The sequence below is a fragment of the Zingiber officinale genome, chromosome 11B (genome assembly GCF_018446385.1).
Source record: "Zingiber officinale cultivar Zhangliang chromosome 11B, Zo_v1.1, whole genome shotgun sequence".
Classification (NCBI taxonomy): domain Eukaryota; kingdom Viridiplantae; phylum Streptophyta; class Magnoliopsida; order Zingiberales; family Zingiberaceae; genus Zingiber; species Zingiber officinale.
The window spans coordinates 63,465,232-63,537,320 of record NC_056007.1 but is presented as its reverse complement, the minus strand read 5'-3'; the positions used below and the strand labels follow the sequence as shown (position 1 = coordinate 63,537,320).

Below are 72,089 nucleotides of genomic sequence, written 5' to 3'. Positions count from 1 at the left end.
TTTGAATTTATTAGGAAACCAGGAGAAATTTGGTGCTACGTGGTCAAAAATGTGTCCGGACAGCTCTCTACCCTGACTATAGCACTGATGTTGTTCGACAATATATTGGGGAAGCAAACCCGTGACCTAAGCATCCAAAGGATCAAGCAAGAAGTCTTAGAGGGAAAGAAGGATGGATTCCGTATCGCTGACTGTGGAATATTATACCTCAAGGATCGCTTATGTATTCCCGACGACCCAGAGTTGCGAAAGAAGATACTGGAAGAAGCCCATGAAACACCCTATGCGATGCATCCTGGATCCACCAAGATGTACCAAGACCTGAAAAAGAAATTCTGGTGGTTCGGTATGAAAAGAGACGTGGCTCAGTATGTCAGTACATGCCTGACCTGCCAGAGGGTTAAAGCAGAACACCAGAGACCTGGAGGAGTACTGCAGCCAATCCAAATTCCGGAATGGAAATGGGAAGATATCTCTATGGACTTTATTTCAGGATTACCCAAAATGACAAACGGCTACGATGCTATATGGGTAATCGTGGACAGATTAACAAAATCTGCCCACTTCCTAGCAATCAAAATAACCTATTTGATTTAGCAACAGGCTCAATTATATGTCAAGGAAATTATTAGATTACATGGGATTCCTAAGACCATTATTTCTGACAAAGATGGTCACTTTATTTCACATTTTTGGGAATGTGTTCAGAAGGCTCTTGACACAAAGCTTTTGTTCAGTACTGCCTTCCACCCTCAAACCGACGGACGAACAGAAAGGGTGAACCAAGTACTAGAAGATATGTTACGAGCTTGCGCCTTAGACTTCAAGGGGAGCTGGTGCCGATATCTATGCTTTGCAGAATTCGCCTACAACAATAGTTACCAAGCTACTATTAGAATGGCGCCTTACGAGGCTTTGTACGAGAGGAAATGTAGATCCCCTATATGTTGGTACGAAGGCGGTGAAAAGAAGGAGATGGGGTTCCAAACAGATTTCATTGACAACACCACCCGTGCTATACAGAACATCCGCCAAAGAATAGAAACTGCTCAGAGTCGACAGAAGAATTATGCAGATAAGCGATGAAGGCCGTTGGAATTTAGTGTCGTGGATTCGGCATTTCTCAAGGTAGCTCCCATGAAAGGAGTGATGAGGTTCGGAAAGAAGGGAAAGCTGAGTCTGCGCTACGTGGGACCATATCAGATTCAGAAAAGGGTTGGCAAGGTTGCTTATGAGATAGAGCTGCCTCAAGATCATGTCAGCTATCCACAACGTGTTCCACGTTTCGATGCTAAAGAAATGTATTCTGAGCATGGACCAAGTGATCGAGCCACAGATAGTACAAGTTCAAGAGGACCTAAGTTATGAAAGCCGATTGGTTCAGATATTAGAACGAGATGTCAAAAGACTAAGGAACAAAGAGGTACCCTTAGTAAAGGTCCTGTGGCAAAATCAACGGTTCGAAGAAGCCACTTGGGAACGCAAGACGATATGAAACGAAAGTACCCAGAGCTATTTTAAGTTCGAGGACAAACTTTTATGAGGTATGGGGGACTGTAACACCCATAGGATCCCTAGAAATTTTACATGAATTTATGCATGGTTAAATAGGTTTCATGTGGAGTTTTCTTAAAAAAAAAAAAGAGAACCAAAAAGAGGCATGACCAAGGATTAAACCTTGGACCTCTTAGTAAATGGTTCCATGTTATAACCAGTAGCCCCAGCAGGGGTGTGCTGTTATGAAAAGAGGGAAATTATGGTTAAAGGTAAGGAAAGTGAAGGCTCTCTTCACTAAGAAAGAGAAGTCCAAGTTTCCTTCTTCTTCTTACAATGAAAAGAGAGTTTTGCTTTCTCCCTTCATTTAGGATGAGTAAAAGAAAAGGGAAGGAAAAGTTCATTTTTCCTTCTTCCTTTCATTTGGAATAAAAGGAGAAAAGGAAAGAGAAATTTTCATTTTCTTCTCTCTTCCTCCTCCCTCCTCCTCTCCACCGAAACCAAGCTCCCTCTTCTCACCATTGCCGAGACCAAGCTAAAAGAATTCTTCTCTAGGAAAGCTTCACAAGCAAGGTTACTTCTCTTAGAGAATTAAGCGAGAGGAAGTAAGTATCCCCCCTCACCTGCAGTACAAGTAGCCTCCTACGTTTTCTATGCTTAAAATGTTTTGAAAAGAAACTTAGGGTTCGACCATGATAAGTTTTGAAATGAAAATATGCTTGTTTATGCTCCTTCATGATACATGATCTCTTATATGTTGTTAGTTAAGAGTTTTATGCTTCATGTGGTATTAAAAGTTTAGAAACCCAACCTTAAAGTTTCGGCCAAGTTCAGATACAAGGTCTAGGGCAAAGTTTTGAAATGAAAACATGCTTGTTTATGCTCCTTCATGATACATGATCTCTTATATGTTGTTAGTTAAGAGTTTTATGCTTCATGTGGTATTAAAAGTTTAGAAACCCTACCTTGAAGTTTCGGCCAAGTTAAGATACAAGGTCTAGGGCAAAGTTTTGAAATGAAAACATGCTTATTTATGCTCCTTCATGATACATGATCTCTTATATGTTGTTAGTTAAGAGTTTTATGCTTCATGTGGTATTAAAAGTTTAGAAACTCTACCTTGAAGTTTCGGCCAAGTTGAGATACAAGGTCTAGGGCAAGGTTTTGAATCTAATCATGCTTGTATATGCTTCCTTTTGATGTATGATCTTTAATATATGGTTGGTTTAAGTTTCATGCTTCATGTTGTATTTAAAAGTTTAAAACCTTACCTTTAGGTTTCGACCAAGAATGGATGAAAGGCTTAGGGAAAAATTTTGTAACCTAACTATGCTTGTATATGCTTCCTTATGATGTATGATCTTTAATATATGGTTGGTTTAAGTTTCATGCTTCATGTTGTATTTAAAAGTTTAAAACCTTACCTTTAGGTTTCGGCCAAGAATGGATGAAAGGCTTAAGGAAAAATTTTGTAACCTAACTATGCTTGTATATGCTTCCTCATGATGTATGATCTCTAATATATGGTTGGTTTAAGTTTCATGCTTCATGTTGTATTTAAAAGTTTAAAACCTCACCTTTAGGTTTCGGCCAAGGTTGAATTTGAGACTTAGAGCAAAGTTTTGAAATCTAATTATGCTTGTATATGCTTCCTTATGATGTATGATCTTTAATATATGGTTGGTTTAAGTTCCATGCTTCATGTTGTATTTAAAACCTCACCTTTAGGTTTCGGCCAAGGTTGAATTTGAGACTTAGAGAGAAGTTTTAAAATCTAACCATGCTTGTTTATGCTTCTTCATGATGTATGATCTCTTACATGTTGTTAGTTTAAGTTTCCATGCTACATGTTGTATTGAAAAATTGGAACCTCACCTTTAGGTTTCGGCCAAGAATGAGTTAGGGTTTGTAGGAAGATCAAAACTCCAACCATGCATGATAATGACTCATTATGATGTGTTATGGGCTTTAGGTCACCATGTTGTTGTTGGTTGCTACTCGGTAAACCTAATGGTTCCATTGTACAAAAATTTTGTACAAAGGTCTGAACCTTTACCTAGCTACCATGTGTTCTTTTAAATTAAATTTGGATCGTCTGCGGAACTTAACACGTTTGATTCAAAGTTTAATCTATTTCTTCTTTTAGGTTTAGACTCGGATCTCCTGCGGAACTTAACACGTTCGATCCAAATCACCTAGGTTATTAATTTTATTAAATATTAGTTTCCAAAATTGGCTCCCAGTACTGACGTGGCGAGGCACATGGCCTTCTTGGATATGGGAACAACCACCAACGACTAGACAAAGCCTTTTAAGGAAAGTTAATATTTAATTTCCTTAAATAACTTTAGGTCAATCGAAAAGAACAATCAAATCATAAGGAAAAGAAAAGAACAAAAGAACACAACATCGAAAATAAATTCGAAATACTAGAATCGTATGCCTCTTGTATTTGGTATTATTTCCAAAAATAACTAGTATGATGCGGAAAGGAAAAATACTAGTTATACCTTTTAGAAAGACCTCTTGATCTTCTACCGTATTCCTCTTCTAACCTCGGACGTTGTGTGGGCAACGATCTTCCGAGATGAGAAACCACCAATACACCTTCTTCTCCTCCTTGCAAGGTTCGGCCAAGTCAATAGCTCCTCCAAGGATGAAGAGAAAACACCACCAAAGCTCCAAGGGATAAAGCTTTCTCTCCTTCTTCTCCAAGCTTGAATCCAGCCACCACTTGATCTCATAGAGGAAGAGAAGGTTCGGCCACAACAAGGAGAAGAGAGAACTTGAAGGGGCCGGCCACACCAAGGAAGAAGAGAGGGAGAAGAATAATAAAAGTTGTGTGTCATGAAGGCACCTCAACCCCCTCTTTTATATTCCTTAGCTTTGGCAAATAAGGAAATTTAATTACAATAAAATTTCCTTAACTTTCTTTGATAACAATTAATTAAGAAAAATTAAACAAAATTTCCTAATCAATTGTATATGGCCGGCCACCTCATGGAGAGCAAACAAGACAATTTTTAATCAACAATTAAAAATTCCTTATTTGTCTTCGGAAATTTTAAAAAATAAAATTTCCCTTTAAAATCCCTTCATGGTTGATAAAAAGAAATTTCTATAATTTTAATTTTTCAACATGTGAATAATTTACAAAGAGAAAAAATAAAATATCTTTCCAATCTACAAATAAGGAAAGAGATCTAATCTCTTTCTTTAATCTTTTGTAGATCCTTTTAAAAAGAGATATTTTAATTTTTAATCTCTCCAATTAAATTATATTTTTCACATAAGAAAATTTTAAAATTAAAATTCTTTTAAATTTAATGGGGGTCGGCCACCTAAGATTGGGTTCAAGCTAGGGTCGGCCACCCATGAACCAAGGCTTGGCCGGCCCTAGCTTGAACCACAAGCTAGCTTGGCCGGCCCCTATATCATGGGTACGAAGGTGGGTATAGGTGGGTATAGTACTCTATAAATAAGAGGCTACGATAGGGACCGAGAGGAGGAATTGGTTTTGGTCTCCCGATAAAATTAAGCATCCCGTGTTCGCCCCGAACACACAACTTAATTTTATCAATAATAATTCATTCCACTAGAGAACTATTATTGAACTACCGCACCAATCCCAAATTACATTTTTGGGCTCCTTCTTATTATGAGTGTGTTAGTCTCCCTGTGTTTAAGATGTCGAATGTCCACTAATTAAGTGAGTTACTGACAACTCATTTAATTAATATCTTAATCCAAGAATAGTACCACTCAACCTTATCGTCATGTCGGACTAAGTCCACTTGCAGGGTTTAACATGACAATCTTTATGAGCTCATCTTGGGGACATTATCAACCTAGATTACTAGGACACAGTTTCCTTCTATAATCAACAACACACACTATAAGTGATATCATTTCCCAACTTATCGAGCTTATTGATTCATCGAACTAAATCTCACCCATTGATAAATTAAAGAAATAAATATCAAATATATGTGCTTGTTATTATATTAGGATTAAGAACACACACTTCCATAATAACTGAGGTCTTTGTTCCTTTATAAAGTCAGTATAAAAGAAACGACCTCAAATGATCTTACTCAATATACTCTAAGTGTACTAGTGTAATTATATAGTTAAGATAAACTAATTCCTAATTACACTACGACCTTCCAATGGTTTGTTCCTTTCCATTTTGGTCGTGAGCTGCTGTTTATAATTTATAAGGTACTGATAACATCATCTTCTGTATGTGACACCACATACTATGTTATCTACAATATAAATTAATTGAACAACTACAAACAAATGTAGATAATTTGACCAAATGTGATTCTTTATTCAAAATAAATGTTTACAAAAGCTTAGGCTTTCAGTATACACTCTAACAGTTGTATGTTATATGCTAAATGTTGTGTGCACTTATGCCATCATGTTATGATTCCTTATGATATGCTTATGTTATGTGCACTTATGCCATCATGTTATGATTCCTTATGATATGCTTATTGTTATGTGCACTTATGCCATCATGTTATGATTCCTTATGATATGCTTATTGTTATGTGCACTTATGCCATCATGTTATGATTCCTTATGATATGCTTATATGATATGCTTATGTTATGTACACTCATGCCATCATGTTATGATTCCTTATGTTATGTGCACCTCATGCTATCATGATATGTTTATGAAAGACTTATGTAAGATGAAAAGCCTAAGAGATGCTTCCCTTAAGTTGGGATCAAGAGCACTCTTCATGATATGACAAAGAGATGCTTCCCTTAAGTTGGGATCAAGAGCTCTCTTCATGATATGACAAAAATATGATACGCTATGATTTGATAAGAAACATGATATGCTATTTTACTTTTGTATGACTTGTACCAAGGGTGGGCTCCATAAGCACCCCTAGGTCGATGGTCTATGAAATGAGCCTAGTAAAAGGTATGTGCTCCTAAGTTGCCCCTAGGTCGATGGTCTATGAAACGGGCCTAGTTCCTAGTAGGTTCAAGATTTGCTACCTTGGATCTATTTAGAATGCGCGTATTTATGTATGTATGTGGTACAAGCCGGGCCCTCATGTTGAGATTATGTTGAAGTATGTATATGATATATGTTTTCAAAAGGACATCTTGCATATACTCATTTCATGATACATGTTTTCAAAAGAATATCTTGCAGCTACAAGTTCATGTTATATGGTTTCCTTTATGCTTATTTAAGATGCTCTTGAAAATATGTCTATGATGCTTATAAGATCATGTTACTACTTTAAGTTTATGCTCTCACATGCTATGATATGATCTTATACTCTCACATGATATGATATGACTTTATGCTTATGCTCTCACATGTTATGTTATGATTTACCAAATGAACATGTTACTACTTTATGTTCATGCATGATTCATGGTTTTTGTGAGTAGAAAAGGGACTTACTAAGCCTATGGGCTTATAGTTTTTATGTTTCCTTGTACTGCAGAAAAAGGAAAGGAATGGCTAAACTAAGAGGAGCAGCAGGAAGGGCAAGAGTGTGTATGGCAGTGGCACGGTGGAAGAAAACTGCTTTTATGTTCTAAGTTTGCATATGAACCATGTGTTGTCTTTATACTTTGATAGTACTTGAACTAGTATGGATAGTTATGCACTTATGTTCTCCATGTTTCATGCTAATATGCTTATGATATCATGAATCATGTTTCAAATAGTTGATATTAATTAAGTTGTATGCATGAATACTAGTATGTCTACATGTTCAATATGATAAGCATGATGATTAGTGTAGAAAAATAAATAAATAAATAACTGTTTCCGCTGCCATGATTTTATATGTATGCATGCACGTATGACTGTAAGTAACCCCGCCCCTCCTAAGCATTGGGAGGGCGGGCGTTACAGTTTGACACCTAAAGCAGGTTTGCTTTTCCACTACACACACATCAAGCCTATATCCTGCCGCTCCAAGTAAGAATTTCTATGCTCACTCTATTTTATTTTTTTTATGTATGATAAAGAATGCTTTAATTTAAGTATGCATATCTACTCCATTTTTAATTATGATAAGTTACAGTTTTAGTTTAAGTATGCATGATGGTAGATTATGAATAATAATAACTTATGCTATCCTTATTGTCATTCATGAAGATAAGCATGGCTAGAAGACGCAATACTAGAGTCGATGAGATAGTACCTCCAGCTGATCTAATGCATGTAGTCACTGAACTTCAGCGTCAGGTCACAGAACAGCAGCAAATAATAAATACTCTGATGAATCAGCAAGGGAACCCTGCTACCCCACCAGGGAATCAGAATGCGATGCCAGTCATACCTGCGGCTGCACCAGTGCCACCGGCACCTGTACCACCGGTAGGCCCAGTCCCAGTGGTTCGCCACGAGGCGTATCTGATTTAGTGGCAGAGGCTGAAGCTGGAAGCTTTCTCCGGTAACTGTGAACCATGGGACGCCCAAGCCTGGTTCAAGACTGTGGAGAGCATAGTGGAGCTATTACACTGGCCTGAACACGAGAAAGTCAAGTGTGCATCGTTTTGCCTTACGGGCGATGCCAGAATGTGGTGGGACCGAGTTAAAACAAAGAGACAAGTAAACCAAATGAGATGGACGGACTTCGAGACTGAATTCTTCGAGGAATTCTTCCACATGCGTGTGACAAACAAGCACTACGACGAGTTCACCGAGTTCCGACAAGGTGACCTCTCAGTTAATGAAGCTGTGAAGAGATTCAACCGTCTAGCGCGCCTATGCCCAGAGTTGGTCAGCACAGAAAGAGAAAGGGTCAGACTTATGCTGAAGATGCTCAGACCCGAGATAGCTCTGAATGTGGCCGGAGGAGTTAATAGACCGCAGACTGCCGAAGAGCTAATCAGCAGTGCCCTGATCACCGAACACTACTTGAAGGCGCTGAACAAGGGCAAAAGTCAAGCCCAGCCGGGAGGACAGAAATCTCAAAACACCAAAGCCAACTGGAAAGGAAACCACAGTGGCAAGAGAAAGCAATGGAACGACTCTAAGGGTGGTCCAGCAAGCAAGCAACCTACGTTCCCTCAGTGTACCACATGTGGGAAGAAGCATCCGGGAAAATGTCGTATGGGCACAAATAAGTGCTACAACTGTGGATTGGAAGGACATATGGCGAATGCTTCTACCGTTGTCATAGGTCAGATATTTATTTTCAGTCAGCATGCTACTGTATTATTTGATACTGGGGCAACGCACTCGTTCGTCTCTACCCTGTTCACAAGAAATTAAAGATAGACATGCCACCCCAAGCCTTAGATTGCAAGTTCTTAACGACCCTACCGTCGGGAGAAGTAATTCCATCTACTCATATGTTGTGAGCCGCGCCCATCAGAATCGCAGACAGAGAACTCTACTATGATCTGATAGTGCTTTACATGCAGGATTATGATAGTATATTGGGCATGGATTTCCTGAGCAAGTACGGTGCTTCGATAGAGTGCCGTAAGAGAAAAGTGATTTTCCGGCCTGAAGCAGAACCGATGTTTGAATTTATTAGGAAACCAAGAGAAATTTGGTGCTACGAGGTCGAAAATGTGTCCGGACAGCTCTCTACCCTGACTATAGCACCGACGTTGTTCGACGATATATTGGGGAAGCAAACCCGTGACCCAAGCATCCAAAGGATCAAGCAAGAAGTCTTAGAGGGAAAGAAGGATGGATTTCGTATCGCTGACAGTGGAATATTATACCTCAAGGATCGCTTATGTATTCCCGACGACCCAGAGTTGCGAAAGAAGATACTGGAAGAAGCCCATGAAACACCCTATGCAATGCATCCTGGATCCACCAAGATATACCAAGACCTGAAAAAGAAATTCTGGTGGTTCTGTATGAAAAGAGACGTGGCTTAGTATGTCAGTACCTGTCTGACCTGCCAGAGGGTTAAAGCATAACACCAGAGACCTGGAGGAGTACTGCAGCCAATCCAAATTCCGGAATGGAAATGGGAAGATATCTCTATGGACTTTATTTCAGGATTACCCAAAACGACAAACGGTTACGACGCTATATGGGTAATCGTGGACAGATTAACAAAATCCGCCCACTTCCTAGCAATCAAGATGACCTATTTGATTGAGCAACTGGCTCAATTATATGTCAAGGAAATTATTAGATTACATAGGATTCCTAAGACCATTATTTCTGACAGAGATGGTCGCTTTATTTCACATTTTTGGGAATGTCTTCATAAGGCTCTTGGCTCAAAGCTATTGTTCAGTACTACCTTCCACCCTCAAACCAAGTACTAGAAGATATGTTACGAGCTTGCACCTTTGACTTCAAGGGGAGCTGGTGCCGATATCTATGCTTAGCGGAATTCGCCTACAACAATAGTTACCAAGCTACTATTGGAATGACGCCTTACGAGGCTTTGTACGGGAGGAAATGTAGATCCCCTATATGTTGGTACGAAGGCGGTGAAAAGAAGGAGATGGGGTTCCGAACAGATTTCATTGACAATACCAACCCTGCTATACAAAACATCCGCCAAAGAATAGAAACTGCTCAGTGCCGACAGAAGAATTATGCAGATAAGCGACGAAGGTCGTTGGAATTTAGTGTCGGGGATTCAGTATTTCTCAAGGTAGCTCCCATGAAAGGAGTGATGAGGTTCGGAAAGAAGGGAAAGCTGAGTCCGCGCTACGTGGGACCATATCAGATTCAGAAAAGGGTCGGCAAGGTAGCTTATGAGATAGAGCTTCCTCAAGATCATGTCAGCTATCCACAACGTGTTCCACGTTTCGATGCTAAAGAAATGTATTCCGAGCATGGACCAAGTGATCGAGCCACAGATAGTACAAGTTCAAGAGGACCTAAGTTATAAAAGTCGACCGATTCAGATATTAGACCGAGATGTCAAAAGACTAAGGAACAAAGAGGTACCCTTAGTAAAGGTCCTGTGGCAAAATCAACGGTTCGAAGAAGCCACTTGGGAACGTGAAGACGATATGAAACGAAAGTACCCAGTGCTATTTTAAGTTCGAGGACGAACTTTTATGAGGTATGAGGGACTGTAACACCCATAGGATCCCTAGAAATTTTACATGAATTTATGCATGGTTAAATAGGTTTCATGTGGACTCTTCTTTAAAAAAAAAGAACCAAAAAAAGGCATGACCAAGGATTGAACCTTGGACCTCTTAGTAAGTGGTTCCATGTTATAACCAGTAGCCCCAGTAGGGGTGTGCTGTTATGAAAAGAGGAAAATTATGGTTAAAGGTAAGGAAAGTGAAGGCTCTCTTCACTAAGAAGGAGAAGTCCAAGTTTCCTTCTTCTTCTTACAATGAAAAGAGAGTTTTGCTTTCTCCCTTCATTTAGGATGAGTAAAAGAAAAGGGAAGGAAAAGTTCATTTTTCCTTCTTCCTTTCATTTGGAATAAAAAGAGAAAAGGAAAGAGAAAATTTCATTTTCTTCTCTCTTCCTCCTCCCTCCTCCTCTCCACCGAAACCAAGCTCCCTCTTCTCACCATTGCCGAGACCAAGCTAAAAGAATTCTTCTCTAGGAAAGCTTCACAAGCAAGGTTACTTCTCTTAGAGAATTAAGCGAGAGGAAGTAAGTATCCCCCCTCACCTGCAGTACAAGTAGCCTCCTACGTTTTCTATGCTTAAAATGTTTTAAAAAGAAACTTAGGGTTCGGCCATGATAAGTTTTGAAATGAAAATATACTTGTTTATGCTCCTTCATGATACATGATCTCTTATATGTTGTTAGTTAAGAGTTTTATGCTTCATGTGGTATTAAAAGTTTAGAAACCCTACCTTGAAGTTTCGGCCAAGTTGAGATACAAGGTCTAGGGCAAAGTTTTGAAATGAAAACATGCTTGTTTATGCTCCTTCATGATACATGATCTCTTATATGTTGTTAGTTAAGAGTTTTATGCTTCATGTGGTACTAAAAGTTTAGAAACCCTACCTTGAAGTTTCGGCCAAGTTGAGATACAAGGTCTAGGGCAAGGTTTTGAATCTAATCATGCTTGTATATGCTTCATTATGATGTATGATCTTTAATATATGGTTGGTTTAAGTTTCATGCTTCATGTGGTATTTAAAAGTTTAAAACCTTACCTTTAGGTTTCGGCCAAGAATGGATGAAAGGCTTAGGGAAATATTTTGTAACCTAACTATGCTTGTATATGCTTCCTTATGATGTATGATCTTTAATATATGGTTGGTTTAAGTTTCATGCTTCATGTTGTATTTAAAAGTTTAAAACCTTACCTTTAGGTTTCGGCCAAGAATGGATGAAAGGCTTAGGGAAAAATTTTGTAACCTAACTATGCTTGTATATGCTTCCTCATGATGTATGATCTCTAATATATGGTTAGTTTAAGTTTCATGCTTCATGTTGTATTTAAAAGTTTAAAACCTCACCTTTAGGTTTCGACCAAGGTTGAATTTGAGACTTAGAGCAAAGTTTTGAAGTCTAACTATGCTTGTATGTGCTTCCTTATGATGTATGATCTTTAATATATGGTTGGTTTAAGTTCCATGCTTCATGTTGTATTTAAAACCTCACCTTTAGGTTTCGGCCAAGGTTGAATTTGAGACTTAGAGCAAAGTTTTGAAATCTAACCATGCTTGTTTATGCTTCTTCATGATGTATGATATCTTACGTGTTGTTAGTTTAAGTTTCCATGCTACAAGTTGTATTGAAAAGTTGGAACCTCACCTTTAGGTTTTGGCCAAGAATGAGTTAGGGTTTGTAGGAAGATCAAAACTCCAACCATGCATAATAATGACTCCTTATGATGTGCTATGGGCTTTAGGTCACCATGTTGTATGTTATATGCTAAATGTTATGTGCACTTATGCCATCATGTTATGATTCCTTATGATATGCTTATGTTATGTGCACTTATGCCATCATGTTATGATTCCTTATGATATGCTTATGTTATGTGCACCTCATGCTATCATGATATGTTTATGAAAGGCTTATGTAAGATGAAAAGCCTAAGAGATGCTTCCCTTAAGTTGAGATCAAGAGCACTCTTCATGATATGACAAAGAGAAGCTTCCCTTAAGTTGGGATTAAGAGCTCTCTTTATGATATGACAAAAATATGATACGCTATGATATGATAAGAAACATGATATGATATTTTACTTTTGTATGGCTTGTACCAAGGGTGGGTTCCATAAGTGCCCCTAGGTCGATGGTCTATGAAACAGGCCTAGTAAAAGGGATGGGCTCCTAAGTTGCCCCTAGGTCGATGGTCTATGAAACAGGTCTAGTTCCTAGTAGGTTCAAGATTTGCTACCTTAGATCTATTTAGGATGCGCGCATTTATGTATGTATGTGGTACAAGCCGGGCCCTCATGTTGAGATTATGTTTAAGTACGTATATGATATATGTTTTCAAAAGGACATCTTGCATATACTCATTTCATGATACATGTTTTCAAAAGAAACATCTTGCATCTACAAGTTCATGTTATATGGTTTCCTTTATGCTTACTTAAGATGCTCTTGAAAATATGTCTATGATGCTTATATGATCATGTTACTACTTTAAGTTTATGCTCTCACATGCTATGATATAATCTTATTCTCTCACATGATATGATATGACTTTATGTTTATGCTCTCACATGATATGATATGACTTTATGCTTATGCTCTCACATGTTATGTTATGATTTACCAAATGAACATGTTACTACTTTATGTTCATGCATGATTCATGGTTTTTGTAAGTAGGAAAGAGACTTACTAAGCCTATGGGCTTATAGTTTTTATGTTTCCTTGTACTGCAGAAAAAGAAAAGGAATAGCTAAACTAAGAGGAGCAGCAGGAAGGGCAAGAGTGTGTGTGGCAGTGGCACGGTGGAAGAAAACTGTTTTATGCTTTTATGTTCTAAGTTTGCATATGAACCATGTGTTGTCTTTATGCTTTGATAGTACTTGAACTAGTATGGATAGTTATGCACTTATGTTCTCCATGTTTCATGCTAGTATGCTTATGATATCATGAATCATGTTTCAAGTAATTGATATTAATTAAGTTGTATGCATGAATACTAGTATGTCTACATGTTCAATATGATAAGTATGATGATTAGTGTATAAAAAAAACAAATAAATAACTGTATCCGCTGCCATGATTTTATATGTATGCATGCACGTATGAATGTAAGTAACCCCGCCCCTCCTAAGCAGTGGGAGGGCGGGCGTTACACAAAAAGACGCTAAGCTGCGCTCATTGAGAGCCGAACTTGTACAAGGAGGAGCTCAGTTAATTAGAAACCTATCAGGTGGAGTATCTTTGCTCGAAAGATTTCAACCAGATGCTGACCGATGGACTCTCTGGTTGTTTGGCTATGGAATACATGGGACCCTTCAACAGCTAAAGGAGGGCGGCTTTCTTGCAACAGAGGTCCCGGCGGTGTTCATCAAGAGGGAGAAGATTATGAAAAAACTCCCAGGATGTAGTTGTCGATCTGGTATACCTTTCTTTCAAGTTTGTTAACCTTTTCTTGTAACAACTAAGTACTTTCTGTGAAAATTTTCTAAGTTTGGTTCAATGCGCGCCAGTCCCGTGCTTTAAAGTTCTCGCTTTGTAGATGTGTTAACGTATAACTTACTTTAAATATTTGAGACTTAGCTCTTTTGGTTTACTCGAGCAATATAGAGTGTGAGGGCTAAGCTTGCTCAAAACTCGATCAAACGACATGAAGGTCTGGAAGCGTGAGAGCTCAACTCACTTATAACTCAGCCAAATAGCACGAGAGTCTGGCAACATGAGAGCTCAGCTCACTTATAACTCGATCGAACGACATGAGAGTCTGGGACACTTAGCGCGAGAGCTTTACTCACTTATAACTTGGCTGAACAGCATGAGAGTCTAGAAGTGTGAAAGCATGCTTACTTATAACTTGGTTGATCAACACTAGAGCTTGGGACACTTAGCGCGAGGGCTTTGCTCACTTAAAACTCGGTCGAATAGCGCGAGAGTCCGGAGGCATGAGAGCTCGGCTCACTTATAACTCGGTCGAATGACACAAGAGTCTGGGGCACTTAGTGCGAGACTTTGCTCACTTATAAGTCGGTCGAATGACGCGAGACTCTGGAGGCGTGAGAGCTCAGCTCACTTATAACTCGGTCGAACAACGCGAGAGTCTAGAGGCGTGAGAGCTCAACTCACTTATAACTATGCCAAATGGCATGAGAGTCTGGGACACTTAGCGTGAGGGCTTTGCTCGCTTATAACTAGGCCAAACAACACAAGAGTCTGGAGGCGTGAGAGCTCAGCTTACTTATAACTCGACCAGACGACACAAGAGTCTGGGATACTTAGCACGAGGACTTTGCTCACTTATAACTTGGTCGAACAACGTGAGAGTTTGGAGGCATGAGAGGTCAACTCATTTATAAATTGGTTAAATGGCACGAGAGTCTGGGATATTTAGCACGAGGGCTTTGCTCACTTATAACTCAGTCAAATGATGCAAGAGTCTGGAGGTGTGAGAGCTCAACTCACTTATAACTCGCCTGGACAACATGAGAGTCTAGAACAGTTAGCGTGAGGGCTTTCCTCGCTTATAACTCGATCGAACTGTGCGAGAGTCTGGAGGCACGAGAGCTCAGCTCACTTATAACTTGACTGAATAGCACGAGAGTCTGGGACACTTAGTGTGAGGGCTTTGCTCTTTTATAACTTGACCAAACGACGTGAGAGTATGGAGGTTTGAGAGCTTAGGTCACTTATAACTCGGTTGAATAGCTCAAGAGTTTGGGACACTTAGCACTAGGGTTTTTCTCACTTATGACTTGGCTAAATGGAGTGAGAGTCTAGAGGTATGAGAACATGCTCACTTATAATTTGGTCGAACGATACGAGAGTCTGAGACACTTTGGCGTGAGAGCTTTGCTCGCTTATAACTCAGTCGAACGACGCGAGAGTCTGGAATACTTAGCAATTTTTCATTTAAATCTTTCTATATTCATAGGACAAATATTTTTTACAATTTACATAAATTTAATTACAAACTTACTACCCTGCTCGATAGGGCTGTAGATGGTTTATGCTCTAAGGTCGGTCCAGATCCCTCCTATTCTCATCTTGCAGATAATAAGTCTCGAACTGAGCTTCTATATTACTTTGTATGGTCCACCCTATGGGGTCTCTAGCTTTCTGACATCGTCGACTGGCTTGACTCTTTTCTATACCAGATCGTCAACCTAGAAAGATCTTAGAATTGTTGGTTTCTACTCGAAATATCGTACCGGTTCCCCTGTACAAAAATTTTGTACAAGTCCTGAACCTTTCCTAACAACCTATTGTGTTCTTTAGAAATTAAATTTGGAATCTCAAACAGAACTTAACATTATTGATTCCAAATTCAACTTATCTATTCTTAGAGGTTTAGACTTGGATCACAAACGATGCTTAATATTATTAATCCAAATCCACCCATGTTACAAATTCGATTAAATATTTATTTCAGAGATCGGCTTCCAGGTTAAACATGGCGAGACACTAGGCCTTCTTGGGTATGAGATCATCCATCACTTCCTAGACAAAACCTTTCAACGAAATTCAATATTTAATCTCGTTATAGTAACCCTAGGTTTAACCATTAAGAACAATCGAATCACAAGATCGAAAAAAATAAAAGAAACACAAACTAGAATCATAAATTCGAAACCTAGAATCGTTAGCCTCTTGTGTTTGGTATTTCAAAATCCATACAAAGAAAACTAGTATGATGCGGAATAAAACTACTAGTTATTGTTGGATCGTGAAGTTTCGATAGAGGGGGGGTGAATATCGATTAAAGAATTCGTTCGAAAAGAGTTATGCACAGCGGAAATAGAAAAATAATGCTAACACAAACCAGTTTTACTTGGTTCGGAGCCTGTGTCGACTCCTACTCCAAAGCCCACACACAAGGGTGCTTTCGGTGGGCAATCACTAGCAATTCGAAAAATTATTACAAACTAAGTGCTGAAATGCTAATGAAAATTAAGCGATACCGACAAGAAAATTAACCAAAGAAGAAAGAGTGCGTTGTCGGAGCTTTGTTAGCGTCGCAGGAGCGCAGAGCAGCAGAGTAAGCAGTAGAAGATCTCTCTTTTTCAGTTGTGTTTGAAGCTCCCCCTTGACCCTCCTTTTATATGAGGCTCGGGGCGCCCCAGATCCCTTCCGGGCGCCCTGGTGAGACGTGGCAGGTCCAACCAACGAGCTCCACGTGGCGACGCGCGATCTGGATAAAAATTGCCTCCCGGGCGCCTGGACCTCCGGGCGCCCAGACCACCTTTCTCCAGAAACCAGCTTTCCTGTAAGACAAGATTAGTCCGAGGCAAATAAATAATGTATATCCTGCAAAACAGAGTGTTAGCACAGTTTATAAGTTTAACATAAAAAAGTATGACTTAGATTCCGTCTTTTCGAGACCGGAATCTAGTCACGATCTCGACTTAGAGATCCGAAATGGATCTAAGCCGGATCGACGCCTAATGTTCCCTTCCCGGGAATGCGTTCTCACAGTCACTCCCTTCCAGTGACTTACCTCTACTTACCTGCCAGACGTCCGGTCAGCCCTTCGACCCGTTTGGACTTCTTGCCAGCTATCCGGTCAGCCCGTCGACCTAGCTGGACTTCTTGCCAAGCGTCCGGTCAGCCCGTCGACTTGCTTGGACTTCTCGCCAGCTATCCGATCAGCCCGTCGACCTAGCTGGACTTCTCGCCAAGCGTCCAGCTAGAACCTTAATGCCCAAGCATAAGTTAAATGTATTGTAAATTAGTTAATTTAGTAAGGTATCAGAGCCCTAATGTCCAAGCATGAGTTGAGTTAGATTGATTGTTAATTAGTTAATTTCGCTTTAAGTAAGGTATCAAAGCTTAATGTTCATAAAAAAAAATAATTTAACAATCAAGCACTTGGGTTTGCGATCACATGTCTAACCAGTTAGCTACTAGCTGATTACCTAGAGGGCAATAGCTTTCACTTGGTTAGTCAAGTTAAGTCAGTAGATCCAGTTAGATTTGACTAGTGCTGGAAGACTTGACTTGATTACTGTTGACTATGTGTTTAACGCCCAAACTCATATTGATGCATAGATATAAGCATTCTTGAGTCCAGGCTGTACCCTATACATCTCACGCCGTTCTATGTTTTTCAAACACAAGAAAGGTAAGCCTAGGTGTTTGTGAGATGCTCTGGCTGAATTCTAGGGGAGCAAGATTTCTAGGGTAGAGCCTAAGTTAATTCCATATTTTTGAAAATTTGGGCTATGAAAATGTCATTTTTTAAGGTTTTTACGAAGAGGGTTGGATCTATTTAACCTTGGTTAAAGCCCTTGGATATTAGGTAATTAGATAATCGTTCATACCATGCCCTAGGGGCTTATTTTAGTCCATATAAGGCCTTTTTCAGTTTAAATACATGGTTTGGATGATCTAAGACTTCAAATCCTGGGGGTTGACCTACATAGACCTCTTCCTTAATAAACCCATTAAGGAATGCAGATTTTACATCCATTTGATATAATTTAAACCCTTTATGTATTGCATAGGCTAACAACATTCTAATGGATTCGAGTCTAGCTACTGGTGTGTAGGTTTCGTCATAGTCTAAGCCCTCAACTTGATTGTACCCTTTGGCTACTAGTCTAGCCTTATTTCTTATTATCTCACCCTGATTATTCAACTTGTTTCTAAATACCCATTTAGTGTCTATTACTGATTTATCTATGGGTTTAGGTATAAGTTCCCAGACTTGGTTTCTATCAAATTGAGCTAACTCTTCTTGCATAGCAATGATCCAGTCTGGGTCAAGTAGGGCTTCTTCTATGGCTTTGGGTTCGATTTTTGAAATCAGGGCTATCTAGCTTTGGTTTCTATAAGATGACCTAGTTCTGACTCCTAAAGTTGGGTCACCCAAAATTTGGTCAGATGGGTGATTTGTGCTTGTTCTTGTTGGTTGTATACCATTTAAGTTAGTGATTTGTTCTTCAGATTCGATAGGTTCAGGTTCAATTTCGTCATCTTCTCTGTTTCTTGGGTTAATGTCAACATTTTGATCTATATTTGATAGATTATTTTCTTCATCAAATATTACATTAGTTGTTTCTTCAACTTTTAGGGTATTTTGATTATAGACTCTATAGGCCCTACTAGTTATAGAGTACCCTAAAAAGATTCCTTGGTTTGATTTGGGTGTAAACTTTCCTAAGTAGTCTTTAGTGTTAAAATGTGAACTTTACATCCAAATACTTTTAAATAGTTTAAGTTGGGAATTTTATTATAATATATTTCATAAGGGGTTTTATTATGAAGTTTGTTAATTAGAATTCGATTTTGAATATAGTTTGCCGTATTTATTGCTTCAGCCCAAAATTGATGATTTAGATTATATTCGTTTAGCATGGTTCTGGCGGCTTCTTGTAGGGTTCTATTTTTCTGTTCTACTAGACCGTTCTATTGGGGGGTTCTAGGGCATGAAAATTCGTGTTTGTATCCGTTGATTTTACAAAATTGAATAAATCTATGATTTTCAAATCCCCCCCCCCCATGATCACTTCTTATCCTTTTAATTTTAGTGTCTTTTTCATTTTCTGTTAATTTGCAGAAATTACTAAAGACTTCAAAGGTTTCATCTTTTGTTTTTAGAAACTTTATCCAGGTAAACCTGGAGTAGTCGTCAATTATACTAAGCAATACTGGTTCTTGCTTAGTGACTTGGCTCCATGTGAATCGAATAGGTCTAGGTGAGGAGCTCAAGTAAGGAGTTAGTTCTATCTAGATTGGTTGATTTGTGGGTTGACTTGATTTGTTTTCCTTGTTGACAAGGATGGCAAATTGTGTTTTCTAGGTTTCTTAATTTGGGCAATCCTCTAACTAAGTCGTTTTGACTCATTTTTGAAATGAGTCTAATATGAGTGTGATCCAGTCTTCTGTGCCACAAATTGGTTTCCTCTTGTTGTGTCAGAAGATACTTTATTGATAGTAGGTCAATTGTATAAATGTTATTTTTCCTAAGTCCTTCAAGTCTAATTTCGGGGTTGTTGATGTTTTTAATTAAGCACCCAGAGTTATCAAAGGTGACTAGGTATCCACTATCACATAATTGGCTAATGCTTAATAGATTAAAATTAAAATTTTCAACTAGTAGAACTTTTTGAATGACAAACTTGAAGTTAAGTTCGATATTACCTCTTCCGATTACCTTAAGTTTACCGTTGTTGCCGAACGCAACTGACCCTAGGTTCTTCAGTTTGAGCTTAGTAAACTTCAAGCTATCTCCAGTCATATGTCTGGAGCATCCACTATCTATCATCCATTGGTCCAATTCCTACACATAAGGTATTGGATTCAGTTTGATGGATCAATGGATAGTTTGATTGAATTTAGGATAATTAAATTCTTGAAATAATATTTTAGGAAATAATTTTGAAAATTTTAAGTTAATTAAGTTTTTAAAAAATATTTTAAGTTAATTTAATTTTGAAAAATATTTTAAGTTAATTATGAAAAAGATTTTAAGTTAATTTAATTTTAAAAAATATTTTAAGTTAATTTTAATTCCTTAGTCATCTCACCTAATATAAATTTTCAATCAGGGAATCCTATAATTGTTGTGAGATGAATTATGGTTCAATTTTATGGTTTAGTTTAACTTTGTGTTAGATTCAGGTTTAGCTTTGGGTTCAACAAGTAGGCATTCTTTGGATAAACTTCTGGGCTATGGTGAGTCGCAAGGACATCATTAAAGTAACCATGCCTTCGAGGTTTTCCAAATAATCCTACCCATTGAACTTAGTACAAAACCTTGGTCTAACTGGTTAGGATCCATAAAGGGTAGCTTCGGTCAGTTCCACTTAGCCAAATGCACCAGGTCGAAGCCATATCTTCCTAGACATGCGATGACTAAGTTTCCCCAACGTACTATCATCCAATACTTCACCAGTACCGTGGGTCAAGTTAAACCTAGCCCATTTTAATCTAACCTTAATTATCCGTCCGGGTAGTCTACTCTTGTTTACCCTTATCAGGTGGATTAATTTCGGAGGTGCTAGCTATTTTGGAGCATTCCTTTGGATTTTGATTTAGTTTGATTGAAGTTTAATTTAAATTTAATTTAATTTGGACTTGAGTTTAATTTAATTGAATTTTTTTAAAAATCAATTTGAATCTAGTTTTATTTTTATTATTTTTCTTCTAGCTCCCCTGGATCATAGTCTCGATATAGTTTATAGAGGTAATGTATTTGATCCTTACGGACACAATATTGTCCAAGTCCAACTTGATTGATCAGGTTGGACTTGGCGACCCATGCTTGGACCATTTTTCTATTTGTTCTTTTTATAAGTGATAAATATGATTTATATTTTCTTTTTGATTTGAATACTAGTCCAGTTCTATTGTAGATTGCCCTTTGTGTTCCAAGAAGTAGGTCAAGGTTCTTGGAACCCAAAGAGAATCGTTCTAATGTTTTTTCCAGATCCTTAACTTGAGTTTTCAGGCTGGAATTCTCTTTCTCAAGTTTTTGGACTTGAGTTGAGTTTCCAGTCTGAACTAGTTCAGTCAAAGATTCGGAGTTAGTCATTTCTTTAAGGACAGCTACTTCCTTTAGAAGTGACTTAATTCTTAGATTAGACTTAGCTAATTTTCGTAACAAGTAATTAACTAGATTGTTTAGTCGAGGGATACTTACAGAGGGGTCAGACTCTTCGGAAATGGATATGGATCCGTGGCTTCGCTCGGACTCGGCTTCTGACTCGCTCTCGCTCTCGGACAGTTCAATCTGGTCCCGGGCCATCAGGGCAAGTAGACTCGTTTGATCGAGTTCATTGTCGGTGTCTTATTCTGAGGATTCTTCCCAAGTCACCTTGAGTACCTTTCTTTTCCTCTGCTTCTTTGCATCCTTTTGGTTTGGGCAGTTGGTCTTGATGTGCCCCTTCTGGTTGCATCTATAGCAGATCACCTCAAATTTGACCTTTGAGCTCGGTTGACCTTCCTTGGATTGGACTGCCTTCTTTAGGTCTTTCTTGTTGAAGCCCTTCTTCTTCTTGTAGAGCTTCTTTACCAAATTCACGAGTTCGGTTGTTAGGTCGTCATCTTCATCGTCTGAGTGTGGTTCTGGTTCTGACTCTGGCTCGGTTCTTCGTCGTGACCTTGGTTCGCGTGTTCTACTTGTACCTACAAGCAAAGCTACACCTTTCTCGGGTGGCTGTATATTAGACTGCTCATGAAGTTCAAATTCATAAAATAATTCATCTAATCTAATGGAAGACAGATCCTTGGAGACTTTGTAGGCATCAACCATTGATGCCCACAATGTGCTCCTCGGAAAAGCATTAAGTGCGTACCTTATGATGTCCCTGTTCTCGACCTTTTGCTCGATCGCGTGGAGGGAGTTTAGGATGTCTTGTATTTGAGCGTGAAGTTGACTGGTCGTCTCGTCTTCCTACATTTTTAGATTATACAGTTTATTAAACAATAGATCACGCTTACTTACTTTGGTTTCGGAGGAGCCCTCGTGTAGTTCAATTAATTTCTCCCACAGCTCCTTTGCCGTTGAGAACGGGCCAACTCTGTTGAGCTCCTCCTTGGTCAGTCCACACTGGAGGGTGCAGGTAGCTCTTGCATTGGCTTCCACCTTCTTGATTAGAGTTGGTTCCCATTTTTCGCAGGGAGTTGGTTCGCCATCTTCATTGATTGGTAGTTGAAGTCCAGTCTTTACGATCATCCAAGTATCAAATTGGATCTTCAAAAAATTCTCCATTCGTCCCTTCCAATATCCGAAATCCTCTCCGGTGAAAAGTGGGGGGCGAACGGTGTTATAACCCTCTTGTTGGGCCATTGAAACCTTGCGTGGCAAAAACAAAAACAAACTGTTCCAAGACTAAGTCTTGGATTAGTAGTGCGGAAGAAAAGAGAAAATATTACGAACTCGATTGGTGTTGCACCAGATTCGAGCAAAGCCGATTCATAAAAAAGAATTAGAATGTAGCTACAAAGCTAATTCTAATTGACTCCGAAAAGATTAAAACGACCACGAAAAATTGCTTTGAATGGTGGTTGCACCAATTCAAAACGACCCCGCTCTGATACCAATTGTTGGATCGAAAGAGCTAGAGGGGGGTGAATAGCACTCGTGGCTTTCACAATCGATTTCGTAAAATACGAGTAATAACGCAGTGGAAATAGTAAAATGCACAACACAAAGAAGACACGAGAAGTTACTTCGTTCGGAGCCTATCTCGACTCCTACTCGAAGGCTCGCGGTCGTTGACCGCTTTCGGTGGGTAACAACTATAGTATCGCAAGAAGAATTACAGTTGTGAAGTACAATTGAAGTGAAAGCAACAATAAGACTTGGAGTTTTGGGTCGTCAGGATCTTGTAGTAGCACTTCCGGGCATCTTTTGGAGCAGCACATTGAAGAAAGAAGGCTTGGAAATCGTTGTTTCTAGCTGCTGCTTGAAACACCCTTTTAAACAGTGTTCAAGGCGCCTTGAAACCCCTCCGAGGCGCCTCAAACTCAGCGAGTCAGCCGCACGGATCAGCGCAGACTCCTTCTGCGCTTATCCTCCTCAAGGCGCCTTCAGGCCAGTCCAAGGCGCCTTGAACCCCAGCTCCAAGGCGCCTTCAAGCCCTTCTGAGGCGCCTCCAGCATTTCTGGACAGCTGTCTTCGACTAGCACCCGAGGCGCCTCCAAGCTCCATAGAGGCACCTCAGACACTGTTCATCCGATGCTGAGTTCTGAATTTTGGCCCTGCAAAACATGTTAGTCCACAAATACAAAACACATCCTGCAAAACCAAGTTAGCACAGAAATAATATGATAAATGAAATTGTCGACAGTTATCGGACTGCCCGGGTCTGACTTCGGATTTCCGACCGGAAACCCTAGGTCGACCCGACGCCTACTGTTCCCTCTACGGGGAACGTGTTCTCACCTACTCCACTCAGGAGATTTACCTGTTGCTAGTGTGATCCTCCAGATCGACTGGACTTTTGCTCAGTGTTCGAAGCTTCCGGACTTTTTGCTGGACTTCCACTTCCCGGCTGGTCCAGTCTTTCACCTGGTTCACGACACCAGGACTTTCCACCTAGGGTTACCCCCCTAGGACTTTTGCCTGAAGCTCACGACCCGCCAAGACTTTCCGCATAGGGTTACCACCCCCTATGACCTAGGGTTTCCACCCCCTAGGGTTTTCCCTTTGCCTAACCGCAGCTAGGACTTTCCTGAAACACTCAATCAAGTGCATTAGATCACAAAACAACTTAACTTTAAATTCCTTTGCCATTATCAAAACAATGGTCGATCGTCGGATGCTTCCCGCACCAACACGATGATCTACCAAGAAGAAAACCACCAAAGCCTTCCTTGCTTCCAAGTTTCGGCCACCACCACAATGCTCTAAGGGATGCTAGAAAATAATACCTCCTTTCTCTACTTCTTCACCTCCAAGCTATCGGCCACCAAGAGCTCCACAAGAGATAATGTCGCCGGCCACAATAAAGAAGAGAAAGAGAAGAGATAAGGCCAGCCACCAAGGATGGAGGAGAGGAACAATAGAATAGGTTGTGTGTCTCATGAAGGCACCCTCTCCCCATCTTTTATATTCCTTGGTGAATCCAAAAAAGGAAAGTTTTATAACAAAAATAAAACTTCCTTTTATTCCTCTCTATGGCCGGTCACACGTTGTTTAATCATGTAAGGAAAGATTTTAAACAAAAATTAAAATCTCTCTTTTATAAATCCCTTTTGTGGTTGGCTATAAAAGGAATGTTTTATAAATTAAAATCTCTCTTTTTTAAATCCTTTTATGGATATCTATAAAAGATAAGATTTAAAAATAAAACTCCTTTTATATCATGGTTACAAAAAAAGGAAAGTTTTGTAAAAAAATTAAAATCTTTCTTTCACATTATAGATAACTACAAATAAGGAAAGATATCTAATCTCTCTTTTAATTCTTTGTAGAAAATCTATAAAAGGAAAGATTTTAAAATTTAAAACTCTCTTTTAAAATCATGTGGATAAAAACATAAAAGGAAAGATTTTATCAAAATTTTATTTTTAATAAAACTCTCTTCCCTTTTCATACTTGGTCGGCCCCTTGCTTGGGCACCAAGCAAGGCTTGGCCGGCCCTAGCCTTAGCTCCAAGCTTGGCTTGGCCGGCCCCTTGCTTGGGTTCCAAGCAAGGATAGGGGCCGACCCCTAGCATGGGCTAAGAGGCTAGGCTTTGGGTGAATATAAGGCTATATATAAGAGGCTACAATAGGGACCGAGAGGATGAATTGGTTATGGTCTCCCGATGAACTTGAGCTTCCCGTGTTCGCCCCAAACACCCAACTCAAGTTCATCAATAATAACTCATACCACTAAAGAACTATTATTGAACTACCGCAACAATCCCAAATTACATTTTGGGCTCCTTCTTATCATGAGTGTGTCAATCTCCCTGTGTTTAAGATATAGAATGTCTACTAATTAAATGAGTTACTGACAACTCACTTAATTAATATCTAGCTCCAAGAGTAGTACCACTCAACTTCATTGTCATGTCGGACTACTAAGTCCACCTACAGGGTTTACATAACAATCCTTATGAGCTCCTCAAGGGGGCATCATCAACCTAGATTACTAGGACACAGTTTTATTCTATAATCAACAACACACCATATAAATAATATCATTTCCCAACTTATCGGGCCTATTGATTTAACGAGCTAAATCGCATCCTTTGATAAATTAAAGAAATAAGTATTAAGTATATGTGTTTGTTATTATATCATGATTAAGAGTACACACTTCCATAATAACAGAGGTCTTGTTCTTTTATGCAGTCAGTATAAAAAGAAACTACCTCAAATGGTCCTACTCAATATACTCAGAGTGTACTAGTGTAATTTTATAGTTAAGATAAACTAATACCAAATTACACTACAACTATTCCAATGGTTTGTTCCTTTTCATCTTAGTCGTGAACTACTTTTTATAACTTATAAGTAACTGATAACATAATTTCTGTGTGTGACACCACACACCTTGTTATCTACAATATAAATTAATTGAACAACTACACTTAGCATATAAATATAGACATTTAACCAATGTGATTTTTTATTTCAAAATAAATATTTATGAAAAGCTAGACTTTTAGTATACAGTTTAACAAGAATGACCTTTTGTTGTAATTTTGCTTCATTCTCTGTCGGTATGCTATCAACTGAGCGGTTACTTTATCTCTAATTTGTTCTATTAAGTTCAGCTCCATGAGACACCATTCGAATTTTTCTTCGTCGTACAGTAGCCTCCGATCGAATACCACACCTACTTTTACCAATACTACCACTTCTCTTCTATACACCAAGTGGAATGGAGTTATACTGGTGGCTTCTCGAGGAGTGGTGCGGTATTCCCACAGTACACTTAGAAGCTTATCAACCCAGCTTCCTTCGAGGTGGTCGAGTCGAGTTCTGAGTCTATTGATGAATTCCCTATTGATGACCTCTAATTGGCCATTTCTTTGGGATAAGCTACTAAAATGAAGACCTACAGAATATCATAGCCGGCACACCATTCTTTAAGCTTCCGTTCTTGAAATTGTCTTTTGTTATTAGAGACGAGCTTATGAGGAATGTCGAACTGACACATAATATTTTACCATAAAAATTTGATAACCATCTGCTCTATTATCTTAACGAGTAGTTTGACCTTTACCCATTTAGAGAAGTAGTCTACAGCTATGAGAAAAAATTTCCTTTGATCGATCACCATGAGGAAAGGTCCAACAATATTCATGTCCTATTGGTCAAATGGGCAATAGACAATGGATGCCTTCGGCTCTTCAGTAGGTCGGTATTGTATATTCTAGTGTCTCTAACATGCTAGACAAGTTGTTATTGTTCGAGCGATATCTGCTTGTAAGGTAGGCCAAAAATATCCAACCAATAATATTTTCTGTGCTAGTGAACGATCATTCGGTTGACTGCCACAAGAGCCGATGTACTTCTTGCAAGATGTATTGAACATCTTTCGATCTGATGCATTTGAGCAATGATCTCGAGAAAGCTCTCTTATATAAGTGATCTCCTATTAATATGAACTACTCGGCTCTCTTCCTTATCAACCGAGCTTGCTCCTAGTTGGCAAGCATGTTGCTTGATTGGAAACACCATTAAAGGTGTCCTCCAATCACTTGGTGCTCCTATTTCAACCGCTCTTTTGATATGAGCTACTAACATCACCTTCTCGATCGACCTGTCCAGTGCTACCAGGCTTAGAGAACTCACTGGCTTGGCCAACTCATTTGCATATTAGTTGTCTACCCAGGAGATCTTTTGCATGATTACCTCTTGGAATCCTGCCTTTAACTTTTCAAAAGAATCAACGTACAATTTCAAATTGACATAATTTCAAAGGTACTTGAAAGTTGTTGGGCCGCCAATTGGAAATCTGAGTGGATAAGAACCCGTGTGGTGCTCACATGCCTGGTTGCTTGTAGACTGAAGATTAAAGCCTCATATTCTGCCTCATTATTTTTGGTCCGGTAGTCTAGTCGAACGGACAGTTGCATCTTATCTTCTTATGGGGATATCAAAAGTATTTTCACTTCACTGCCTTGCCGAGTGGATGACCCGTCCACATATACTTTCCAAGTTGCCTTTAGCTTGGCGTTCTATATTTCAGTCACAAAATCGGCTAAGGATTGCGTCTTGATCGCTAATTGGGGTTGGTATTATATATCAAATTCACTCAGCTTCGTAGTCCACTTGATTAGCCATCTAGACGCCTCAGGGTTGAGGAGGACTCTCCCTATCGTACGGTTAGTTAACACAATTATAGGATGGGAGAGAAAATAAGGACATAACCTCCGAGTGGCCAGGACCGACCCGTATGCCAGCTTTTCAAGTCAGGTATAGCGACATTCTACATCTTTTAATAAATGACTCAAGAAGTACACTAGTTGTTGTTCATTGTTGTTCTGTCGTACCAACACCGATCTGATCGCTCGGTTTCTGGAAGACAAGTATATCCAAAGCGGCTCACTAACGATGGGCTTTGTAAGTATAAGTAAAAAAGATAAATAATTCTTGAGTTCCTCTAGTGCCTTATCACATTCAACATCTTATTGGAATTTGGTGGCTTGACACAGAATTTTGAAAAATGGCAGGCTTCGATCGGATGACTTAGAGATGAATCTTGACAGAGTCGTAATTCGTTTGGTCTGTCATTAAGCTTCCTTCAAGTTGTGAGGTGGGGGCATGTCTTGCAGTGCTTTCACTTTGCCAGGGTTGGTTTTAATCACTCACTCAGTCACGATGTAACCAAGGAAGCCTACTCCTTGCTCCAAATAGGCTCTTGCTGGGGTTGACCTTGACTCTATATTTCCTCAGGGTCCGACACGTCTCTTCTATATCTGCACACAAGTAAGCAACTTGGAGTGATTTTAACAATATGTCATTAACGTATACCTCCATATTTCTATCAATTTGATGTTAAAATACCTTGTTCATCAATCTTTGGTAGGTGGCCCCGACATTCTTCACCCTGAACGACATGACGTTTTAGCAGAAGGTTCCGTCTACCATGATGAAGTTGACCTTCTCTTGATCTTCTTTGGGGGTCAAAACTTGATGGTAGCCCTTGTTGGTGCAATCAACCTAGGTTTGATTGGGTACAATCATGGTTTTGATATGTGTGTCAAAGAGTTTAAGTTAAATTTCATATATGTTTGATATGTGTGTTTGAGTCATGCAAGACTTGGTAAAACACACATAAGGAACTCATCCTATGGCTCGGTCCTTGAGATCGGTGAAGGATGGTGTATCCGAGAGACCGTCGAATGAGGAGCAACATAGTGGAGCCTAGGGAAGCAAACTTCAAGGCAAAGCGAAGAATGAATGGAGGGGAGCCGCGTGCTTGAGTGCATCTAAGGGATGAAGGCCGAGGAAGAGGGACTCAAGGGTGACCCAGAGAGGATGACTGTGAGTATGTAACCAGGTCTAGTCGACTATTGGAATTGATAGTTGACTGAGCAGTTACCTGAGAGCAAACAGAGACATTGTGTTTGCTCAGCCAGTAGCGACCAGTCGACTAGTAAGTGGTCGTTGGTGACTGTTGGCAGAATCCTTGATTTTGTGAAGTAGCCATTGGCTACATCCAACGGTAGCACCAGTCGACTGGTGCGCAGGAAATGAGTTGATTAGGATCAACTCCTTCTACTCTATTTAAAGGGGCTTCGAAGGATAAGGAGATTATTGATTCTTGCTAGAATTCTCCTAAGTCATTCCCTCAAGTTTCCAAGTCAATTCTCTTCCTCCTAATCTAAGTTTTCATCTTGTAAAGAGGAAGAGTGCTTTGTGAGAGGTTTGCTCCACTAAGAAGGAGAAAATATTAGTCAAAGATTGCCAGGGACTAATCTACCGACGGATTGAGGGATCATCCACCTCAAGAACAAGCCATGGAGTAGGAGCAAACAATCTTTGGACCACATGAGATAATCTTGTTAGCATTTGCTTTCTCTCTTACTTAGTTTTTATTGTTATATTCCACTATGCACTAACATTGTAGGAAGGTAAATAATTTGGGGTGACCAAACTATTAAGCTCCCCTTTCTTGCCAACCACCGATTCTCAACATCCCTAATATGCATCCAGCATGCATATCAACTTGCAACCCGTCGTGGAGTCAACCATCTGATCGATGTGTGACAAAGGTTAGTAGTCCTTCAGATATGTCTTATTTAGATTCCTAAAGTCGATACAGACCCGTCACTTGTTATACAACTTGGAGACCAACACCACATTTGTGAGCCAACTCGAAAATTGTACTTCTCAGATGTGCCCCACATTCAAGCAGCTTCTCCACCTCTGCTCGGATAATTGGATTTTATTCTGAGCTGAAATCCCTTTTCTTCTACTTTACTGGCTGAGCGTCTGGTCGAACGTGCAACTCATGCTGCGCTATCATTGGCGAGATGCCCGGGAGCTCATGAGTTACCCACGTGAACACATCATGATTTTGCCTTAAATAGGTGATCAGTTCGGCCTTCTTTTCTATGCTTAGATCTACCACAATAGACGTAGTGACTTTCGGCCAGCTAGGGTACACTCACACCTCCTCTTTTTCTTCATAAATCAATGTGGGAGGCTTCTTAAGAATTGCATTGGCTTCCAGCCATTGGACCTTCCAAGCGGCTCGTGAATCGATCTTCACCATCTCCACGTAACATCGGAGGGTTGTGAGCTGGTCGCCTTTAACTTCATCGACCGAGTTGTCCATAAGAAATTTGATCTTTTAGCAGAACGTGGAGATGACCGCTCGAAACTAATTCAGCGTCGGTCGATCCAAAATAACATTATAAGCGGACGGAGCGTCCACTACAATGAAATTTATCATCCTTGTCCTCACGAGTGGCTCTTCTCCAAGTGATCGATATGGCCAACCAAGCCTGGTTGATCGACAACACCTCATTACCAGTGAAGCTATATAATGGAGTTGTCGTGGGTTGAAGTTCGCTCCGATTGATCTGTAGCTGATTAAACGCCTTCTTGAATATACTATTCACTGAGTCGCCCGTATCGACAAAAGTATGGTGAATGTTATAATTAGTAATTACCGCCTTGATGATCAAGGCGTCATCGTGCGAGACTTCTACTTTCTCCAAATCTTGAGGACTAAAACTGATTTTTGGTCCTCGTGCTTTTTCTTTGTTGCATCCAGTTGAGTGGATCTCCAACCGCTTGGCATGTGACTTCCAAGGCTGGTTGGAATCATCATCAGTCGGGCCTCCTGCTATTATTCTGATGTCACCCCAAGCGGCATTGGCATGATTTTCTTCTTCCTGAGCTGATAAGCGTGGCCACTTGGCCGATACCTGCGCAGGCCTCTAGTTATCTCTTTGCTGGGGTGGTGGTCGGTACTGCTCTACAGGTGTAGGATTGATGCGCACTAGAGGGAGGGGGTGAATAACGCTTGTGATTTTTTCATACTTTTTCGAAAAACATGATTGAATAAAACACAGCGGAAGAGCAAGAATAAACGGAAGAAAAAACAATGCTAACAAGTTTGTTTTTACTTGGTTCAGAGCCTTTGACGACTCCTACTCCAAGGTCTGCGATTGTTGATCGCTTTTGTTGGACAATCTACTATCAATTCGAATATTACAAAAATATTGAAGTACAACTTTGCAACAAGTAAAGTATAATGACAACTTTAGGATTTAGAGAGTTGCGCTTTCGGTTGTCAGAGTCGCATCGCTCGATCGCCCGAGTTGCGTCACTCGGTCATCGGAGTCGCGTCGCTCGATCGTCGGAGTCACATTGTGGAGTAGCAAGATTGTTCTTGGAGCAGCACATAGGAGAAATATTGCGAAAATCAAGTGTGTACAACCATCTACTCAAGACCCTCTTTTATGGGTTGTTGAAGGCGCCTTCAACCCCATTGAAGGCGCCTCTAGCTCGAATTCCTATCTCCAAATCCATTGTGCCGATAATCTCCGCTTTCTACAAACTTCATCCATTCGAAGGTTCCTTCAAGCTCCTGGAAGGCGCTTTCAAGCGCCTAAAAGGCGCCTTTAGCTCCCTTCCACATGAAGCTTGGGCGAAGACACCCAAGGCGCCTCTAACAGCCCCAGAGGTGACTCAGACACTGTTCATCCGAGTATTTCCTTGTGCATCTCCCTTGTTGCAAGACATATTAGTTTACAAACAAAATATACCATGCAAAACAAAGTTAGTATAATAAAATATGAATAATAAATTATTTAACAGCCTTCGGACTATCTAGTTCTAACTTTCAGATTTCTCAGAACCCCTAGGTCGAACCGACGCCTACTATTCTCTCAATGGGAAACGCGCCCTCACCTACTCCTCTTAGGAGAAATTACCTTTTTGCCAGATCGGTTCTCTAGACCGTCTGAACTTTTGCTTAGCGTCCGAGACTTCATGTCTTCATGCTGAATATCCGTTCCACGACCTGTCAAGATTTCCACCTGGTCAGCGACCACTAGGATTTTCACCTAGAGTCACTGACTCTAGGATTTCACCCAAAGTACTCTACCCACCAAGACTTCACCCAATCCCCTAGATCAGGACTTCGTACTTAACCACAGTTAGAACTTTCCACCTACCAAGAATCTATTAGGACTTTTGTCTAAGACAACTTAGGACTTTCCTACAAACTCATTCATACTTTTTAGACAACAAATAACCTTAACTTCAAATTCTTTGCCATAATCAAAACATAGGTTCGATCGTCTACTGCTCCCTACACCAACAGTAAGTACATGACCTTGATCGTATTGTCTGTCTGATCGGTGGTAATGGTGGTAGTCGGGAGAGGACGATCGACAGTGAATTTCTCGGGGAGTCGGTCAACGCGACTTTAGGTTTAGATGGTAGCAATTCTTTGTGTTATGAATTGCCAAGTGGTGATAAGAGCAGAAGAGCCGGGTCCATTATCGAGGCTAGGCAAATTTTGCCCGCTTGGCCTCCACATGATGGAGTACATAGGCTTGGGGCTCCTGATGTTGCTGTGTTGATCTTGCTCGGGGATCTTTTGGCTGTTGATGGGTATGGGCTGCTCGGCGCTCTGGGACAGATGCTAGCTTGGGAATCACTTCCTTTTTCCAAGCTGACTATGCCTCTTCGATGCTGATGTACTTTGTAGCCTGCCTGAGCAGATGGTTGAAGTCTCTTGGAGGCTTCCTGATAAGTGAGCGAAAGAAGTTATTATCTGTAAGTCCCTGTGAGAAGACACTTACCACTTGATTAAATCTCTTAATGTAGGCCTACAACGCTTCCTTGTGCCCTTGTTTGATCACGAACAGGTTCATATTCGTCTTTTGATAATAGTGACAACTAGCAAAATGTTAAAGAAATGCCACTTGGAAGTCCTTGAAACTATAAATGGAGCTGATCGACAAGCGTTTGAACGACCTCTATGCCAATCTGGCAAGTGTAGTTAGGAACACTCGACGCTTAACTTTGTTGGTGTAATGATGGAGCATGGCTATGTTATCAAACTTGAGCAGATGGTCCTCAGGATTAGTCGACCCTGTGTACTCTCCGATCGTCAGAGGCCTGAAGTGAGGCGACAATTGATCGTCAAGGATTTCTTGGGAGAGCTTCTTGTTGATCCGCTCGGGCGAGTCATCGAGTCGAGGTACTTTGTCTTTCCGCATATGTCGGATGGGCGCGTCCTCAGAAGATGATCCTTGCGTCCTCTCGGCTCGACCATGCTCTTTTAAGGGCATGCCTGGAAGGTTTGCGGCCAATAGGGTCTTCCACTTGGGCTCTCTGGTCAGCTTTCTGACCTGTCTCCAATACATCTGGTTTGTTCGGTGCTCGGCAGTCGACTGTAATCTGTTGCTATTCCACCATCTTTGCAGCTCGAGCCTGTATTAACATCTCTAACTTTTCTTGGGTTGACGTTATTATAGTGAGTCATCTAGTGTCTTTCATCTTCATGTCTGGGATTTAGATGTAGTTTCCCACAAGCGGTGCCAAATATGATCCTGTTCGAAAGCTGAGAAGACAGCTAGCTGGGTACGTGACTCTGCAGTTGACTAGAAGAAGACTCTGCGCGATCATGCAAAACTAAGAGCGTTAGTGCCGGGGAAAGGAAGGGGTTTCCGGTGTTGACCCTCTGACGCTTAAGTCAGTCCTTGGTTCAGTGGAGAAAAATAATAAAAACTAGTAATCGTGCACATGTGTCGCGGTAATATAATACATTAAAATCACATTAACCCTTTATAATGAAATTATATTAATTAAAGTATTTTAGCATTAAAATACTAAAGTAGAATCATTAGGGTAAAGTACCTGACCTGACTTTTGAAAATCTGAATTATTTGGGTCTTTGAAAATCCGAATTGTTTGGATTTTCGATTGTCACCCTTACGACTTCCCTATGAAAAAAATTAATTTAATTTAATATTATACTTATCTTAGTAAAAAAAAACTAAGAAAAACATATTTTTTAACATTGTCGGCCTAAAATATTTATAGAATCTTCTTTAATCATAGTGTTGTCAATTCTAAGATGTGAGACTAAAGAGAACTATATTTTTTTATATAAAACAACCAGAGAAAATTAATGATAAGAAAAATTCATAATAATATGCCGCAGCAGAGTCTCGAACTCTAGATCACTGATTGTTTCGCTTATGAAATTACTAATAAACCTTGGAATTATTTTTAGTGTGAATAGAAAAAAGGATATTAACGTAAATTCATTTTAGGCTTCACCAAAATTAGTTAGTAAAGGGGGGAAATTTTTAATAAAATAGTAAGATGAATAATAGGAAAGAGCGCGTAGAACAATGAAGCATCGCATACCTCCACTTGTGGATGGAGACCCTCTTTTATAGTGTACTATAGTGTCTATGCACGTATCCCAAAGTAAATACATATTTTCTAAAGTGTCCTAGGAAAAGATAAGTTAAAAAGTATCCTTGATACCTTTCCTTAAGTGAACACATAAATCTCTGATGTGACAGGCTATAATCTTTTAAAGTATTGTTTGCTTGTTGGACATTCTCTGTTGTCGGCGACACAAACTTCCAAAAGAGTACGGTAAAATATGTAGGTGGGTCCTGCTATAGGTCGATCGGGGTCCGCTCGGTCGGGACGTCACCAGCTCGGGCGTACTGAATAGAGCTATCTGCCTATTCTTCACTCGGACTTATTGTCGTCGAAGAGGTATGGAATGCCAGATCAGACGGGTAACTTAGTATTTGACTCTGGACATCAATTGCAAGTGCGGAGGACGACCGCTCGGACGATTTGCTCGACCAACTCTAGAGTCCCACTCGGCCATCCACAATTCACGGTTTCATTGTCCACCTAATTCTATAACTTTGACCGTTTGACTTTGACCACTACGTTAATCAATCTTCATTATTTTAACCCACTTTTAGAGATTCATCTTATCACCACATCACATTACAAATATAATTGATTTAATATTAGCAGAAGGTCATGTTCACTATTTATCTAACTATTAAAACCACTTAATTAAATTCATTGTATTAACAATCCTTCCAATATCATATTTCCACCAAATATCACTTAATAATAACTTGGCCACTTAAAAGATGATTGTAATGATTAAAAAAAAAAAAAAAAAAACCCTAAGGAATGCCAAAGAGACTTTTCAAAAAAAAAAAAAAAATTTTTTTTAATATTTTTAATAATTTTTAACCACCTTTAAAATATTCATTTGATCTATTGAGATTTGAACTCATCATTATATATTTGTGGGGCCAACAGTTGCATTTTTTAATAAATTATAATTATATTTGAAGTTGACTAAAACAGCTTAGATCATTTTGTTATATTTTTATATTCTGATTCAAAAAGCAAAAAAAAGGAAAAGAACAGTATGAAAAAAGAGAAATATTTTAATAAAAAAGTATTTTCTAATAGATAATTACGAAAATGAAAAAAGGAATATAAAAAAATTAGGGAAAAAAGAAAGAAAATTAAAACAGAAAATTTTAATAAGAATAAAAAAATAGGAAAACCATTTAACTGTAAGATAAAATTACTTTGGTTAAAACAACACAGTCAATGCAACACTAAAGTTGAACTATTTTAGGTTAGAATTACTTTGGTTAAAATAATTTTAAGCCATATTATTTTCATAAAACAAATCTAAATAAAACTGTTTTATATAAAATTATTTTAAAATGAGATGCCAAAGATAGTTTAGAAAAAAAATATAATAAAATATTTTTTTTTAATGAATGATTAACTTAAAAAAGATGACCATCCATATTAAGTACTTCTTGATATATTTTTATTTGAATCTTAAATACAATGTATTTGTAAGATTTTTTTTCTCTAAATGAGGGGTGTAATGTGATTAGTGGAAAATTTATGTGAGGTCGGATTGATCATCTTAGGAATAATTAATGAAATTAATTGAAATTATTTTTTTCTTGATATATTATTATAATTTGAGAAAAAATTATATAGGGACGGATCGATAATTATTTATGCCATTTTTTTTATATAAAAAAATTTCTATTAGCTAGAATTGCAAAGACTGAGGAAAATGATCTCGACCGCTCGTCGAGTATAACTGGATCACTGGAACGACTACCCACCGCACCACACAACAGCAGCAGACTTAGCAGCCTCTCAAATCCGCACGCACCTATAAATTACCCTCTCCGGTCGCTCCTAACGAGGTCTCTTCTAGGGTTCCTTTCGGCCTTCACCCACAACTCTCTCTGCTGCCTTCGCGTGCGGGAGAGAAAGAGAGGTGGGAAGGTGCTGGTGGCAGAAGAGGAGACGGAAGAGAAGGCGGGCATATGGATTTCGATGAGTACGAGTACCTGGAGAAGGCAGTGGAGGAGCCCGAAGCGCGCAAGGATAAGGATCGCTCCGGCTCAAGGCGTCACAAGGACCGCGGGGAGGACGGAGAAGGAAGGGCTTCCAAGAGATCCAGGCCAGAAGAGCAGAACGGCGACAAGCGCGACCGAGTGGAGCGAGAACGGGACAACGACCGGGCTAAGGACCGCCGTAAAAGTGGTCGGGACTCTGAGAAGGAGCGGGACAAAGATAGGGATTATCGCAGCCGAGAGAGGGAATACAAGGACAGAGACAAGGGGCGGGAGCGGGACAGTGGAAAAGAAAGAGAGCGAGGAAAGGAAAAGGACAAGAAAAGAGAACGCGAAAGGGATAAGGAGAAGGAGAGGGACAGGAGTGCTAGCAGATCCAGAAGGGATGCGGAGAGGGACAGGAGTGCTAGCAGATCCAGAAGGGATGCGGAGAGGGACAGGAGTGCTAGCAGATCCAGAAGGGATGCGGAGAGTGAAATGGAGACCGCCAGGAGCAAAGAAAGGAGAGAGCCAGAGCTCGAGAGAGAGATCCACGAAAGAGAAAGCAGGTACACTGTTGTGATCTCTATTTTCCTTCTTGTACTTTTATTGGACCGTTTCATTGGTCTGACAAGGTGCGCCCTTGTTTTTTAAGATGATGCATATTTAAAAGCCTTTTTTTGGTAGTATTTACCAGGTACTCGGATTTTTTTTTCTTTCTTTATATAGTGTACATAGTTTCATGTAATGATAGGTAGTGGCCAGATTGTTGACTGTTTATGAAAAGAATTTGTTTTTTTTACTGTCCAGAATTAATATTCCAAATTCCTTGTATTATCTACATTGCTTATGTTTGTTGTCGTTGATTGCAATTTGTGTAAAATCATGGCATACCCCTGTGCTTCTTGACTCTCAGCACATATTACAGGATTAATTCTCAGACTCTCTAAATCCACAAAATACATGGGTAGATTACATTCATTTTGAAGAATCTTTAAAAATTGATTACGTCTGCCACATAATGAATTAATAGTAAGTAAAATCCATGCTTTGAATGCTTGCTAATAAGCAAAATGTACGTAGTGCTTAACCAAAATGCTAGGTTCATGGTACAAAATTGTTGATTTGCTTAGAAAAGAATTTTTATGAGTGCACTGGTGCTGATTATGAGTAATTGGAGGCATATGGAGGACAGGATACAAAAAAAGGAGAAGAGTGGAGAATGAATGGCAAGGGGAAGAAGCAGACAGATTTACTTTCTATTATCTGCAACTAGCAACCTAAGGGCTGATCACTCATATTACAGAGAAAGACTCTTTGTGATCTTGAACAAGATGGACTAAATAGAAAATCTTCGTTTTGTATGAGTCCTAAACTCTTTGGTCTGAAAAAGAATAATTAAACATTTTGGGTATGAGTTGACAATAGTGTGATTTATATTTGATGTAGACACCATTGAATTTTTTTCTGTTTGATCATTAGCATAGGCAAGTTTATCGAACAAGTAAAGCTCTGTGTCTCCCCTCTTGTTTGATCTTGTGTTTTCCCATTATGTTCTTGTTTTATGCTTTCATCATGTTCTTTATGTTGATTTCTTCCACTGTGCTTGGCTTATTGTTATTTTTCTAACAATTGATAAAACACATACTCGGAGATTGATACCAGAGTGGCACCACGAACCTAACAACCACCACTATCATCATAAAACTTATTGCTGATTTTTTCAGTCATCGCACATGACTCTTCATCTGAATCATGTTATTCGTTAATATCTGTTGTCAGTTAGGAAGAAGCGAATCTAAATTTCTTCCTTAGTTAAGATAACACAGAATGTTTATTCAATTTTCTTATTCAAGCCTGATGTAGATGTTCTTCTGTTTAAACTCTCTATTTTAATCCATCTCAATTTTGAATTTCACATTCTAATTACCCAATTCTGTAGGTGGATGTTCAAATTAACATTAGCTACACGATTCTCAAATATTGTGATATATATTGCTAATTATTTTATATATATTCATAGAGATTTCACGCCTATAATTGGCTTAAATCAATATATTAGGCTGGTTTAGATCCGACTCTTGAAGATAAAAGAAATCACATATGCCATGTCAAATCTGCATGTAAGTTCACCCACCCCATTCCATTTGATCATATAGTAACTAGTTGATTTAGTGGACATGTTACATATGACTCCTGTGGATTTTTTAGTTGTGTGAGCAAACTTGTAAATTCTTACCCCAAATTTTATCTTTATTTGCAGAAGAGTTAAAGATAAGAAAGATGCAGAGCCTGAAGTTGATCCAGAAAGAGATCAGAGAACTGTTTTTGCTTACCAGGCAAGCCAATTTATGATTTCTCCTTTTCTTTTGTCTGAAAATCAGGCATATCAAAGGCAGGACACTTTTTTAATGTATCTCAATGCTACTTCTGGAAACTGCAGATGCCTCTGAAAGCTAATGAAAGAGATGCTTATGAGTTTTTCTCACAAGCGGGGAAGGTTGGTGAAACACTTCTTTTTTGTCACTTGTTGGTTTTGTATATAGTTGTTTAATAGAAGCCATAGGTTGATGATTGCTCTGCGATTTGTTAGGTTTAACTGCATGTTTTGGTATAGCATGCAACCAACAGATATAAAGTGTTGTGACTTTCCATATTGTATTCAACAAAGGTATAGTACTTCAATTGTGATAGACATCCTCTTGTGCATTTTTGGTGCTTAAACTGGGTGGGCACAAATATAATGCAACATCGAAATTACTGTTCAAAACAATGTTGTAATGCCCCTTTGCTTTTAATTAGGGCATATTATGTTGACTTATGGCTCGCCATTGTTTATTTGGTGGGTTAGAAAATGAGAAAGCAGTTGACTGCTTCAATGGGGGTTTAAATTCTATTGCATGGCAATGCATCTCGTAAGTTAATATGTAATGAGTAGTTTTCCCTTGAAGAGGCTCTTCTTTTAACAAGTATATTGTAGTTTCCAGGTGAGGGATGTCCGCTTGATTATGGATCGGAACTCAAGAAGGTCAAAGGGAGTTGGGTATGTTTCTCTTTCATACATAAGTATACAAACACATAAGAGGTTGTCATTGCTGTCCATTTATGTTTTACATCCGTGTATAAATATTTCTGGCTATGTGTTAAATTTCTTTTAAAATTTGCTAAGTTTTTATGGCTATTCTCAAATAATAAATATGCTAATTGAGGAATATAAGGGCATTAAAAAGATATCATAAATGTTATTTCAAATTATGATTCATTTTCAATCCATTGGCTCCTTTTTCCCATGGTTGAACTTTGTTTTGGCATCCCAATTTCAAATTTGAAGTTTGTTTATGCAATCAAAATGTATTTCATATTGATGGTGAACAAGCGATTCCATATTTTTGTTTCATCAGCCCATGCGTATTAATGTAGTCAAACATATTTCTTAACTTAATCCAAGGTTAGAACCACATAAACTTGTGGGTTTAATTAAATCACATGAAATTTGAAATGATAAAAAATTAATACCATGACATAATAAAAGAAATTACTATTTTGACCCATAAAGTAAATCATGCGCATCCTTTCCGATGATCTAATCATCTTAGTTGATGCATATTTTTTTTCTCTTTCTCATTGAAATTCAATAATGTATTTTAGAAAATCTATCACTCAACTAATACTGCATTTGTATTTTTTATATTCCTTATTGTTTTCCCCCAACAGATTACCAATTTTTTGGAAAATATCTTATGAACTCTGTTGGGTGAAACAAAAATTTTCCTTTTGTATTTGATATTGCCCCCACTTGGAAAAATGTCCCTTGTGAATTATCTAGGATCAATGTTATCTACCTTGTTTATATTTTGAATTGCTTATCTAGTAGTTAAATGCAAAGATTTAAGTACTGAGTCATGCCGGTTGGCATAGGCGGAATTTACTTTTATGGTCGCCGACCGGCAGGTCTCGGAGGCGGCCACTATCTTGTTTTTTTAATATATTTTTGTTTTTACTATTCCTTTTTCTTTAATTTTTAATTTTTGATATAGTTTTTTATTTTTTAAATGGTAATTCCATTCCCCTGCTTTTTTTTCTTCTTAAATTTCCCTCGTCTTTCATCCATTAATTTTTTTTTCTCATTAATTTTTCCCCTCCTTCGTTAATTAGTTTTTTTCCCTCTATTAGTTCACGAAGGTAAACAAAAAGGCAAAAAAACCTCTATAAGGATAGTTAATTTTTTCTCTCCATCTCTTCACAAGGTGAATAGAGTAAAAAACCCTCTTAAGCTATTTAAGGAGATGATTATCTTTTTTCCTTCTTCATCCCTCCACAAGGTAAACATAGAGAAAAAAATCTTTAAGGATGTATCAGACAACAAATTATTAAGAAAGGTAAAAAAATTTAAATATAATATAATTTTTAATTTTATAAAATGCACTATAAAACAAGGATAGTCTGGTGCACGAAGCTCCTGTCAATGTAAGTCTCAGGTAAGGGTTGGATCATATTGGGTCTACTGTATGCAGCTTTACACTACATTGTAAGAAGAGATTGTTTTCGCTACTCGAACTCATGACTAAGTCATGCAACAATAATATTATCGTTACGCCAAGATTTCTTTTTTTTTATAAAATATACTACAACAACAATCAAACTATACCCCATTAGGTGGAGTTGGCTATATGGATCCTTCTATACCATTGGGCTTTATTCTCGACTATATCATTATTTATATTTAAATAAATTATCTTGTTTAATTGTTGTTAATCAAGTCTTTGTTGATCTTCTTCATTTGATATGGACATTTTTTATAGTTTTACATCGTCTAATTGGAGCATTTATTGATCGTCTAAGTACATGCCCGTATAATATGTCTTTCGGAGTTTTTTCTCAATAGGTGCAACTCGACTTTTTCTCTAATATTTTTATTTCTTATCTTGTTTATCCTTGTATGTCTGCACATTTACCTTAACATTCTTATCTTTGCAACTCTTATATTTTACTCATGTGTTTGCATTATAGGTCAATATTTAGCTCCATATAATATAGTAAGTCTAATCGTCGTTTTGTAAAATTTTCTTTTAAGTTTTAGAGGTTCTTTACAATTACAAAGAACATCGACGCTCTTCTCCATTTCAACTATCCGGTTTGTATTCTATATAAGACATCTCTTAATCCCTCCATCCTTTTGCAAAAATGATCTTAAATACTTAAAACTCAGATAACTCGTCATCTCCTATCTTAACAATTCTCTCATTGCTTCTAATATTATTAAACTTAAATTCTATATATTCTGTTTTTACTTTACTAAGCCTAAAATTTTTCACTTCTAGCAATTTCCGTCAAGATTCGAGTTTAACATTTATTCATTTACGTGTCTTATCTACCAAAACAATATCATCTGCAAACAATATGCATCGCGATATTGTATTTTAGATGTCATCCATGATTAGTGTAACAACATAGGGATTTGGAGCTGATTCTTAATGTAATCATATCTTTATAAGATTCGATTAATCCGTCTAAAGTGTTCATTCATGTCATTACATCCTAATATATATCTTTAACTTGTTTAATATATGTTATGCTAACACTTCTCTTTTTTATATTATTTCCCTTAGAACTCTATCATAAATTTTTTCTAGGTTGATGAATACGTGTAAGTCTTGTTTTTGTTCTTGATACTTTTCAATTAGTTGTCTGAGAACATATATAGCTTATATTGTTGATCTCCTAGGCATAATTCCAAATTGATTTTTGGTTACCGTGGTCTCATTCCTTAGCATTTTTTCTATTATTCTTTTTCAAAGTTTTATGGTATTACTCATTAATTTAATCATAGATTGAAATACCGTTCAGTGTCGCTCAGCATGGACGGTTTTACTGTTCCGATGGCGGAGCAAAACCGACACTCAAAGTGCGATAATTTTGTGTGATGCACGTGCGTGTTTTGAGTGCTAGAAGGTGAGTCAACCTAGAGGTGGTGCCGGAAGCATTGCGGGATGCTTCTGGTGGTGTTGGAAGTTTCATGTGACGCTTTTGTTAGCGTCGGAGGCGTCCCGCGACGAGCGATGCAGGAGGAGTCGCGTGTGTGTTTTAGGTATCTTGTTTATCGAATAAAATAAAATTTGATTTAATTAATTAAAATAATTCCTAACTTAAGTGCGATACCTAAAGAGGCTTTCATAAATCTTAATTAAATTATCTCAATAAAATATATATAAAAATATTTAAATTTTTTTAAAAAATTAATAAATTTTATTAATTAATAATATGATTTTTTTTACTATTTTAAATTTTATTTAAAAATTCAATTTTTTTAAAAATTCTAAAAATTTAAAAAACCATTTTTTAAAAATTCTAAAATTTTAATAAATCAAATTTATATTTTGATATTTCTTTTATTTTTTTAATTGTTTTAATGTTTAATTGATATTGTATTTTTTTTACTATTTTAAATATATATTATTTAAATTAATAATTAATTAAATGAATAAATAGTTAATTTATATAATTATGATTATTTAATTTAGAGAACCAATACTTCCATATGATGCACACTATTTTTTTTTGGTATTAGTAATGTAACATATTATGATATATCAATTTTAATTTGAATTATTGATATATCAATTTTCTTTAAAAAAATTATATTTAATTATTTTTTTAACAATATTAAGTTGTTCAATAATGCAGAATTTATATAAAACTAATATGCAACTTATTTTTAAATTATGCACCATAAACATATTTATCTAATAATTACTATATATAAATAAAAAAAATACCGAAACCGTACTGATACGACGCGATATGATATAGAAATCGTATCGTTCTGCTTTGGGACCGAAACCTCGGCAATGGTCAACATTTTAAATCTTGAGTTTAATACTGTTATAATTTGTACAATTTTGTACGTCTCCTTTTTTCTTATATAAAAGAACTTGAATACTTATCCTCTATTGATTAGACTTTTTTTAGTTTTCAATATCAGGTTGAATAACTTTGTGAGCGATTCAATACCTTGATTCTTAAGACATTCATAGCTCTATCAGAATATCATATGGTTCAATTACTTTTCCATTCTGCATTCAATTTAAAACTTACTCTACTTCTGAATATGAATTCTACGATAAAAATTTAAATTTCTATACTTATTTGACCTACTTAAATTACCTTAGTTGGCCGTCTAAACTTTCATTAAAAGGTTGATATAAATACTTCTTCTATCGCTCTTTTATTTCTTCTTCATTTACTCATATTCTATTGCATTCATCTTTAATATATCTTTTTTTGGATAAAATCTCTTATCTTCCACTCTCTCGCTTTAACTATTTTGTAAATGTTTTTTTCCCCGTCTTTTATATCCAATTTTCGATATAAGCGTTCAAAAGTTTCATTCTTAGCTTTCTTGGTTTCTTTCTTGGCTATTGTATATATTTTTTTAAATTTTCCTCCTTAAAAGTATATAATTCCTTATAGGCTAATCGTTTTTTCTTCACTTTCTCTGATAGCAAGATTTTTTACTTGGTGTTGCACGTCCCTTTGATTCACAAAGTACACTCTTGGCTGTTATTTTCAATTTTGATACCATCTTATCTCATATTGTATTCAAACCGCCGTATATTTCTCCTAATACTTGTAATTCTACTCTGTTCTTAAATATGTTTTTCTTTTCATCCTTAACTTCCACCATTTAATTTTAGGAGTCGTGCATATTTTTTTTTATTGATACTATGCTTGGGACATATATCCAACACTACTAATCTATGTTAGGTAGTTAAAATTTTTCGACGAATGACCTTATAATCTTTACAAATCTTTCTATTATTCTTCCTAACTATAAGAAAGTCAATTTGTGATTTATTATTCTCATTTTTGAACGGAACAAGCGTTATTCTCTTTTCTTAAAAACGTATTAGCTAGTATAAAGTCATTTGCCGTTGTAAAATCCAATATAGTTTTCTCTTTTTCATTTCTTGTTCCAAATCCATGTACCCTCACTCGTACATATCCATTTAGACCTCTTCGTATTAAAATCATTTATATTGACAAAATATTTTGTAATACTTAATCTAGATCGTCCTAAAATCTAGATTTAGTATGTTATCTAATCCTATTTGAGGTGCATATATGCTAGTTACATTAATAGTTTCTTTTGCCGCTACTATCTTGAGAGCTTTAATCCTATCTCTCTTTTTAACTACTACTACTTCGTCCTTTAGCGAATTATCGACAACACTACCTATTCCATTTCTTGTTTTACTTTTTCTTGTGAACAATAACTTAAAATCCAAATTCTCTATCATTTTTGTCTTCTCTTTTATCCATTTTACCTCTTGTACACAATTTTAATTCTTTTCATAATCATCGTTTTGACTACCTCCATTGCTTTACCAGTTAGTGCTCCTATGTTCTATCTTCCAAATCTTAGACTATTAATTTTCTTATAATATTTATTTTTATCTAATCTACTGTATGAGAACTCTTGCATATTTAATATTACATCGAAGTTCTGACGGAGATGTAATGGTCCTCACCAATACGTTATATCCTACAATGTGAACTTTTTCATATTTAACATTACATCCGAGTTCTTTTGCGGATATAGGTTCTTGTCGATACATTACAGTTAGACCCTACAACCAAGGTTTAAAATTTTGACCCGTAGTGAGGTTTCTGTCTAAGACCAGAATGATATGGTTTTGATATCATATTGTGTCGTGCCAATACGGTTTCAGTATTTTTTTTATATATAGTAATTATTAGATAAATATATTTATTGTGTATAATTTAAAAATAAGTTGTATATTGATTTTATATAAGTTTTTCATTATTGAACAACTTAATATTGGTAGAAAAAATAATTAAATATAATTTTCTTAACAACTTAATATTGGTAGAAAAAATAATTACATATAATTTTCTTTAAAGAAAATTGATTTTATTAATAACTCAAAGTAAAATTGATACATCATAATATGTTATCTTACTAATATCAAAAGGAATGATGTAAATTAGATGGAAGCATTTGTTCTTATAACATTCCGCTTAGGATAACTTTTTAGTTCTCCAATGTCTAGATTAAATAATCATAATTATATAAATTAATACAATGATGCTATTTTATATAGAATAATTATATAAATGAACTATTTATTCATTTAATTAATTATTACTTTAAATAATATATATTTAAAATAGTTAAAAATGTTAGAATATCAATTAAATATTAAAACAGTAAAAGATTAAAAATAATAAAAAATTTTATCAGAATTAAGGTTTTAAAATTCGTTAGGCGCTGGACCCATGCATAATGCCTAGACCTCCCAGGTGGCGATTAGACGCTACTAGGCGAATTCAACGATATCAACATAAATTACATAGTAAATTACATGATCATTAAAACAAATTATCTTTCAATTTGCAAGTATCCAAATGAAAACAAATTACCTTTCTACTTTAATGAATATTGCGAGTGTTTGATGAAATGACATTTTCAAAGGATGAGGGTTTGACCAACTTTCAATTTAATCCCTTTCAAGTCGCTTATATAATAATTTTTTTTTTCAAATATATTTTTCTAGCCTTTTAACTCTCTGATTTCTCTAAAATGTGGATTTCTTCAATCGCTCTGAAGATGAAGCTTGGTTCTAGCCGCTAGGGCAAGCCAACAAATCGATTTTCTTGTTCGACCAAAGTTTAGGGCTTATAAAACTTAAGCCCAACATAAAAAAAAGGGTTACATTTTAGTTTTTTTTAATTGGGTTTTAAATTTAAAAGTCCAAATTAAAAAAGGTCATGAAAACCTTGCACTATTTTCGCGGCGCCTAGACGATTCAATCGATTGGTCGGCGCTTAGGGCTGCCTAATCCTGCCTAGGCTGGCCGACACTTAGCGCCTAGGCGGCCGCTAAGGCTGATTTCTAGAACATTAATCAGAGTTTAAATTTGATTTATTAGAATTTTTTAGATTTTTAAATAAAATTTAAAATAGTAAAACTAATTTTAGAATATCAATTAGTAAAATTTATTATTATTTTTTTAAAATTTTAAATATTTTTTATTATTTTATTAGGATAATTTAATTAGGATTATGAAAGTTTCTTCGAAATATCACACTTAAGTTGAAAATTATTTGAATTAATTAAATAGTAATTTAATTTTGAACAGAAGCATCATGCATCGCTGACGCTTTTGGCGGCGTCGGAGGCGTCCAACGACTCCTTTGGGATGCCTCTAACCCATTTTCTATCATTTGTGTGTGACACATGCAAAATTATCGTGCGTACTCTAATGGTAAAATCCGTTCGTGCCGTGCGGCACGGAGCGATATTTCAATAATTGCCTACAATGTGTTCCTTTTGGGCAACATCATAGTATTAATACAATAGTTTGATGGATTCATTCATTGAATATTTGCTGAAAGTTCACATTGGCTGGCAACCTAACGCGCAACTCTCACCTTTTCTCAACCTTGCTTGGGACTGGCTATGGCGGGATTTTATAAAATATACTACTAATGAACTAAATTACTCTATATATAAATTTGGTTTAATTTTAACTGATCAAATTAAATCTAGTTTAAATTTATTTGATCATGTCTACTTTGATAGACTTTAATTAAATCCTGAATTAATTTTTACTCAATAAGCATCAAACATTTTATGAATAATATTAAAATTTAACTCAACATTCAACATCTTAAATATAACTCAATAGTAAACATCTATAACAGCCAAATATTAATAAGATTTTTTTTAATTAATATATTTTATATTTTAAAAAGTGGTACGACATGGTTTCATTTCAGTTATAAATCGAAATTCTAGCATAGCTTGAAATTTTAAACGTTTCATTTCAGTTATAAATCGAAATTCTGGCATAGCTTGAAATTTTATTACCTTTGTGCACTTAAAGGAATCACGGTGGTAGCCATGTATCCAGACCCTTTAATTACTTGATCTTGTTTCTGTATTATCCTGCAGCCTATTAGACTTACATTATTTTTGTTGCTGACTTGCAGATACATTGAGTTTTACGATGTAATGTCAGTGCCACTGGCTATTGCACTCTCTGGCCAACTTTTATTGGGTCAACCTGTAATGGTTAAACCTTCTGAAGCTGAAAAGAATCTTGTTCAATCAACTGCTACAGCTGCTGGTGTTGCAGGTGCTGCTGAAAGAAAGATTTATGTTGGAAACCTTCACTATAACATTACAGAAGAGCAACTTCGCCAGGTGAAGTACCAAAAAGCTACTGCTGAAAAAAATAGATAAATGTAAACTCTATAAATTAGCTTGAGTTCATCTTTTGTGAAAAAATTATTCCATTGTCATTTTCATCTGGAATTATGAAGAAAACCATTTAACTAAGTACGTACTTATAGTGACAAGGTACTTGACCTATACCTTTGAAAAACTTGTTATGGATGGTTTACTGGAATCAGATTTCTTTATTGTCTCCTGCTAGTATTTTTTGCAAGAAAAAGAAGATAATATTGTTATGTACTTTAGATTTTTGAACCATTTGGGACTGTGGAGCTTGTTCAATTACCACTTGATGAAACAGGGCATTGTCGAGGTTATGGATTCATTCAAGTGAGTGAACAACCAACTAGTGATCTTGCCACTTCAGTTTTCATCTGCTGACTTTAATCTTTTCTTCAGTTTGCTCAACTTGACCACGTAAAGGCTGCTCAAAGTTTAAATGGGAAATTGGACATTGCTGGCCGGATCATAAAGGTTACAATTTGTTTACTTTATATTCTTTCCCAGTGCAAATTGCCATGAATATTTTTATCCTAATTCACAGCAGCTTTTAATTGTTTCCATTATTCCTGTTAGACTTTTTTTGCCCTTCAATTTTGGTTCATGAACATAATGGTATTAAGGGTTATACTTTTATTTTTTTTGTAGGTTTCGGCAGTTACAGATCATGTCACTGTGCAGGAAACTGGGACAAGTGCTGTTGATTTTGATGATGAAGATGGTGGTGGTTTGGTGAGCTAGTTGTTCTTTTATTCTTTGACTTGGACACTGTTACACATTATTGATTTAACCATATCACTCACAGAGAGTAATGTATTGATTCTCTTTCTGGATTTAGCACAGACAATTCCATAAATGCTGATCTACTTGCTCTGTTGAAAGTCTGGTCAGACATCATGAGGAATTTAGTTCAAACTGTAAGGGCAAAAATGAAATTATAGAAATATGATTGATGGTCATCCTTTTTAGATCATACTGATGGAAGGAAGAAGGACAAAGATAAGGAACACTTAGTGAGGCCTTATTCAAGTAGGGTTTAATTCTGTTGCCTTTTTTTGATCACTTGGCTTTTGGAAACAAGTTTAATTCACAGTAATACATTTCACCTGATGAATCTGCTCCATTATGATTATCAGACTAGAATTGTGCAATTTGAACTCTCAAGAGATCTGAATATGTTTGTATAAGTAACATTACTATACGAAATGACGCCAAACTTACAAGTTATATGCAAGTTACAACTTATAGCCAGTGGTGTTGAATACTTATATAATTGTAGTTGTATTATTAATTCTGGAATAAATTTATAACTTAATCATCATATGTTTCTGATCATAATGTATTATCAATGAAAAAAAAATGTGATTAGTTTGTAAATCGTAAATGTAGCAGGTGAACTACATTTTTTGTTGATCTGGTTAGTATATGCATAGTTCATTGTAACCAGTTGTGAATACTTGGTCTTTATTTTCTTTGGTGAATCTTTATATGCATGTGAATCAATTACATATATTGAAAATTAGAAAAATGATAATCTAATGCACATATGATTTTAATTTTCTTTATTTTTTAAAATATAATTTATTTTCAAATGACTTGTCAAAATAGTATCTGAACGTTTAGTCACAGGCCAACCTGATTTTTACCTTGATTTAGGTAGCCTTTAACAAGGCAGACGGGCCTTATTATTTCACATCTTATTAGGAATATTTAATTTGCATGTAAAATAGAAGAGAGCCATGACAAGTTTATCAGTTTGCATTATATCTTTAATGTGATTTGCAATGCTCAACCTATTTACCTCTCCAAGTTAAATTTGAGCTTTTGACTTGGCAGTCAATGTCATCTTCAACCTTTGGCAAAATGCTCTTTCTTTGACGCCTCTGTAGTTGCTGATCCTATTTTGAGTGTAACTATCCTTGTAAAAATACTTCAATTTCTTATGCAGAAAATAAGGTCAATACTTGAATATGGTTTACATGTTATACTTAATGAGGGGCTTTCTGTTTTAAAGCATTTGTTGATACAAGTTTGCTTGATATAATGATATCTCAGAGTTCTTACATTTTATTCGCCAATGAAAAAACTGGATCAGAGTACAAGGTTGTAATTTTCTCATCAGTCCATCAGTTAGTTTATGATATCTAGTTTGATTTTTCTAGGCTAGCTTTGCTTCTGTGGTACATTTCCCCTGATGTTGGATGGTTCTTATGTGGCTGTTGCTCCAATAGCTAGAAACCTTACTCTTACTATTTTAATCAGCTTTATTGTGTTGTCCATCCTTGTTCTTTGATAATCTGTTTTAAGCTTGCAACCTTAATTGACCTGGTATCACGCACGTTCACAATACCTTAGTTTGATAAATTAGTTAGTAACAATCTCTCAGTTAGTTCGCCCAACCATATGTTTTTAATTCTGTAAATTGATTATCAGGACTTGCAAAATTTCATGATTGCTACTCAGTGTTCTATTTCCATGCAGTCACTAAATGCTCGTTCAAGAGCTATGCTCATGCAAAAGCTGGATCGCACTGGAACTGCTTCTAGGTTAATACTTTACTGCCATAACTTTGTCCATCCTTCCAACTTATCATGTTCAGAAATTTACCTGTTATGCTTACAGCATTGCGGAATCACTTGGAGTACCCATTCTTAACGGTGCAGTTCCCATCCAACAGCCACTCAGTGTGCCTGCTCTATCAATCAACCCTTCAATGATTTCTGTGCAGCAAATTCCAGCTACGGTGGAGACAAGCGAGTGCTTATTGCTAACAAATATGTTTGATCCAAGCACTGAGGTTCGACAGCTAGCTTATGATGCCTGCTAGTCTCTCTGTTGCTTAGATTTTTTTGTTCCTGTTTCAGACGGAGCCTGACTTTGAATTGGATATTAAAGAGGATGTTCAAGAAGAATGTTCCAAGTATGGTCGTGTCAAGCATATATTTGTTGACAAGTGAGTATCCCTTTCAAAATGTTCAAATTAGACATGTATGCTCAGTCGTGCAATTTGCTGCAATTCACCTTCTATATTCACTATGTTTCTCCACGTTATCCAACCTATGTTTCACAGGAACAGCAATGGCCACGTATATCTTCGATTTGAAAGTGTGACAGCGGCTTCAATATGTCAGCGTGCTATGCAAGGTCGATGGTTTGCAGGGAGGTCAGTCTCAGCCACTTATATGGTACGCTTCCATCTCCGAAACAGACCTATATAGTTTTCCCCGTTTTCAGTTAAATACTTAGGCACAGAATGCTTTTTGATTTACGATTTTCAAGATCTATATAGTTTCTTATTTAAACCTACTGAAATATATCTTTCATGATCAACGAGAGGGCAATTAATGTTTGTTTTTAGATTTGTGATAACCTTAAATATTGCCTAGCCTTAACCGTTATTGTATGTTTTAACCTATTGGTTTGTTTATTATTTTTGCAGCGACAACAAGATTACGAAGCCAAAGTTGGACGTGACTGAACCTACTGTTATCGTTTGTCCTCTTCAGATTCTCTTTGCTGGTATTCTAGATTACTTTTAAGTGCTTATGTACAAGATTTACCAACAGTTCGTAGTGTTAAAGTTGAACTGTCATATTTTCGTCAATTACGCTTTAATCTTGTTCAACTTGTGATTCTAATGATTCTTTAGCAGCACTATCTGTTAGCAACTTACGTAGCCACTCCAGTTATAGGTGTACGGGCAGATGGCTGGCTAGGCCCCGCCGAAAACAGTTTCTCCCACAACATTTTAGGCCGAGCCAGGACTGCTCTAGAATGCTCATGCTCAGTGGGCCCACTGGGCTGACCTATCATGTATGTTACAGGCCTCGGCCTGGCCTGGAACAGGACCTAGCTAATCACAGCCCAAGTTTAGCTCACTTTTTCTTATTTATAGATTCACAATAATCTTATAAATACTGTCTTTTTTTTTTTTTTTTTTAATTTTAAATTATTGGGATCTGAGGCTGGTTCATCCAGGCTTATGTTGGGTGGGGTAAGAGGCTGTGTACAGGTTGTGCATGGCACAATCGATTTGAAGTCTTGCTGGGCTGGACATGGCATGGAGAAAACAAAGCCTCGCTGGGTCCATGTCGGGTTCTAAGCATGGCTCGATATTGAAATCTTTGTTAAAGTATTCTGTGGTGTTTTTTGTAGGTACTTTAATTTTTCGTCCTAGTATTCCTTCGTTTTATCACCTTATCAAAATTATTTACTTGATTTTGTAGGTTAATATGTTAGAAGTAATTTTTTATTTCTTATTAACGACTCACATGTGAAAATGATTTTATTTTTTTATTAAATAATTCATATTATTTTATTAAATGGTTTATATTATTATTTATTATTAATGGCTTTATGTTTTTTTACTTTATTATAATTAAATAGTTATAACCGTGATTAATTACTTTATTTATATTGGTCGGTGAAAATATAATTTTTAAGTATGAATGAATTTAAAAGATGTAATAATTTTATATTTATGAAATATGAGAATGAACCGAATTAAATTTAAGAGATAATTAAATATACATAGGTGTAAATTAAAAGTTAAGAAATAGAGGTTTTATTTTTTTCCCCCGTTTTTGATAGTTCTCAAGCTATCGGTTAGTATTGGAAATTATTTAGTTCCAAATCTCAAGTATTAAGAATTATATAAATAAGAAATTTGACTTACATGTTCTTAAGATATATTTTAATATAATATATAGTTACTCGACAATGAACCGAAAGCAGTTATGTTATTTTGTTCATCGGTTAGTTGAAGCTCTTTATGTTTTGTTTTAAACGTATGCCCATTCATAAAACAAACCTTTTCATAAAACAATCCTTGGACATTTAAGTCAATGAAATATTCTAGTTCTCGTGAATTAGTATTCGCTTATTCGGCACTGTTTTTTTTAAATAAGTTTTTTTTAAAAAAAATAATATGTTTTTGAGTGGGATGTTCTAGTTCTCGTGAATTAGTATTCGCTTATTCGGCACTGTTTTTTTTAAATAAGTTTTTTTTTTAAAAATAATATGTTTTTGAGTGGGATAACCTGGATTGATTGTTTCATTATGACAAGTATTATCCCGGACTATGCCACAGTGGAAGGACACTTAGATATTTAATTCTTAACTACAATATAGATATTCAATTCTTAACTACAATATATTTATAGAGATTTTTTCTCAAAAAGAGACGTACAACCATAAAATATTGAAATTTTGAACCGTCCATCACGAGTATTTACATATTTATTCTGGCAGCCGGTGACTAGATCAGTCGCTCCAAATTCATTACGACAATTATTCATTGTTATGCCGCATGAGTCGTGTGTTGTAGTGGGGGAAGGAACGTATGCAATCCTGTTTCTGTCCGCTACTCAAGATAACTAGATTTTGTACACATCTAAATGCTAGCCAAGAACATCAAACTGCTTCTCCCGGCTCTAGTGGAGACGATAGGTCAGGTGACAGGGTTGGTCAGGACGATTCGACCTGTTGAGCGGATTTGATCTGCTAAGCTAATCCGATCTCATGACTTCCTGACCTCTTGATCTTTTGACCTTTTGACACCCTGACTTATCATTAGTTTGACCTCCCAATCTACCATTGATCCGATCTTCCTACATGCGAAGGGACCCAACAATTACAATAGCGTGAAAATATATGACAGTTACAATGACATTCTTTAGTGAAATGTGTCCCTTGAACTTCTCTCCACGAGGTGTGTCTCTTGGGCTTCTCTCTATATAAAATAAGGGGAGGGAAGATTTTTGAGACAATTGGTACACTTTTGATCTTATCTACTTTTTTTTCGTTTCTTATCATTTCTCCGCTTTATACTCTTTTTGAGGCTCCATGATGACTTAGCTATCAGAGGTACCTTATTTGATAACTCCCAGTGAACCCTTTGACGTATGCCATTCTCTGCAATATAGGCCACGTTACGAGAAGGCGAGGAGAAAATTTTAACATCATCGCTTTTTGATGCGAGGTGAATTTCTACCGCCACATCATCGCAGTAGCCATTTAGTTGTGTTCGTGGGAAAATGAGTGAAAGACATTCAAGTCAAAAATTTATAGGGGAAAAGGAAAAGAGCGACCACTCGTCTTCTCCAATCATCCAACCTAAGCATCATCTAGGTATATATGTGATTTTTTCGTTATGTCGGTTCCTAAAAAACATGAGAATTGATCAAAAGGTGCACACAAATTTGGAAAATTTAATTCACACTATATTTTGAGAATGACTAAAGGGGCATTTATTTGGGTGTCCTTCCAATTTTACCTCTGCTGCCAAAATTGTTTTTTTAGTCTCTTATCTTTCTCTTTTACATATAACTTTCTCTCTTCTCTTTCCTCTTGTCAAAGTTGGTGGGGAGACTAGGATCACGTTGGACTTGATTTGAGAGCAAATCATGCCTAACGTGGCTCAAACATTTTCAAATCAGGCCTAACATGATCTTAGTCTATAGGAATTAGGCCTAAGCATTATAACTGAAAGTTAGCATAATAATAGAGCACCTCTAGGGAGTTCAAAAAAAAATAATAGAGGAGACCTTTGTACTCCTTGCAACTTAAAAAACTCATATGACCTGAAATAAGTACAATTTAAGTTCTCTAGGTTGATTAATGAATTTTAGCCGAAACTATGATTGAGTGAAAGGAAAATAGGTATTATGTCAAATCTTGATTTTGATCCAGAAATACTATGAATCTGGTATGGAAAGACCAGGATCAACTTGATCCTCATCCGCTCTCAATCAGGTCCAATGTAATCCTGATATCTCTGAGACCATCCCAATTTGGACACAGATTAAGAAAGATAGGAATAGTGGAAAAGAACATAGTGTCATAGGCTCGGAACCAATTGAGAGATCGATGATGGATTAAACATCGACGTTTGGTTTGCATGCACTAATCGAGAACCACCAACCATCTGTTTATTTTAACTTGTGTATTTAATCTATTTTCTGTTCTTGAATTAGTTACGCCAGTGCATGGAATGATCGTTTTTAATTAAAACAAACATCAATTTGGGTCTCATCTGAGAGCAAATAGATTTAACGTGATCTTGATCTCTAATTTCTGCATACAAGGCTTATAATGTTCTTGGTTGATATTATATTTGTCCCTAGGGCTATGGTATTATGGTAGGATATCCAGGTTGTCACATACGCACCCACCGAGGGCGTAATCAAAGGATGCTGAGCTTCTAGGCTAGCCATCGCGTGCACTTCCCGATTTATCTTGGTGGTAGGTGGGAAACTTCCGTGGGGCCGAGCTGGTTACCCCAGGGATTCTCAATAAGACTAACTGGGATTATTATTTTTTGGTTGATATTATATTTACATATCTCTCACTCAATCCTACTTGATAGATAAAAATTCAATTAGTCTTAGTCCATCAATATATTTCGGTCAAAATCTATTACTCGACCTAGAGAGCTGAGATTACACCCATTTCATGTCATATCAATTTATGAGGTTGCAAGGAGTTTAAAAGTGCTACTACTAGAAAACTAGGCTTTTGAGACAAATATTTTAAGACAGTCACAAAATTCGTCTCAAATACTAAGTAATTAAGACAGTAATAATAGACGTCTCAAAATTTTACATGGAGACATTAATTTTAAGACAGTATTTAAGATTTTGTCTCAAATTCAACTAAATAAGACACATAATAAAGACCGTTAAAAATATAATTATATAAGACATTCAAATAAGACGGTAAAAAAGTATTTGTCTCAAATTATCTTGAATATCACTACTAGAAATAAGGCCTATAATGACACTTTCTTGATGACACTTATTAGAATATGTACTTATAAATATTTTATAACGACACTCATTGATTTTAAAAATAAAATATCAGATTAGACTATCTATAATGACATATTTTATAAATATCATAAATATTAATTACTTTTTATTTTTACATTAACCTAACTTCCTCCCTCTTGTACCTGTTTCCTTTTTGCAGCTGCCCCTTTTCCCCTCTGCATCTCTTCGTAGCCGACTATTTTCCTCTTTGCCTTCGCATCGCAGGCGACCTTTCCTCCATCGCACCTCCTTTCCTTCCTTTCCCTTGCAGCACCACATCCACCGCCTCTGCCGTGCACCTCCATCTTCGTAGCAGAAACCTCCGCAGCAAGCAAGGTACTGATATATTCCTTGATCTTACATGATGTTAGCTAGCTCTCCCTTGTCACTTGAGGACAACATGCTTTCTTTTCTTTCCATTTTCATCTAGTTGATCATTTCTAATAATTCCAGAGTCATATGCTTGTGTGAGCCATGAGCATGAGAACTTAGGTCTTGCATACACTTGGTTTACTTCTTTGTTAATCATCACCATCATATTTTCTATTGTATTGTTTCTATTGCTTTCTTATAAGATTGGTGTATTATTCAGTTTCGAGTGATGCAATGCATCTTTATCACTAGTTATTAGAGAAAGACACAAAACAAGAACTAATGTCAAACAAGAGCATCTAGTGTCGCTCAAAGCAATTTCAGTTATGTAGATGTCAAACCGATGCATTATCAATTGTTAGCAAGTGACCACTAAACTTTTGATACAATATGAACCACACAACATATTTATGCCACCATCTATATAATAAGAAGTTTGCATCTCACAAGCAGAACCTATCCCATGTTTGTCAATTTAACTTAGGGTCGGTTTGCATCTTGCAAAAAAAAAAAATTATATATCAGAAATCACCAAGTCAGATCTACTTGGTTAGTACTTACTCAGTTAGGCTAATGATACATATACTCATGCCAACTAGTTGAAAAATCCATCTAACATCAAGATTATTACTCTTGTTGCTTCCTCCCTTAGGAGAGTGAAATTACCCTTACACACTGTGAGTTGACCTCTGGAAGTTTGTGTAGTACATCAAATTGCATAATGCATCAACCAGTTTCCACTTGAACACCTTTTATCTCTCATGTTGAGCTATAGAACTATAAGTTGTTCTCAATCACATCTAAATATCTATTTTCTCTTTTTGTATGCTAGAGTTTTACTCTTTTCCTTAGATCGGGAGTTGAGACTATTCAGTTTAATAATATTAATATGCTAGGTGCCAATACATTGCTTGTTCTTATTTTAATAAGCATTAGCTGTAGATGTGCTTCTTCTCCAAAGAATTCTATTACATAGTGTGCTTTAATATTCACTGACTTATACCAGTGATAAATGATTATATGTGATTTCCTTTTTATTTATTGGTCTTAAAAATATCTTTTAATTAGGTAATAATTATAATTTCAATCTAAGAGAACCTTAACAAACTATTTTTAATATGTTTTTCTTCTTGTTTCTCATCGTGCATAGAGTATGGAAGAGGTATATGGTCATCAAAGAGGTCTCATAACAGCTTCGAGAAGAATGGGAAGCATTAGCTAATTGCTATGAGGATCACATGAGCAGTGCATGGATATCGAATAATTTATTAAGGTCATTTCTTTTCTTTGTTACTCACTCACCAATTTTGTCGAGGTAGCAAATTAGAAATGTAAAATGTATTACAAAATGTTTTGGAATTCTCTTACAAAGTATTAGCTCAACTGATATGCAATGTTTTATTAGTTTTGTATTCTAAATTGGTTGCAGCATTGTTTTTAACATTGAATGCTAAATTCATAGTGATATCCGAATCATCAATTCATAGTTATTTTGTTGACATATTTTCCTTTGGCTTGAAAATACACAAAAAAAACTTTTGTTTATTAATAGTGGATACACCAAACACAACGACTAGTTTCATTGGGTTTATTTATACTTGTCGACTATTCTAACTCTAGTCATTAGGATGAGATGATTATAGTTTCTCTATCAATGTGATTGCTTGTTTCTTTGACTGATGTAAAAGGGTGGAAGACTTTTAGAACCAGAGATATCAATGATGCAGATCTTGTTGTGAAGAGATTAATTAGATATATGACATGCAAGAAAGAGGATCATGTGTTAGATGATAAGATTTCTTATTGAAATGTTCTATTTATTGATTTTTTTAAACATTATATATTATAAATCATCTTTACCTCTAATAAGAGTTTTTTTTTATGTTCAGGATTCTGGTGAAGAAGGATTATAGAAGTTATTTCTAGATCACGAGGAGTTATTCTTTAGACTTTCTTTTGTGTAACTTTCATGGGAATAGTTGTTTTTTTATTGGATGAATGTTGATGGATGTTGGATGCACTTCAATTAATGATTATAGAACTTTATATTGTGGATATCATTTTTAATTTATAAAAAGAGAGCTTTTCCTTTTGTTTTGAAATGACAATTTAATAGATTTAATCTAGATTAATTTGTATAATAAATGTTCTTTAATGATTATTAATTTTTGTCATAATTGTTGCATCTAACAAGTTAAAATATTAGAGACAGTAATTTGTTGTCTTCACTTCTATTTGAGACAACACATTACCATCTCGATTTAGTGTCTTTAGCTTTTTCACAGAATAAGACAACATTTGAGACAAAATAATAACTGTCTTAAATACTTTTAAGACAATTGAATAACTGTCTCATCATCGTCTTAAATAGCATTTGAGACAGTACAACTGTCTCAATATTTTTTTGAGACGCTTGTATTAGGGACGACTACATTACTGTCTCATCACCGTCTCAAAAATATTTTGAGACACTAAATTTATAATTTAAGACACATTTTGTTGTGTCTCAAAAGCCTAGTTTTCTAGTAGACCCTCTATTACTTATTTCGGGTTTGTAGAGGTGCTCCAATATTATATTAACTTTTAGCTATAAGTCTTGGGCCTGATCTCCAAGAGACTAGGACCACGTTTGACCTGATCTAAGGAAACTTGCACTTGACTTGCAATGAGATTTTCATCGACATATAAAGAACCGTATGAAGTTTCATAGCATGTCACATCTAATGAACTAATTATCCATAACTAGCATCCACATGTTAACTCTAAATATCCCAATATTTTCAGCTAGCAAGGATTAGCTGCTTGGATAAACCAAGGAGTATAACATGTGCTAGTTTCATATAATTGATGATGTCCAATCTTCTCAATTCATTGACTTGAGAATATGTTAATAAGTACATAATTACACATGACGAGATATCCACTAATTGTAATCAAATTACAATTTCTCTCATGTTATGTTTTGTATTGTAGACTTCATTAATTGAGTTTAAGATCAAATCATATACAAATAAAATATACACCCAAATAGTAAATTTTATTTATCAAATAAATAAGGCAATGTCTAAGGTGATTGTCTTTAGGACACCTCTCAAATATAACACACTCTCACTTGGCCTAAAGCTAATTGCCTTGATATATAATACCATATGCCTCAACATACCTGAGGGTTTGTCAAAGGATCTTCTAGATTCTTTTCAGTGAGAATTTTCTCAATTTGTATTTCTTTTTTACTTATGATCTCCCTTATCAAGTGATAGTGACAAAACACATGTTTAGATCGTTGATGAGATCTGAGTTCCTTGGCTTGTGCAATGACCCCATTGTTGTTGCATTAAACCGGTAATGTTTCGACAATGCTTGAAGCCACACTAAGTTCAGTGATGAACTTCTTGATCCAAACCGCTTCCTTTGTTGCTTCTAAAACAACAATGTATTCCATTTCAGTGGTAGAATTCACAACGATTTCTTGTTTAAAACTTTTCCAACTTATGATGCCTTTATTTAAGGTGAATATGTATCTAGATTGAGATTTGGAGTCATCCTTGTTTGTTTGAAAGCTGAGATCAATATACCCGCATATACATATTACCTTCTCCATGTATCAAAAATAAGTTCTTAGTTTTTCTTAAGTACTTAAATATTACCTTGACAGCCACCCAATGATCCATGCTTGGATTCGACTGATATCTGCTCATGACACTCAAAGCATTTGATACATCAAGCTTAGTACATAATATAACATACATGATCGATCCTATAGCTGACTCATATAAGATTTGACTTATGCACATCCTCTTGTTCTGTGTGCCAGGACACATAGATTTCAAAAGGTGAATCCTATGTCTCATGAGAAGAAAACCTTTATTAGATTCTTCGATGCTACCTGTTTTAGTACTTTATATATGTATGTAGATTGTGCACATTAGACCAAGCAACCATCTCGATCTATCTATCTCTATAAATCTTAATCCCAAGGATATAAATTATTTCTCTTATGTCTTTCATGGAGAATGTATTGGATAACCAAACTTTGACTGAATGTAGAATAGACACTTCATTTCCTATGAGCAATATGTCATCTACATATAATACTAAAACATGACCGCACTCCCACTAACCTTCATATACATGCAGGGTTTATCAGGATTTTGTGAGAAATCAAACTCTCTGATTGCCTTATCAAAATAGATGTTCTAACTTCTGATACTTGCTTTAATTCATAAATGGATCGTTAAAGCTTGTATATTTTATTTTTGTCAACAGATGTGAAATCCTTAGGTTGTATCATATACACATCTTTGGATAGATTTCCATAATTAAGAAAAGTTATTTCATATCCATTTTCCATATCTCATAATCATAATGAGCTGTTATGACCAGGATTATCCAAATAGACTTAAGCATGACTTCTGGTGATAATGTTTCATCATAGTCAATATTTTATTTTTGACGATAGCCTTTGGCTACTAGTCTTGCTTGTAGGTAATTACATAACCATATATTGTTTCATCCTTATGTGTAATTGACTATGGTTCCAAACTAGACATCTCTTCCATGTCTATGATTAGTCAAAATAATTCTACAAGACTAACGAAAATGGATATTGTAGTATTGAATTAATTGGCAAAGGAGACCAAGTTGTTTTGTTAGGACTGGTTGAGCTAGAGGGGGGGGGGGGGTGAATAGCTTGATTTGATTTCTTGATCTTCTTGATTGCGTAGATGAAACATGAAAGTAATTCTAACTCTTTGTGTTTACTTGGTATCCACCTCCTTGAGGTAACTAATCCAAGGATCCCTGCCATGGTCACAACATCCACTATGAAACTTCTCCTCGGAATAATGCCAAAGATGGATAAACCTTACACAGTTTACAACTCTCTCTCTCAAATGAATAGCTCACAAGGAAGAAGAAGAGAAGAGAAGAGATTACAATTTTGGTACAACTTCTCCATCTTTGGTAGCTTGAGGATGTAGTAAGGATGAGAGCTTGAGCACTTGTGAGCATTGAAACAATTGTGGAAAAAAGTATCTTAAATTGTGCTTGAAACCCTTCTTAAACCCTTTCAAAATGAGCCATTCTTCTTATCGTTTTGTGACTAGTAATTGTTTAAGATTTTTCTTTTGATCGCTTAAGAATCTCTAATTTATCTATTGAACGATCACTTTCCCCAAATCGACGACAAAGATTCATTTATTTGAATCTTAAGCGATCCAGGAAAAGAGATCAATCACTTACCAGTCTTAAGCGATTAGAGTGATCAATTTGGTAGTTTTTGCTCAAATGCGACTTCTTTAAATCCCTTACCCTAATCACTTAAACTTAGGGTAATCGATTACCCTAATCAATTTGGGAACCTTCTGTTTTGAACAGAAGGTTTGGTAAGCGATTGTTCTAATCACTTACGGTCTCTAAATCAATTACAACAATCGATTTGGAAACCTTCTGTTTCCAATAGAAGGTTCTGTAAGCGATTACGCTTACGGTGTCCAAATCAATTACAACAATTGATTTGGAAACCTTATGTTTCGAACAGAAGGTTTTTTAAGTGATTGCTTAATTTCTTAACACTCCCTTAAGCGATTAAAGGTTTTGACAAATCGATTGGCACATTATCCATTTATTGATTTATACCGATACCAAGTACCTAATGCCAGACAAACCTTCTGTTCTCTGGACTTTGTGCTTGGAGGTACCTCATCTCTAGCTCTTCAACTACCCAACATTTAATCTCATGATCTACTCGGGTTTTACCATTTCCAAGAATCCAATCCTCAATCTCCTTGGACTTCTCTTACCTTGCATCCGGTTTTTCGACTTGCAAGAGCTTTTCTTGCCAAGAATCCGGTCCTCGACCTTCTTGGACTTCTTTGTTAGGGTCGATTTGTGCTAGAGAGGTGGGGGGGGGGGTTGAATAGCTCGTCACACTTCGTTGGATTGCTTAGGTGTTGTTGATGTGCAACGGATAGAACTCGAAGCAATACTTACAATGCTAACACAAGGATTTACTTGGTATCCACCTCAAGAAGAGGTGACTAATCCAAGAATCCACACACGACAAGCTCATCCACTATGAAGACACTCCTTTACGGTAACTACCGAAGGTGGAGAAGCCTTACACAAACTCTCAATACAATAAGAAGAGAGGAAAAAGAAAATACACAGAATCTCTTACAAGATTTACACAAATGAAAACCCTAGCTCTCTTCTTCTCCTTGTGTAGAACGCCTCTTGACCTTGGAAGTGCAACAACACTTTTCTTCAAAAAAGCTTCAAGAACTGGCGGAGAGTTGTGGAGAAGCTTGTGTGAAGATCAGGAAGAAGTTGGTGAAGATCTACCGAAGAAATCACTCGCCAATGACTTTAACCTACGCAACGGTCACATCCCAATCGATTGGGGAGGCTTGAATTGATCGACTGATCGATTTAGAGTGCCTTTGTGCTCTCTGAAATAAGACCTGAATCGATGGACCGATCGATTCAACGCTTATCGCGACTCACACAATTTCCAGTCCTCCAATCGATTGGCTGATCGATTAGTGGTGCCCAATCGATTGGGGAAGCTTATGTGGTCGCAATTTCACTTCCCAATCGATCGCTCGATCGATTGGGCCAGCCTTCACTCGCGGCACATCTTTAATCGGTCGGTTGATTGATTGAACCACAGTTCAATTGATCGGTTGATCGATTGACTTCCCTTTGACTTGCTTAAACTAAGTCTAAGGTCTCCAACTCCAATATCTGGTCAACCCTGACCTGTTGGAACTCCTCATGCCTAGCATCTAGTCAACCTTGGCTTGCTAGGACTTTTTCACCAAGTGTCTGGCCAATCCTTTGACCCACTTGGACTTACCGTCTTGTGCCAAATGCTCGGTCCTCTATGACCCATTTGGACTTCCACCAGATGTCTATTCACCCTTGACCTATCTGGATATTATCATGCCAAGTATCCGGTCAATCCTTTGACCTACTTGGGCTTCCCACCACCAGGTGTCCGGTCAACCTTGACCCACCTGGATCTCCACGTGCCTGACTTCACTCACCAGGTCTTTCCATCTGCTTAGCTTCACTCACTTGGGCTTTCCATCTGCCTAGCTTCACTCACCAGGACTTTCACCTAGCTTCACTCACTAGGGTTTTCACCTGGATTCACTCACCAGGATTTTCCACTGTTGGGCTTCTCTCATCGGGACTTTCACCTGCCTAGCTTCACTCACTAGGTCTTTCATCTAGCTTCACTTTGTTAGTTAGAGCCCTAGAGCCAATCATGTGATGATTGTTGTATGGACTTGATGTATCATATTTCTATATGTTTATAAAGACATTTCTTTATGGTTATTCTACTTACTTGTATTGGTGCCAAATAACTAAGTATAATATCGTCCTTGAGTAGAAGGTTTTTATCTATATCAATCGATTGGTTGAATCGATAGTGAGATGATATAGAGAACACTATTCTTAATCATTCCTAGTCAAGTATTAACATTCAGGGACAATGTTAATGCGTTGAGACTAGCATGTAGGTCAACTCGATGACTTGATCTCACAAGTCATGGATATAGAGATATCAAGTTGACACATGGGTATGCATTGGAGAATGTATACTGAATGACCCGCCATGAGAAAGTATCATGGATCGTTATATGAGTGTTATATACTTTCTCATGTGACTATTAGTATAACTATTAGTCCTTGGACCTGAAGTCACCATAGTTCCCTACATAAGGAGTTGCATACTTTGGCTTCGTCAAACGTCACCCGTAACTGGGTGGACTATAACGGTGATTACTGGGTATGTAACAAATTATGCGGAGGGATGTGAGTGATGTAAATGAGATCTATCCCTCCTATATGACGAGAGAGACATCATGATTCTTGATAGAGTGAGACCACTAAGTGCATGGCCATGTCCAAGTGAGTCAATATGAGATATTGAGCTCATTTGATTAGAGTGAGTCTACTTGGAGTTCAAGATATAGATTGATTAGAGGATGACACGGTCTATGCCTCAATTGATCAATCTAGATGTCAAGAATAGAAGGACATTGTCATATATTATGAAAGTCACAATTAGTAGTCACAAGGTGATGTTGGATCTCAACATTCTTATAACTTGGGTAGTAATGATGTGTTGCTAGATACCGCTCATTACTTATGTTCTAAATGGGTTTAGGAACATTGCCAACGTTACAAGAACCTATAGGGTCACACACAAAGGGTAATTAAATGGAGATTAGGTTCATTTGATGAACCTAGAGGATTAGGTTCATGTGATGAACCAAATTGGATTAAGAGTAATCCAAATTAAACTAATTGAGTTGGACTCAATTTGATTCATGTGTCCAATGAGTCTAATTTATATTATAATTCATTGAGTCAATTTAATTCAATGAATAGAGATTTATTAAATCAAAATTGACTTAAATCAAAGGTTGGATTTGTTCAACCATGGGAGATAAGAGGTCAAGTTTGACTTGACTTGAGAGGGAAGATGAAGGGTCAAGTTTGACTTGACCATTTGCCACCTCATTTGTGACATGACATGGGGCCAGCTAATAATGGTGTTCCACATCATCAAAGCTAGCTCAAGTGTGTGCCACCTCATAAGGAAAACCAAGAGCCATGACTCTTGGTATTCCATGAGTGGCCGGCCACTTAAAGAGGAGAGGAGTTACAAGTGTGTGAATAATTTTTGGTGTGCTCATTCAAGTGATCTTCCTCCTCCTCTCTTCTTCCCTCTCTCTCTCATCCTTGCCGTGACTTCTAAGGGTGCTAGCACACTCTTAGTTTGTTCTCTCCATCTCTTGTTCATGTGGATACTTCTAGAGGTGTGTCCGCTTGAACACACTTGAGATCCGAAGAACGTTGGACGAGCGGGATTTGCGTAGGGCTTTGCTTCAAAGGTATATCCCTTGATATGTAAGTCTAAAGTAGATCTAGATTAGAAAAACTAAGTACATGAAATTTTTATCTTCGCACGGATCCAATGGCTAAGAACTTTGGGGTTTCCGCAATGTAAAAAGCGATTTTTGCGGCTCGAAAGTTCCAACAGTGGTATCAGAGCCACGTGCGAAGCATGTACTTGTTTTTATTTTAATTTTTATGAAAAATTACAGATTTGTAAGTTTATGTAAGTTTACAATTTTTTTATGGTTTTTATGAGTATTTTTCTCGTAGAGGCGAAGCAACGAGTGCTAGGACACTTGTAGGGTTTGACTACCGAGAAAAATTTTCTGAAACGGCAAGTTCTCGCCCAAATTTTTTTGGGACAGCGGCTTAAGGCACTGTTAGATCATAGTAGGACACTCGTGATACTCATTTCATGAGAAGGGGCGCTGCCCCTAACGCTGCAAGGGGCATTGTCCCGCGATCGCGCCCGAAAATCGCTAAACGAGACCGTCGGGAAATTGTAACTCATAAAATTGTAAAAATAGTAGTAAAATTACAGAAATTTATGTAAAATATATAATTTATAATTATATATGATTTTGTGATGGTCATGGACTAAAAGTCTCAATTTGATTGGACAAAGTGTGTTGTAATTCATAATATGGCTTGCATGCCATTTTTGTGTGTTCTGCGTGTTGTATTTGTTATATGCGACCTGCGCGTCGTACCTCTCCTTTTATATTCCTATTGTAAAATAGTTATTGACTCAAATGTAACTTGAGTTTCATATTTGTAATGTACAAAAATGGAGCGGTGGAAGGTCCACTCGAGAAGGAACGACGAGGAGGGTGCGAGCAACACATGGCGGTCAAAGGGAGGAGCTTGAAGAAGCTGTTGACCCTAGGTTGATCGTCCGATCTTCTCATTGGCTTGAGAAGATCGTAGTAGGATCATGACCTAATCAAAATTTAATTATTCATTGCTTGTGTGTATGTGATGCATGCTAGTGTAGGATAATTAGTGCCTTTATGCGTATATGATACACATTATCGATTAGATTAGATCTTAATCAAATCAACTTGAAATGCCTACCAAGTTCTGATACCCATCACTACCTCGATCATTTGTTGTTGTTGAATCTGCCAAAGCAGAGCAACGCATATTGTCTTGGTATGGTGCGGAGGGACAATCTTGGTCTCGCATATCAAACCTTGGGAGAGTACAAACTTAATTAGATTGAGTATAACTAGTTAACTCAATTGGATTGGGCATAACTATAGGCATTTTTCAATGATTGGAAGATAGGATAAAATCACATTGATATTAAATTTTGGGCGATTTAGCCAAAGCTAACTCAAGTTTTAATATAAGTGAGGATCTTGATCCTATAAACAAGAGTTGCATAGAGATGTAATTGGTAATTAGTTACCTACCGATCATACTAAGTCTTGGGCCATTTAGTCAAAGATAACTCAAGGCGTAGTATGATGTGGATCTTGTCCCACAAGAATTATAGCTAGTTGGAAGAATCTAGTAAGTGTGGTTTGACCACATCCATGACTTGATTCTACAAAAGGTTCTATAATTCAGTGGGAACATCATTTAATTAAAGGTCTAATTAAATGCTATTTGGAAGATGATATTTATTTTCTGCATTATTTCTGTTGTAGATTGCCATGTCGACAAATACGAACATCTTCTCCCTGCGTTCTATCCTTGACAAGGACAAGCTCAATAGAGATAATTTCCTGGACTGGTACAGGAATCTGAGAATTGTTCTCACTCAAGAGAGAAAACTGTACGTCCTGGAGCAGCCCATTCCGGAGGCACCCCCTGCCACTGCCACGCGAGCTGACCGAGATGCTTACAAGAAGCATCAAGATGACGCATTAGATGTGTCATGCCTCATGCTCGCAACCATGAACTCTGAGCTTCACAAGCAACATGAGTTGATGTCAGCTTATGATATGGTTGAACATCTTCATTAACTATATCAAGGACAAGCAAGGCACGAGAGATTCGAGATCTCCAAGGCACCGTGTCAGTGCAAGATGCAAGATGGGACTCCCGTAGGTCCATATGTGCTCAAGATGATTGGGTACATAGAAAACCTACAGAGGTTGGGATTCCCACTTGGCCAAGAGCTGACCACAGACTTGATCTTGCAATCCTTGCCAGAGAGCTACAGTCAATTTGTCATGAATTACAACATGAACGAAATTGACAAGCCACTGCCCGAGCTGCTAAACATGTTGAGAACTGCTGAGCTAAACCTTAAGAAGGTAAAGCCCAATTCCATTTTGATGGTGCAAAAGCATAAAGGCAAGGGTAAGCCTAAAGGTAAGGGAAAGTCCCAAGTCAAGGGCAAAGACAAGGCACTGAAACCTAAAGGAGGGGTTGCCAAGGATGCTACTTGCTTCCACTGCGGTCAGACCGGGCACTGGAAGAGGAACTGCAAAGTATATCTGGAAGATCTTAAGAAGAAGAGAAGTGAGACTTCTACTTCAGGTATATATGTTATAGAAGTCAATCTATCTATTTCTGCATCATGGGTATTGGATACCGGATGTGCTTCTCACATTTGTACTGATGTGCAGGCGCTGAGAAATAGCAAGACATTGACAAAGGGTGAGGTGGACCTACGAGTAGGCAATGGAGCACGGGTTGCTGCTGTTGCTGTAAGGACTTACTATCTATCTCTGCTCTTTGGGCTTGTACTAGAATTAGATGAATGTTGTTATGTGCCTCCTCTTACCAAGAACATCATTTCAGTTTCTTATTTAGACAAGAAAGGTTTTTCGTTTATAATAAAGAACAAATATTGTTCCGTCTATTTAAACGATATGTTCTATTGTAGTGTACCTCTGATGAACGGACTCTACATTCTAGACTTAGAGAACCCCATCTATAACATAAGTACCAAAAGGTTCAAGTCAAATGAAATGAACCAAACCTATCTCTGGCATTGTTGCTTAGGTCATATAAATGACAAACGCTTATCCGAGCTCCATAAAGATGGTTTGCTAGACTTATTTGATTTTGAATCATATGAGACATGCGAGTCATGCCTACTAGGCAAGATGACCAAGACTCCCTTTAGTGGACACAGCGAGAGAGCGACTGACTTGCGAGGACTTATACATAGTGATGTATGTGGCCCTTTCAATGTCGCTGTCAGAGGTGGTTATAAGTACTTCATTACATTTACTGATGACTTCAGTAGATATGGTTATGTGTATTTGATGACACATAAGTCTGAATCCTTTGAAAAGTTCAAAGCATTTAAGAATGAAGTACAAAACCAGCTTGGCAAAAGTATTAAGATACTTCGATCAGATTGAGGTGGTGAATACCTTAGCCATGAGTTTCATGACTATCTAGCTGAGTGTGGGATTATATCCCAACTCACTCCTCCTGGAACACCACAGTGGAATGGTGTATCTAAAAGGAGAAATCGTACCCTATTAGATATGGTGCGATCTATGATGAGTCACACAGATCTTCCTATATCTCTTTAGGGCTATGCTCAACAGCCTTCATACTTAACCGTGTTCCATCCAAGGCTGTAATAAAGATACCATATAGGATATGGACTAGGAGAGATGCCCAGGTGTCTTTTATGAGGATTTGAGGTTGTGAGGCTTACGTTCAACGTCAAGTCTCGGACAAATTGGGACCCAAATCTGATAAGTGCTATTTTATAGGATATCCCAAGGAAATGAAGGGATATTACTTCTACATTCCCAGTCAACACAAAGTAATTGTGGCTAAGACTGGGATATTTCTAGAAAGGGATTTTGTTTCTAGAAAAACTAGTGGGAGTACGTTCAATCTTGAAGAAGTTCAGGATATGGACCATGGCACTGAAGCCTTGATGGAAGTTGAAATGGAACCATAAAGTGTTGTGAATGATGAGATTGTTCCACAAGGAGTTGAGGAACAACAACTAGTTCAAGTAGACCTACCTCTTCGCAGGTCTGATAGGGTACGTCGTCAGCCTGAGAGATACTCATTTCTCTTGTCTGACCATGATGACGTTATGCTCATTGAGAATGAGCCTACCTCCTATCAGGAAGCTGTGATGAGCCCAGATTCTGAGAAATGGCTAGAGGCCATGAGATCCGAGATGGAATCCATTTACACCAATCAAGTATGGACTTTGGTTGATCCACCTGAAGGGGTCAAACCCATTGGGTGTAAGTGGGTCTTTAAGAGAAAGACTGACATGGATGGACTTATATATAAGGGTCGTCTGGTAGCTAAAGGTTTCAAGCAAATTCATGGTATTGATTATGATGAAACTTTTTCTCCAGTAGCGATGTTTAAGTCCATTCGGATCATGCTTGCTATTGCAGCATACCATGATTATGAGATCTGGCAGATGGATGTTAAAATCGTGTTTCTGAATGGAAACTTGCTCGAGGATGTGTACATGACACAACTTGAGGGTTTTGTAGATCCATAGCATACTGGCAGAGTATGCAAGCTACATAAGTCCATTTATGGACTAAAGCAAGCTTTTCGGAGTTGGAATCTTCGATTCGATGATGCAATCAAATAGTTTGATTTCATCAAGAATGAAGATGAACCCTGTGTCTACAAGAAGGTTGTTAGGAGCACAGTTGTCTTCCTTGTATTGTATGTGGATGACATACTACTCATTGGGAATGACATCCCTTTGCTACAGTCTATAAAGACTGGGCTAGGGAATTATTTCTCAATGAAGGACTTAGGTGAAGCAGCCCGTATTTTAGGTATAAAGATCTATAGAGATAGATCTAAGAGATTGCTTGGCTTAAGTCAGAGTACATATATTGACAAGGTATTACTACGGTTTGCCATGCAGAATTCCAAGAAAGGATTTCTGCCAATATCACATGCTGTGAGTCTTTCAAAGACTCAAGGTCCCTCTTCTAGAGAGGAGAGAGACCGCATGGACAAGATCCCTTACGCTTCAGCCATAGGATCTATTATGTACGCTATGCTATGTACTCGTCCTGATGTTTCGTATGCTTTGAGTATGACGAGCAGATACCAGTTAGATCCAGGTGAAGGTCACTGGATAGCAGTCAAGAATATTCTTAAGTACTTGAGAAGGACTAAAGAATATTTCTTGATATATGGAGGCGATGACGAGCTAGCTGTAAAGGGTTACAGTGATGCCAGCTTCCAAACTGACCAGGATGATTATAGATCGCAGTCAGGGTTCATGTTTTGCTTAAATGGTGGTGCTGTGAGCTGGAAGAGTTCGAAGCAGGACACAGTTGTTGATTCTACAACAGAGGTCGAGTATATTGCTGCATCAGAAGCAGTAAAGGAGGCAGTTTGGATCCGAAAGTTCATTACTGAGGTTGGGGTGGTTCTTAGCATAGCTGATCCTATAGAGCTCTATTGTGACAACAATGGAGCAATTGCATAGGCTAATGAACCTCGCTCACACCAGCGGACCAAACACACACTACGGCGCTTCCAACTCATTCGAGAGATCATCGAAGAGGAGATGTGAAGATTTACAGAGTATCCACAGAGGCTAACATCACTAATTCCTTGACCAAGGCTTTGCACAGAGAAAGCATGATGATCACACTAGGTCATTAGGCCTTAGAGCCTACACTGATTCGCACTAGTGCTAGTGGGAGATTATTAGTTAGAGCCCTAGAACCAATCATGTGATGATTGTTGTATGGACTTGATGTATCATATTCCTATATGTTTATAAAGGCATTTCTTTATGACTATTATACTTACTTGTATTAGTGCCAAATAACTAAGTATAATATCGTCCTTGAGTAGAAGATTCTTATCTATATCAATCGATTGGTTGAATCGATAGTGAGATGATATAGAGAACACTACTTTTAATCATTCCTAGTCAAGTATTAACATTCAGGGACAATGTTAATGCGCTGAGACTAACATGTAGGTCAACTCGATGACTTGATCTCACAAGTCATGGATATAGAGATATCAAGTTGACAAATGGGTATGCATGGGAAAATGTATACTGAATGACCCGCCATGAGAAAGTATCATGGATCGTTATATGCGTATCATATACTTTCTCATGTGACAATTAGCATAACTATTAGTCCTTGGACCTGAAGTCACCATAGTTCCCTACATAATGAGTTGCATACTTTGGCTTCGTCAAACGTCACCCGTAACTGGGTGGACTATAAAGGCGATTACTGGGTATGTAACAAATTATGTGGAGGGATGTGAGTGATGTAGATGGGATCTATCCCTTCTATATGACGAGAGAGACATCATGATTCTTGATAGAGTGAGACCACTAAGTGCATGGCCATGCCCAAGTGAGTCAATATGAGATATTGAGCTCATTTGATTAGAGTGAGTCTACTTGGAGTTCAAGATATAAATTGATTAGAGGATGACACGGTCTATGCCTCATATTGATCAATCTAGATGTCAAGGATAGAAGGACATTGCCATATATTGTGAAAGTCACAATTAGTAGTCACAAGGTGATGTTGGATCTCAACATTCTTGTAACTTGGGTAGTAATGATGTGTTGCTAGATACCGCTTATTACTTATGTTTCTAAATGGGTTTAGGAACATTGCCAACGTTACAAGAACCTATTGTTGGGACCCCAAGGTTGTTTTGGTGTAATCAACAAGTTAAGTTAGGTCCTGCGTTGTTTCTAACCTTGTGTCTAAGTGTGCAGGAGCTTAGGAGCACAGGTACTCGAGCAGAAGACGCAGCTAGCGAGAAGGACGGCACGCTGTGCGTCCGAGGGACGAGGTGCTGCGGAAGAGTACACCGGCGGACGAGAAGGAAGTGCGCGCGGTGGTTCCGAGGTACGAAAGCCAGAGCGGAAGATTGCTCGGGGAGCAAGAGACGCAGCTAGCGCGAAGGTCGGCACGGGGTGCGACCGAGGGACGAAGTCTGCGGATGAGTACCCTGGTGGACGAGAAGGAACACGCGGCAATTCCGAGGGACGAGAAGCCGGAGGGAAGCACGCTCGAGAAGACCGGAAGATGGGTTCGGATGAGCCCTATTCCGGATGGCAGAGATCACCCAAGCTAGCGGAGCCGGAGCGAATAGACCCGGACCAAGATGAGCCTAACTGAGACGAGGGCTCCGGTCAAAAGTCAACCATTCCGGGCGCCCGGAACCGACCGGGGCGCCCGGAACCCTTCCGGGCGCCCGGAATTGGCTTTTCAACAGGATCGAGTTTTGACTCGATCCGACCGTTGGGGGATAAAATTTATCCCCCCAGGGCGCCCGGAACCCTTCCAAGCGCCCGAACCAAGACTATAAATATAGCCTTGGTCCAGAAGCTTATATAGAACTCACTGATTGTAAATCCAGTGCTTACACACTCTCTTTTAGTCTAAGCTTCTGTTTTCTGCACTTCAACGCTGTACGAGGCTTCTCCACCTGAAGGAGTTTTATTGAGCTTAATCTTCCTTGGATTAACAACCACATCGGTTGTAACCAAGTAAATCTTTTGTGCCTCGCTATTCTTTATGCTTTTAATTTATCTGCTTAACTTAATTATGCAAGTGTTAGCCTAAAGAGTTCGAGGAGGGATTGTTTTCTTTTTTGTGTTAGCAGGATATCCAACAACCCCCTCCTAGCCGGCCCAACGGTCCTACAAGTGGTATCATTCAGAAGGACTAACCGCCGTCTGAAGCAACAAAATGATGGCCAGAGCTAGCGACTACCCACCTGCATTCGAGGGGGAGTTTTCCATCTGGAAACAAAACATGGAGGTATACCTTAACTCAGATTCTGATATTTCTTTAATAATGAAATTTGGTTATGAAGAACCAAAGAACACGAACGGAGAAGGACTCGATCTACGCCTCTGGAACGAAAAGCAACATGAGGAGTCTATGGCAAATGGGCGAGCAAAATATTATCTTCTGAATGTAATACCAAAGGAAGATTTTAAAAAGGTCGCAGATTATGA

At 37.4% G+C, this 72,089-nt stretch overlaps 1 protein-coding gene across 2 annotated transcripts; it reads left to right on the top strand.

Annotated features, from left to right (window-relative positions):
• The first annotated feature begins 35,659 nt into the window (after positions 1–35,659).
• LOC122033660 (RNA-binding protein 39-like) lies at positions 35,660–50,732 on the top strand. 2 transcript variants are annotated; one of them, XM_042592752.1, is made up of 14 exons: positions 35,660–36,216; positions 36,256–36,390; positions 38,085–38,160; positions 38,265–38,321; positions 38,809–38,864; positions 46,835–47,048; positions 47,325–47,408; positions 47,478–47,552; positions 47,727–47,810; positions 49,560–49,624; positions 49,701–49,875; positions 49,943–50,031; positions 50,149–50,263; positions 50,518–50,732. In XM_042592752.1, the coding sequence occupies exons 1-14, from the start codon at positions 35,813–35,815 to the stop codon at positions 50,554–50,556; spliced, it is 1,668 nt and encodes a 555-aa protein (XP_042448686.1). In that variant the 5' UTR covers positions 35,660–35,812; the 3' UTR covers positions 50,557–50,732. The 2 variants fall into 2 exon arrangements, with proteins under 2 accessions (XP_042448686.1, XP_042448685.1); XM_042592751.1 differs by having other exon boundaries at positions 35,660–36,390.
• Positions 50,733–72,089: the final 21,357 nt, after the last annotated feature.

Excerpts from the sequence above, each read along its gene's own strand:
- LOC122033660 (XM_042592751.1), top strand. The coding sequence starts at position 35,813 with ATGGATTTCGATGAGTACGAGTACCTGGAGAAGGCAGTGGAGGAGCCC. Across the intron at positions 38,161-38,264 it reads GAACTGTTTTTGCTTACCAG|ATGCCTCTGAAAGCTAATGA; the intron begins GCAAGCCAATTT and ends TGGAAACTGCAG. Across the intron at positions 47,409-47,477 it reads GAGGTTATGGATTCATTCAA|TTTGCTCAACTTGACCACGT; the intron begins GTGAGTGAACAA and ends TCTTTTCTTCAG.